The 72089-nt window shown below is 44.3% G+C and overlaps 1 long non-coding RNA gene across 1 annotated transcript; it reads right to left on the reverse strand.

Moving 5' to 3' along the window:
- Positions 1-19710: 19710 nt before the first annotated feature.
- LOC121490385 lies at positions 19711-28762 on the reverse strand. Its single transcript, XR_005987649.1, has 3 exons — positions 28148-28762; positions 24397-26979; positions 19711-23985 (listed from the first exon to the last, which is right to left on the reverse strand). It is a non-coding gene; the product is annotated as an uncharacterized LOC121490385 (long non-coding RNA).
- Between the last annotated feature and the right edge of the window lie 43327 nt (positions 28763-72089).

Raw genomic sequence — 72089 nt, forward strand, 5'->3', positions numbered from 1 at the left:
AGTGAAACCAGAACCCAGAAGCTTCCCTGATTGGCTCTCAACAGCACAAGAAGGAGAGGGTGAAATTATAAACAAATTAAAGAAACTCTCCCACTGTTAACAAGCAGAGGAGCAATTTGCAGGTCAGTGAAAAAGGTTCTCACTTTCATGCCAGAATCAGTAGGCTGACTCCACTCTGCTTCCAGAAACGTCCTGATTCTACAAGGCTTTCTTTCATTCCTACATGAGGGCTGGCAAACTGCATCCAGATACCTACCCCCTTCTTGAGTCATTTGACAAATATACTGAGGAGTTACACTGCACGAATCACAGACGAGGATGTGGAGATACAAGGATGAATTACATCCTGACGTCAAGGAGCTTATTGTTGTCCAGATGAAGGGCCTCCCAAGGGGACGAAGAAGGACAAGCGGGATGGTGTTCTGACCACAGTCAGAGTTCAGGACTGCTCCACTCCATTCTGCCTCTAGGATGTTATTTTATTTTATTTTTTATTTTTTTAATATTTTATTTATTTATTCACAAGAGACACACACACAGAGAGAGAGAGAGAGAGAGGCAGAGACACAGGCAGAGGGAGAAGCAGGCTCCCTACAGGGAGCCCAATGTGGGACTCGATCCCGGGACTCCAGGATCACACCCTGGGCCAAAGACAGGTGCTAATCCGCTGAGCCACCCAGGGATCCCTAGGATGTTATTTTATAAGTGAACACTTGGGAGGCTCTAGAAGGAAATCAGTTCCCCACATGTGAACCAGCCAGATGTGAGGAAGCTGAAGTGAAAGCGAATTAGGGCAGGGAGAGGTGCAGGGAGGGTGGAGGATGGGGGAGGACATCACAATCCGAGAACTTCCCAAGGACATTCTGGCTCCGTAGAACCTACGAAAGGAACCAGATTTTATTCTTCAAAATCTGAGATAATCTTCACTGTGCAATTTCCCAGATGAGAGGGCAGTCCGATCGGTGCATTTGGCATTCACACAAATGCACTTACAGGTGGGTTATTCCACCTAACAGGGAAGAATATAGATTTCCTATCCATATATAATTTCCTCTTTCCATATATAGATTGTCATCACCAGGTATCTTTGAGGTAGGACGTCATTTGGTCATTGCTTCTAGTTTGGAGACTTTGAGTCATTCTCCAATCACTTAGCTCCTATTCTACGTTCTTAAGAGGCAGACTCATTTTTACTATGGAGGGCCCGGAGCTCCACAGTCCCACTTCTCCATCCAATTCATCTGTGCAGAATAAACAGGTTAACTTCTCTAAAATGCCGATTTCAATATGCCATTCCCACAGTCCAAAACCTTCAATGGCTCCCCATGGGCAATAGGAAAAGAAATAAAGTCCTTACTTGACATGAGAGAATCAACCAACCATTTCAACTAACCTGGCCCCACTACTCTGCCATGTAGACTTACTATGACTTCTACTGAGGATGCGTACTCTCATGCACACTCTCAGCTCCACACCAGGCCTACCCTGTTCTCCACCTGGTGGACACCCATCATTTCTCTCTGCCTATTTTTTCATTTATATATTTATTGGGCAAATATTAATGTGCTCACCTGGTCAGTTCTAGAAACCTTAATAGGTTCTGGGGATCCAGAGATAAGCAAGACAAACATGGTCCTTACTTCCAGAGCTTTGGACTAGTTTTGATAAGTGCTATGCAAACGCATGAGGTATTATGATGACGTATAACCATCATGTGTTACCTCATCCAGTGGGTCAGGGAAGGCTTCCCTGGAGGAGTGATTTTTAATCTGAGATATAAAAAATTAAGAGGAGTTAGGTACAGGGCATTCCATGAAGAAAGAACCACATGTGTAGAACTCAAAGGCACATCCAATCGCAGCCATCATGGGAATTTCAGCTCAATTTACAACTTCTTGTGAAGCTTTTCCTGACCTCTGGAGGCATGTTGAAGAAACACTTGCTCTTCTGAACTCCTCAACGTTCTAATTTTGTACCACTTCCCTAAGCGCTTAGCACAGTTGGTCTTATGATGGTATCACCCTTTATGCTTTTTTTCTCACCCGAATTATGTAGGCCGGAACCATGCTTTAAATGTCTTACTATCCTTATGTGGATCTAGTTTCTAGCAGGGGCTCAGCAGATATTAATGAAATATATGTATGCACACATGCATGCATGCATCAATGAATGAACAGTCTGGGTGAGTTAAGATTGCATACATGGCCATCCAGGGAGCCTTGGCAGAGGCTATTGCAGTTGTGCACAACATACTGTATTATTAAAAGTAAAGAGTCACTGGCTCTTTATCTCATTAATTAGATCCCAATCCCAACATCTCCCAAAGAATCATGGAGACGGATGAGCATCTCTCCCTTGAGGGTCAGAAGGACCACTCTTCATAGAACTTATAAGAAGATCCTTCTTCCCTACCTAACTGATGTTAGATTGTATAAACTGTTCAAGAAAAGCTCAAAATGGAATGTGCTAAGTTCTGTTGGATACAACATATTCTTGGTGAAAAAGAAATCATCTTAGGAAGCCTCCGGGCAGAAGAACCCTTTAATAGGATGTGTGAATAGTAGACTCCCCTGACAGTTAACCTTTTCCACCAACCAAAATTTAGAATCAATACCACATGCCAGTTCGCAGCCAATTCTCCTTGCCATCTTCTCATGCCCACCAACCTTTCCACTTCAGCTTCAGGCTTCCTGCCTTCTCCATCTTTATCTCTCAACCTCCTTACACCTGACCCACCAAATTTATACGAGGTCATATCACTTTTCTCCCAAGAAAACTTTTGAAATGGAACCTATGCAATTTCTCCTGGATACAACAGAAGTCATCTTGGTGAGTTTGTAGTGCATTCTTGTGTTTGAAAGCTGGCTAGGAAGCAGCCTACCCAGTGAAGACACAGGTAAACCTCAGCCTCTAGTCATTGAGTTTTCCCACTCTCTGGATTTTATTTTATTTTTATTTTAGTTTTTGAATTTTTTTAAGTTTTTACTTTAATTCCAGTTAGTTAAGATATCGTGTTATATCAGTTTCAGGTGTACAATATAGTGATCCAATACTTCCACACAACACCTGATGCTCATCACAACAAGCGCCCTCCTTAATCCCCACTACCTATTTCACTCACTCTCCCCCACCTCTGGTAACCATCACTTTGTTCTCCTTAGTTAAGAGTCTGTTTCTTGGTTCCTCTCTCTTTCCCTTTGCTCGTTTGTTTTGTTTCTTAAATTCCACATATGAATGAAATAATTTGGCATTTGTCTTTCTCTGACTTACTTACTTCCTTTAGCATTATATTCTCCAGCTCCATCCAAGTCATTGCAAATGGCAAGATTTCATTTTTTTAATGGCTGAGTAATATTCCATTGTGTATGTACACCACATCTTATTTATTCATTTATCAATCGATGGACACTTGAGCTGCTTCTATGTCTTGGCTATTGTAAATAATGCTGATATAAGCATAGGGGTGCATATGTCCCTTTGAGTAAGTGTTTTGGGGTAAATACTCAGTAGTAGGATTGCTGGATCACAGGTAATTCTATTTTTAACGTTTTGAGGAACCTTCATACTGTTTTCCATAGTGGCTGCACCAGTTTGCATTCCCACCAACAGTGCAAGATGGTTCCTTTCTCTCCACATCCTCACCTGTTGTTTCCCATGTTGTTGATTTTAGTTATTCTGACAGGTGTGAGGTGATATCTCATTATAGTTTTGATTTGCATTTCCCTGATGTAAGTGATGATGAGCATCTTTTCATGCATCTGTTGGCCATCTGTGTGTCATCTTTGAAGAAATGTCTATTCATGTCTTCTGCCCATTTTTTAGGTCTTATCATTCGCAAATATCTTCTCCCATTCAGCGGGTTGCTTTTAGTTTTACTGATTTTTTTCTTCCATTGTGCAGAAGCATTTTATTTTGATGTAGTCCCAATAGTTTATTTTTGCTTTTGTTTCCCTTGCTTCAGGGTGCCTACCTAGAAAAAAAGGTTGCTAGGATGGATGTCAAAGAAGTTACTGCCTATGTTCTCTTCTAGGATTTTTATAGTTTTAGGTCTCACATTCAGGTCTTCAATTAATTTTTAATTTATTCTTATGTATGGTATAAGAAAGTGATCCAATTTCATTCTTCCACAGGTGGCTGTCCAGTTTTCCCAACACCATTTGTTGAGGAGAGTCTTTTTCCCATTGGATATTCTTTCTTGCTTTGTTGAAGATTAATTGACCATACAATTGTGAGTTTATTTCTAGGTTTTCTTCTCTGTTCTATTGATCTGTGTGTCTATTTGTGTACCAGTACCATACTGTTTTGATGACCACAGCTTTGGAATATAACCTGAAGTCTGGAATTATGATGTCTCCAGATTTGTTTTTCAAAATTGCTTTAGCTGTTGAGGCTCTTTTGTGGTTCCATACAAATTTTAGGATTGTTTGTTCTAGTTCTGTGAAAGATGCTGTTTGTATTTTGATAGGAATTGCATTAAATATATAGATTTCTTTTGGTAGTATAGACATTTTAACAATATTTGTTCTTCCACTATTCTCTGGATTTTAAATAAGAGCTCCAGAATGGAGAGCATTTTGCTTAACATAAATAGTGATACAATCTTTACCAAACCAGAGATATACAGTGAGGGCCTGACATGAAGTATAGTCCAAGGATAAACTGGAGTTCAGTTCAGTAAATATTTTTGAGCACCTACTAAGTTGTATACTCTGCATGGGGTACTAAAAATACAAAGATAAATAAAATATTGTCTTTGGCTTGAAGGAGTTTGTGATCTAGTAGGAGATTCAGGCACTTCAACAAGTGATCGCTGTACAGTACGGTAAGTACAGTGAGAGGGAAGGAACGAGATATAGGAAACCTTTATCCATGTCAGGGCAGCATAGGAAAGTGGGGTGGTATAGAGGGTTAAAATGGTTCTGAAATGGACATACAGCTGCTATAAAGATATAACATATTGTTACATAGCAACATAAAAAGAGGTCACTGTGTTTCTGGAAAATAGTTACTTAATTTCTGGCCTGATAGACCAAATGAGATTTTATGGTATAAATGAAGCCAAAGAAATGTGAGATTTAATTATTTTAATTACTCAAAATTGGCAGTGCACACAGATCTTTGCTCAGACCCCGAAATTTGACCAAAACTTTTGTGAATTGTTTAGAGCAGCATTTATCAATGTCAACACTATTGGCATTTTAGACTAGATAATTTTTGTGTTGCGGGGGCTGTCTTGTATACAACAGGATGTTTAGCCTCTACCTACAAATGCCAGTAGCAGTTCCCCCCCAACCCTCAAATTGGGACAAGTCAGAATGTCCCAAATCACCAAATGTCTGTTAAGGGTCAAAAATCACTCCCCGTTAAGAACCATTAATTTAAGATGTTTAGTAGAAATAAACACAATCATGTCTATTTTTTTTCCCCTGAGATAATCAGTTCCTATCTAAGGCTGTGTGTAGTGATCCTAACCAGGGACTTGTCATCAGCATTCCAGATAAGCCTTTTCCTAGACAATTTCTGCCTGAGATCCAGGGACAGTTGTGACAGAGACTTCTAATTTTCCCATAATGTGTTCTTCTCTCTCACTCATCCAGGAAAAGTAGCCCCATTTTCCAGCTAGGTATCCAGAGTAAGACATATCCTGGTCTTGCCAATGAGCCATAAGCAGAATTAGTGTGTACTATTTCTGGAAATGTCACTCAAAGGAGGAGATGGGCCTTTTTTCTATTTCTTCTTCCTGCTGTTTGATGTGAATGTAATTGCTGGAACTCCAGCAGCCATATCTGATAATGAAGTGACCTTGGGAATTAAACTCACACATGCTGGAGCAATACATGGGAAAAGCTCATACCATGGCAGGGCCTTGCCACCCCTGAACTGCTCCCCCTGCCCCACACGACAACCTGAGAAACTGCATTTAGTCTCTGTTACTTTCAAGGAACCTTATAATAGCCAATACAACAGCCTAAAGTAGACATTTATTATATTTCCAAAAGTCCCTGAGCCATTATTTTTCTCATATTAGGAAGTGTGGTCAGCTGTTCTAAGGCTTAGAAACACTCTCTTGCATCTTATCCTCTCTTGAGGTCTGCAATGCAGGAGGCTGCTTATTTCCATGACCCTCCACCGCCCTTCATGCTCCAACTCTAATCAGTCAGTCACACTAGATTTTTGTTGCCACCTCGTTACTAAAAGTTGATATTTCCTCACACCTTTCAGGCACACAAAAATGAGATGATAATGAGTATTAGGGACCAAAGAAAAGTATCCTTTCATAGATTCTTGGTAGAAATGTGACATGTTGCTGTCTTTTTTTTTTTTAATATTTTATTTATTTATTCATGAGAGACACAGAGAAAGAGGCAGAGACACAGACAGAGGAAGAAGCAGGCTCCATGCAGGGAGCTCAATGCAGGTCTCAATCCCAGGACCCTGGGATCACGGCCTGAGCCAAAGGCAGATGCTCAACCACTGAGCTACCCAGGTGCTCTGTTGCTGTCTTTTAAAAATCAATTTAATAATAGCTAGTTAATTTAAAAATACATATATCTTTTCACTCAACTAAGAAGGTAAATCAATATTAATCAATGATATATGTGTAGGGATATTTATTGCATTACTTCCCACAGTGGCAAAAATAAATGAAGAGAAAGGGAGTATCTCTCATAAGATAAATGATGGCATACCTTTGAAAGCCATCAACATGTAGGTGGTATTTAGAAGCATAGGACAGGGGCATGTGGGTGGCTCAGTCAGTTGAGCATCTGACTTTTGCTCGGGTCATGATGTCAGGGTCCTGGGATGGAGCCCTGCGTCGGGCTCACTGCCTCCAGTGGGGAGTCTGCTTCTCCCTCTCCCTCTGTGCTTGCTCTCTCTCAAATAAGTAAATAAAATCTTTAAAAAAAATAAAAACATGGGACAGAACACAACTGCCAAGAGAATGAGTGGAGAAAGAAAGAAAAGAAGAGATGTGAGACTGTGGAAGGAGCCTCAGTGTCCATCGAAAGATGATGGATAAAGAAGATATGGTCTATGTATACAATGGAATATGACTCAGCCATTAGAAATGACAAATACCCATTATTTGCTTTGACATGGAGGGACCTGGAGGGTATTATGCTGAGTGAAATAAGTCAATCGGAAAAGGACAAACATTATATGGTCTCATTCATTTAGGGAATATAAAAATTAGTGAAAGAGAATAAAGGGAAAGGAGAGAAAATGAGTGAAAATATCAGTGAGGGTGACAAACCATGAGAGACACCTAACTCTGGGAAATGAACAAGGGGTAGTGGAAAGGATAGTGGGTGGGGGTTTGGGGTGACAGGGTGACGGGCAATGAGGGGGGCACTTGGCAGGATGAGCACTGGGTGTTATGCTATATGTTGGCCAATTGAACTCCAATAAAAAAAATTTAAAAAAAGAGAGAGATGTGAGAACTGAGCTCTGGAACACTTCAGCATTAACAGGTTGAGAAAATGAAGAGGATTCAGCCAGAGAGAGAGAGAGAGAGATTGAGAGATTGAGAGGGAGATTGAGAGAGATGTAGTCACCAGTGAGGTTGAGGGAGAACAAGGCGAGTAGTTCCTCAGCCCCCCAAAGAAGAGTGTTTCAAGAAGGGTGGAGTGATCAACTTTGCCAAATGCAGCCAAGGGGCTAAGTCTGGGGAGGACAAAGAAGGAGCCACTTGACGGAACAATGTGGAACTCACTGGAGACGCAGGCAAAAGCCATATCTGCGGATTGGTGGGGACAACAGCCTGACGACAGGGGATGCAAGACAGAATGAAAGGTGAAGACATGGAAATGGCAAGTATGCATAGCTCCTGGTTTTTGCTAAAAAGAAGGAAATAGGTCCCTGGGTTTATAGAAAGTATTTTGTTTTTAAGATTCAAGGCAATGCAACATGTTTTAGAAGAAATGACACAGCTTAGAGCCAAAGAAGATGACTCAGTAGAGAGGAGGCAATTGCAGGGATAAGGTCACTGAACAGGTCACCTCACAGAATGGTGAACCTCAGTCAGGAACCAGGACAGTGCACCCACTCTGACCTAAGGGAAGGCCGAATAGATGAGGGCGCACTTGGTGGTGGAACGTAAGGAAATTCTCCTTGATGACTTTGGCCAATCTCCAGCTCAAACCAGAAGTGCCCAACCTAAGTCAACAACTTACAGACTCATGAGCTAAATACATGCTTATTGTGTTCAGTCAGTAAATTCTGGAAGGTGTGTTGCATGGCATTTGGTGGTAATAGATAACTGGTACAAGAGTGTTTCATAACCATTTCATATAGAGTTGCCTTATTTTTTTTTAATGGTTACGTACAGCATCGCACTGTATGCGCCTTATTTTACTGTTTTTCGGCTACTCTTTATTTTAGTTGTTACCAAAAGCAATGCTGCAAGGAATATCTTCCTACATACATCTTTGCTTACACTGGAACTATCAGTGTAATGAATTTCTAAATGTGGGGTTTCTGGATCAAATTGTACACGCAAGGATAAGTCTAATAGATATTGGCAAAATACACTCTATCGAGGATATCTATTTACATGCTTGCCAGTAATTTGAGTGTCTGTTTCCATACATCTTGATGTTATTAGGACTTTTGTTTTTGTTTCATTTGCCAATATCATAACCTTAAAAAAAAAGGAAATTTCTGTGGGTGCCATTTTCATCCCTCTTATACTGCAGTTCTAGAATGAATCCCCCCTTCTCTACTTGTTCCCACTTACTCTGGCCAGCACCTATTTCCCCCTTATCAGGCCTGCCTCGGGAGGTGCAGACACTTCCTAACATCACATCGTTTTCCAGTGGTTCTATTTTGTCACCGCTCTCCTTTCATTGACAGACTATCCCGCTAAATTTCAGGACGTTATGACTAATGTAACATAAGAAAAATAGAGAAAACATTCCACATATTTACAGAGAAATGAGCTATGTTCAAGATTGTTCATTATAAATGGAAACATTGAAGGATGGTTAGAAGGAACTAAAAAGGAACAAGAAAATTAAAAAGAGAGGTGATAATGAGACACATAGGGTTTCCTGAAGTCCCTTCGACTACTACCGTATTTCCCTACTTTGACATCTCAAGGGATTTGCAGGTGAACTGCAACTTACTTTAGATACTGCACACATGGTCAGTGCAATAAACTTGTGAATGATAATTAGTTTTCACCTTAGAGCTGGTCAGCCGCCCCAAGAGGATTCCAATCCTCACAGGTCTAAATAATAGAAGTATATGTTCGTACAATGGGGAAATACTAAGATAACGGGGACGTGCTAATGAATATAAAAGGGGCTACGCGTGCATGTAGTGGGAGACATAATTTTCAGAGGTTGAGTTTGGGCCCTTTTACTCCAACCCCCATACTAGTCTATCAAACACAGATTGAGAATATTTATATGATCATTCGATGTGCTGCCCAACTTCAGATAGTGAAACCAGAGGGAGAAATTTCATTTATGAATGAGTCTAAGTAACTCAATCTTAACCCAAGGCGAAAATTGTCATGTTGGAAGCATTTCTAATTTTGCGGCAGGGTCTCAGCTTTAAGACTTTTGGCTCAAAGGGCAATTAGCTTGGATAGCGGTTTTTTAATTTTTTTTTTAAGCATTTACCTTTTGTACATCTAACCAGATTGCACTTGGAATAATAACCCTCTCAGAAGTCAATAGGTTTTTGGAAAAAGGAGTGGGGAAGGCTGGAGAGAATGGAGATGGATCCCACCAAGGACAAAGTCGCAGAGCCCTAATGCAGCCTTTTATCTTCTCCGTTAAATGGTCCATTAAATGGTCATGCAAAAAAGTGGCCTTCTAGTGAGTCAGCCTTCTGGAAACTGATATGATTTCCTGGGCGGATCAAGAAAGCATAATGTCTCTAAGGTCTGAGTCGAAACCCTTAAAGAAAGCACTATACTGAAAAGATGTATTTCAACTCAGCTCTTCATTGTCTTTTCAGTTCTATCGCTTTCCACTTAATGTAGTTTTTTTTTCTCTTTCACACATAATAAGCTTTAGTTATAAGGACAAGAGACTGGCAGGAGAGACAACCCAACCATTCAGAATTTCTAAAGGTCTCATCAGATAATCACAATCATTGGTGCCATTGCTGGGGCCCCGGTGGTGGGGGCAGAAAGCCCAGTGACATGGCCACAGGCGTGGGGCTGAGCCTGTGCTGAGATTCTGACACAGTCTTTTCCAACGTTTCCCTCAAACAATTGTTTTCTTCTTCCCCGAATCAACCAATTATTTGATTAAACTAAGAACGAAGTGCTTGTTTTGACTTTAAGCTCCAGCCCGATGCTGGATTGAAGTTTGCCCTCTACCGTAGCTAAGTTCAACTCGCTGCTAAATTTAGGTTCAGTCTGAGATACGAAACGGCTACAAATTATGTTCTGAAGCCAGTAAGTCATTGTTAACCTATTTGGGGGCTTTAGCAACACGCAGGTCATGCAAAAATAGTGTGAGCGAAAGACCTTTCTTTGAAAAATCAGCAGCCAGTGATCCTTTCTTTGGGTTTCTTTCACCTCCTGTTATCTGTTTGTTTGTTGGGATGATGCGTTGACCTGGGAGTAGTTGGGTCTGGTCCATTGATGAGTGTTCGTTGTCACCAGGTGTGGTCCCAAGAGCACGTATTTCCCTGCACCACCTGGGGCCTCCACGCCTGGTGCACTTTCCCAGGCTTGCCTCTACCTCTGCCAGCGGCCTTCAGCCACACTGGACCTGTGAATGGATGTGGGCCTGGGTTCACCTGGGGGGCCTGAGCTCCTCCCGGGCCCCAAAAGTGGGCCTCCTATCTCGGAGAAGGTTGGTAAAGAGATATCATTCGTCATGCCAACGTAGACTGCCTCAATGCGGACAGCGGTTTGGCTAGCAGTGTCCAGGCTCAGCGGAAGGAGAGCAAGGGTTGACAGCGACGCCAACATACATGAGGGGCGCACCAGGTGTCCCCCCATCCCCACCCCCTGGTTGTGGCCTATTGTTCACGCTCCACATGCTGGTTGAGTGGGTGCGACCAGAAAGGACAAGAAACAGGCTATGTTCTTCACGGGTTCGTTGGCACTCAGCACTCACAGCAGCCCCTCCGTCCCCCACCCTCAGAGGTCAGGGGAGACTTTCCTTTCTTTTTTAAACTTTTATTTATTCATGAGAGACACAGAGAGAGAGAGAGGCAGAGACACAGGCAGAGGGAGAAGCGGGTGCCCTTGCAGGGAGCCCGATGCAGGACTTGATCCCAGGACCCTGGGGTCACACCCTGGGCCAAAGGCAGACACTCAACCCCAGAGGCCCCCGGGTGTCCCCAGGGAACACTTTTTTGTAGGTGACTTACATAGCCTTCATGACCCAGAAAAGCCCTCCAGTAAGAGGTCTGGGACGAAGTGGCCGAATCTGTGGCAGAGGGCCCAGGGTACAGACTCACGTTTCCTACTCCCTTTTTTTTCCTTTCTTTTTTTAAACAATTTTTTATTAGAGTTCAATTTTCCAACATTTAGCATAACACCCAGTGCTCATCCTATCCAGTGCCCCCCTCAGTGCCCAGCACCCAGTCACCCCAACCCTCACCCACCTCCCCTTCCACTGCCCCTTGTTCATTTCCCAGAGTTAGGAGTCTCTCATGTTCTGTCTCCCTCACTGATATTTTCACTCATTTTCTCTCCTTTCCCTTTATTCCCTTTCACTAATTTTTATATTCCTTAAATGAATGAGACCATATAATGTTTGTCCTTCTTCGATTGACTTACTTCACTCAGCATAATACCCTCCATGTCCCTCCACGTCGAAGCAAATGGTGGGTGTTCATCTCTTCTGATGGCTGAGGAATATTCCATTGGATACAGAGACCACAGCTTCTTTATCCATCATCTGTCAATACGTGTCCTACTCCCTTTAGCGATTCCCATGGTGCTCTAAACACCCGGAGGCAGTGAGGCTACAGTTTTCTGTGCTGGGAAGCAGAGGCATGAGGCCGCCTCTCGGCGCTGGCCATTAGGAGCCTCTCTCCTGTGGACCCGCTTTACCTGCTTCCAGCCGGCGGTCGACCCTGGAAAACCCTACTCCCACCTGGAGCCCATCTCCAGCCTGCTTTGCAGGCATCGTCCACTATGCCCCTTCCAGATCAGAGGGTGCAAATGAGTGAGTTCGCTCTGCAGGTTTCTTCAAATGTTTCTTTTTAGTGGCAGTGTTTGCTTGTGTTAGATTAGGCCTGGGGTCACCAGTGACCTCATACCGACCTTCCTGTGGCTTCTCACCCTTTTATGTTGCTTCCTCAGAAAATGTTTTATTTTTCTATTTTTTAAAAATTTTTTTTCAGAAAATGTTTTGATTAGTTTTGGTTTTCAGTTTTAGCCCACGGTTCTCATTTTCCTTCTCTCTTTCTCCTTAAGCCCCGTCCCTCCACTCTCACTCCTACTCTCTTGCTCATTCTCTCCTTGCCATTGCCAAATAAATAAATAAATAAATAAATAAATAAATAAATAAATAAAATAAAGCATCTTTACCTGTCCCGATCCCTCTACGTAGCCTAACAACAAACACACACACGTGTGCACACACCTTGCTGTGGATTTCTCCTTTGCCGTGAGGCTGCAGAGCTGGGTAGCTACCCTCCCTCGCCAGTGGAGTGAGTTATGTGGCAAGAGTACATTTGGGAGGCCTGGATTCTTTCACATGGTAGCTGTGTGATTAGAGGTAAGTCCGCCTCTCTCTATTTTTTTCATCTATAATGAGATGCTCTGCTCCCTGGCTTCTTTGCAGAGTTTTTTTGTTTTTTTGTTTTTGTTTGTTTGTTTTTTTCAAAGATCAAATAAAGGAATGCTCTTGAATTCTCTTTGTGAAGTATAAACAGCTATGTAAATGTTGTTTCATTATTGCAATCCCTTTGCAAATCTGGTCCCCCCCTTCCCCCCCGCTGGAAGGTGCTAATTATACTGCAGGAGGATCTGATCACCCTTTGAGGCACCTGGCCAAAGAATGACAGCTTCTAGGCCATGCCTATCCCAAGTAATTCTCACTTATCTGGAATCCTCTTCATCATTCCCAAGAATGTTGCCTGATTTCCTGACATTAACCACAACACAGGCGCTCAGGCGGGAGAAGCTGGTGGGGCCCCTTCAGTTGAGGCAGCAGGATCACCATCAGCAGCGTGCCTCCCGCATTACTCAGGGACTTTTATCTTTGTCATCCGTAATCTTCTTGTGGGTGCAGGTCAGAGATCTCCAGATGCCTTCCAGCTAATTGCAGACAAGACTGTGGAAGAAAAATGTGCTTCCAATATGGGGATTTCTGTTTGACAGCCTTGTATTTGTATCTCAGTTAAAACTTCTTTGCAGCTGCATCTGATTTGCCTGATGGATATTAAAGACAACTGGCGGTCTGGCTTAAGAAACTGATAAATTATCAGTGCTATACTGGTTGGGAGCACTTCCCTAAAAATCCCCTCCATGCTTCTACTGTAAAAATGATTTGCATTGAAAACTCAATGGAAAAAAAATCAATGAATATTAACACGATGTGTTAGGAGATGACACCCAACTAAAGGCTCAAGTATCACACAATACGATCCATTCCTATTTTCAATACAATAGTTTCTTGTCAACCGTAGAAATTTAGTTCTGAAAATCCCCAGGGTAGGATTTATAGTCGAGGGGAAAAAAAGATTGTTCAGAAACAAAACCAGAAAAACAAAACAGGACTAGTAGGACTAAAGTGCACGTTAACCTTAAAACATTCTTATGAATGTCTTTCAATTTCCATGAAACATTAAAGGCAGCACATTCCATAAAGAGAGAATCAATGAGATGATGAAGTTTTCACTGCTTGAAATTCGTGATGGTGTGCAGAGTGCTTTACCTCCCTCTCCAGAAGGGTTGTGGCAGGGAGGTAGGAAAGTATTGCTGAGCAGCAGGGATACAGGCCGGGTGAGCGGGACCAGCTCCGGCTGGGTGCCCTTACCTTAGGCTGGGGCTGCTGCTCACCCTCATGGGTTCTTCTTGAGGACGCAGCCTCGGAGCGGGGCTTGCACGTCTGGAGCTTGGTGTTCTTTCAACATGTATTTGTAACATGGGCAGAAGAGCACCCCTGTGATGTATTATTGACACACTTTGGCCTTGCCCATCTGGCACCATTGTTCCAAGTGGCAAAGATCAGACCTCCGGCACCAGAGGAAATCCCATGGGGGGGGGGGGTGACAAGGAGGTCTGGCCCAAGTCCCCTCCCCTTTTGCCTTATCCGTGGCCTTAAATCTCAAATCCCTGCTGTCATCACTGCCACCTATGGCTCTGAGGGATATGGCTCCTCGTCTCCCATCCAGGTGTGATGGGTCCTGCTCCCTGGGTCCTGCTCCCTGGGTCCCTTTCAAATGTCTGTTGTCTAGGACCCAAGGAACCCAAGAACAAATAAAGTCACAATTGGGCAGTGGGGAAAAAAAGAAAAAAAAAGCTTGACCACGAGAGGCAGGAATGGGACAGAAGGCAAGCTGCTTGTCTTTGACGTCCAGCCAGGCTGCCGGAGACCAGGGTGCAAATACCCAAGTGATGCCCTGAAGTGCTAAAGGGAAAGCAGGGAAGGATGTCCCAAATAGAGCAATCCAGGTCACAGCACTTGGGGTGGAGAACAGGGCGGGTTATCAAAGCAGAGGCTTCGAGCCCAGCAGAGAGCTCAGGAAGGAGAGAACAGAGCCAGAACAGCAATGGTGCAGTGCGCGGTCCAGGTCGCGTGACCGGGGCCATCCAAACGTTGGAGTGAGGCCTCTGCCGCCCTGGGAGCAGCTGCCAAAGGAGTGGGATTTGGGCCTTTCCTGCGTGCACAGCCAAAGAAGTTGAAATCCCTGAGGATGGCATGCCTCTTGAGGAGGGAGGGCAGCCCACAGGGCAGAGAGTTCCCCACAATGGACCCGAACTTTCCTTCAACAGTCTGCTCCCCTTGCCCCGCATCCTGTCCTCATCGGCTGCTTTGTAGGTAACATCAGGGCTTTCACGTAGCCTGTGCTTGCAACCAACCTACACCCACTGCCCTCTAGACCCTTCTTAGAGCTCCTTTCCAGAAACCTCTTTCCAGTCTCACCTCTCCTGCTGTTACAGTATACAGCATTTCTTTAACAAACAGCCTCAATATTTTCAGTGTCTCAGCAAGTTCTGATGCAACTTCGTTCATATAACCCAGTTTCCTGCTAGTCCTAATCTGTTCTAGCCTCAATTTGCTACTGAAGCGCCTTAGGTTTATTATTAGTCTGTTTATTTTCTTCTTCAACAAATTCAAAGCTGGAGAAATTAGTTGTCAAGAGAATCTTCTTGGATCTGTCAGACAACTCCCTGATAATTCAGGATAAAGGCGGTTTCTTTCTTTTTTTTTTTTTAATTTTATTTATTGATTCATGAGAGACACAAAGAGAGAGGCAGAGACACAGGCAGAGGGAGAAGCAGGCTCCCTGCGGGGAGCCCGACGTGGGACTCGATCCCAGGACCCCAGGATCACGCCCTGGGCCAAAGGCAGGTGCTAAACTGCTGAGCCACCCGGGCCACCCAAAGGCAGTTTCTTAATGCACCTTCTCTGAGGTTTCCACCATGGGAGCTTTAAATGTTCATAGTAATCTTTAAGACAAAAAACTAGACGCCTATCGGTATTAGCCAGCTGGGGAGGCTAGACCAAAATACCATGGACTGGGTGGCTTAAAATGGCAGAAATTTACTTTTTTTCAGTTATGCTGACTGGAAATTCGAGATCAAAGTAGCAGCACGGTCAGTTTCTGTTGAAAACTTCCTCCCTAATTTGCAAACAGCTCCCTTCCCCATATGTTCTCAAATGGCAGAGGAAGAGTGAGCAAGTTCTTGGTGGTTCTTCTTCTTCTTCTTCTTCTTCTTCTTCTTTGTCATCATTGTCTTCTTTGTCTTCTCTTAAAGATTGATTTATTTATTAGAGAGAGTGTGTGCACAGTAGGGAGGAGATGAGGAAGAGAGAAATCCAAGCAGACAACACACTCAGCAGGGGGCCTGATGCTGGGGACTCCATCTCACGACCCCGAGATCAGACCATAGCTGAAACCAAGAGTTGGAAACTTAACTGATGGGACCACCCAGGCGCACCACTGGTGTGTCTTCTTTTAATCCCATCCTGAAGGCCCCATCTTCATGACCTCATCCAAATCTGATTATCTCTCCAAAGCCTCATTTCCAAATAACATCACATTAGGGCTTAGAGCTTCAGCATATGAATTTTGAGAGGATGCAATTCCATTGATGGACCATCCAAAGAGCAGATAGGGTGTATTGCCAGGATTACAACAGAGCTTCCCGTACGCTTTCCATACCAGACCAAGAGCGGATGTCGCACACAGTAGTTGTTCAGTGATCCTTGTTGAACAAATTGAGACATGATCAAATGCCTAGACCTATCCTTCTAATATCATGATGCCACATAGCGAGAACCAGTATTCATTTGTTCAGCAAATAAATATATTAATGAATTAATATCTTGTACCCACAAACTCTACCATTTGAGACCAACCCCGAGCTATAGTTTGTTAGCTGGGTGGATCTCATTCCTGGCAGCCGACCTTCCTTCCTGTTCACTGTTCACTGGGTTCTCATTTCCATCGTAGCCATTGGTGGTGGCCTGCCCCTGCAAGAAAGAATGACAGGGTAGGGTTTGAATGAAGTGTAGCTGGATTCCAATCCCACAGCAACCATTTTATATTTGGGTGAAAATGAGCATGTCACTGAATAGCCTTAATAACCATAATCTCCCTGGGGATGCAGTTGCTTTCAAAGGAAAAGTTAGAATTAAACGATTTTAAACAAAATTATATTTCATCAGCCTGAAGAAGCAGCATCTCAATAAATGTCTATTCTCTTCTGAGAGTGGGCAATTTCCATTTTCTACAAATCCTGTTTCTTCTGGGAAAGTTTTCTACCTAAGGTTGTGTTCAGTCTTGGGTGACACTGGTCATCCAGGTACTCTGCCCTCTGGAAGAGGTCCTGAGATTTGTTCTGACCCAATCTTATTCCCACTGCCTCAGTGCGTCCGCAGGAAGGCATGTGTCCCAAGTTCAGCCAGTCAGCCTTTCTCTTAGGACTTTGCTGAAAAGAATGATGTGAAGACAAAAGAAACTTTTAAAAGCTCATGCATTCCAGCAGCTACACCTTTAACAATCATGAAACTTTTATCCTGGTTCTTACCTCATTTCCCAGACTGATTTTCTGGTCTTCCTTTCAACTATGAGAATTCCCCAATGCCTTTCTGATACATGATTAAGTTAGCCACAGTCTGATTCTCTAGTTTGCCACCACAAAATGCTAACTAAAATTCTATTTTTAAAACTTAAAAAAAAAAAAATCACTTAAGGGCATAACGGGAGCCAAATAAAAAGAAATAATTATCTTGTTTGTAGTCAGAAGGATTTGATACTTTAATGATAAAAAAATTTTCTATAAAATCAATATGATAGTAAACCACCAAAAGGCTTGTTCCCAACTAAAATTTAAAAAGAAAAAAAAAAGAATAACTCTACTAGATATTGAAAGGCATTATTATACCCCAAGATGTCAAACTGCAGTAGTGGATTATTTAACTAAGGATACATCGATAGCTATTTTGGGGGGGGAAAACCCTTCATATATCAAAAGAAATTCTAGAGAGATAGAAGATGTAAGTGTGAAAAATAATCATAAAAATTTTAAGAGAAAATAATATATTAATGTACTTATGTTCTTGGAGTGGGAAAAGCCTTTTCAAGTATGAATCAAAAATTAAAAGTCATAAGGGAAAAGACTGATTAATTTGACTAAATATGTTCTAAAAATTCTCTGTAGAGCAAAAATACCAAACACATGACCCCTCAACTGAATTGATTCCCAGTCTTCCCCCAGCCCTATAATATCACTAGCAATTTGCCATGTTATCACTTTAGTCATTTCTTTTTAAATCATAGGAAAGATACTATACCAGTGCTTAGTTATGTAATATTGATTCAGATTCAGGAATCTGGTGACAGCCACCTTGAACTGAACCACGTGCATTATTGAAATCTGTGTGAAATAATGAAGGCAGTGTTTTAAAATACATATTATATGTCAAGGCAAGTGCTTTGCATCTATTGTCTCATTTAAGCCTAATAAATCTACAAAGTACTGCTATTATACCCATTTTACAGGTGAAAAAATAGAGTTGAAGAAGTAAAATCACAGGCATAGTTATTAAAATGGCAGAGTGAAGACTTGCACTCAGGTCTATGAATCGAATGTGTGTTCTTAATACCTTTTGGTCCCAATGTTGATGAAATGACGTATCTCTATTTGGGAGGCTCAGTGAGCCTAAGACCAGGTGCTTCCCCTCGTTCTCCTCTTCTGAATAAAAAGCAAGCTTCGCTGCACACAAACAATTTACTCATTCAAAAACCTTTACTGAGTACCTATTATGTGCCAGGTAGAAGTTGCAGCAGTTAGTGAACAAATCAAAGTGTCTGCTCTTAAGAGAGGAAGTAGATGGTACAAGACAAACACGTAATATGCTGGATGGCAATAAATGCTATTAATAAAAGCAATTAAGGAGAATAGAGGGTGATAGAAGGCAGGGTGGGTGATTTATTATAATGGACGATCAGGGAAAACTTGTCTATTAAGGGGACATTGGAGCAGCTACTTGAGGCATTAGGCAACCAAGCAGATATTGAAGAACAGAGTAATGAGTGTGAGATTTTCAAATGCAAAGGCATGTACACTCCGGGCATGCTCGAGGAGCATGGGGTGGTGGTGGCCAATGAGGTCGGGCACAGAGCAGAGGCTAGAACACCTGGGAAAACGTCCTCCTGCCACATTCACAAAAAACCCCCTTTAGGGTCAGTGTCTGCGAGACAGCGCTTGGCTGACTTTCAAGCCGAAGAGTGTTTTATACCGTCACACTCTGGGAAGAGCTGCACGATCTGATGGCAGACTTGAGTCACCTACCCTGCTGTACCCAACCAGAGAGACACACTGTCCCTTAGAGAATGGGAAGCCAGGAGGCGTTTATGATTAGCGTACACGTCTGCTAGGTAATCTCTCCCATCAGTGTTTTTATCAAGCGGAGTAGACTAAACAGTTGAAATGATCAAGTAGCTTAATTGCACTTGGGGCCTTGACCCCTACCGTGAAATGAATTTTCTCCACTTGGACTAGGTTCTGCATTTGAGATTTACATGTGCTAGTGCTACTGTCATTTGGGTTTAGAATTACTCTGATTGTCCTCCTTGTGGGTTCCTGTTAAAAAGGCGACGCACTTAACTCTCGATAGTTAACACATATTGGGTGGAAGTGATGCCACGGATTCTGTATTTTGTTTCTGAATTCTGTTTGGCTGTCATGAGATGTCCTATAAAAGCTTGTGTTTAGACCCCAAGTCTGATCAAAAATAAATGTCAAAAGATGAATTTCACCGAAACAAGAGTAAAGGATTGAGAAGATAACCTTCAAAAGAGAAGATTGTTTTCACTGCAGTTGAGTTACTGTACTAAGACATGAAATTCCTAAGGAGCAAGGATTGGCAAAAAAATTTTTTTTTTCATATAAAAGGCCAGAGAGTAACTATTTTAGGCTTTGTGGACCATGCAAATGTCTTTTATAACTTCTCAACTCAGTGTGAAAATAATATGCAAGTATGCGTGATGGAAATGCATATTTCCATTTCATGCATAGTATGCAATAGAGTGCGGCAGGGCTTGTTCCAATAAAACTTTATTTACAAAAGGCAGGTGGCAGGCCGGATTTAGCTCACAGGACATAGCTTGCAGGCTCCTGTCATAGAGCCTCTAGTTATTTATTTTTACAAGTGCTTAGGAAAACAGGTAGGTAGACAGAAAAGTAGCACAAGTTCTTTCTTTGGTCTCCTGGCTCATGCATATCCAAATTAAATGTAATTTTCAAAAGAAATCCAATCAAGCTAAAACTAAAATAAATACCAAATAGAAATAATAAGTGGGGCTCAGGGGACAGATGACCTCTGCAGTCTTAGGACCATGGAAAATATTTTGGTGCCTAACCATGGCAGGGAGCACCCTACTTTTGCAATGGGTCATAGCAACTGTCTTGTTAAGAAAGGTCTCCGGTCCTATGTCCCCTCCCTCCTTTGTTGTGTGTGTGTGTGGAATTTAATGAAGATTTGGGAGCATGGCTATGGCACTTGCCGTGGAGACCCTCCTGGCTGTCTCCCCAGTCCCATTGTGGCCACCTCCCTCGGGCTTTCCAGGACCTCTGCACACAGCATATGCAGCAAGTCCCATGGGTCTGAGGCGAGGCCCAGGTCACCAGGAGGGTGCTCCTCCAGAAAGAGGAAAGAGACAGAGGCAGGCCTGTCTCCTATATCTGCTCAACTCAACTATAAACCCCTAGAAGGTCAAGGTCGTAGGGTATATTCCTCCCCTCTGCCCTTTGAGCAGAGGCTGACATGGACCTGCCTACAGAGAGGGTGCCCCATGAGTGCCAGCTGGAAGGAGATGCCCGAGACCGGCTGCCACGTATCTATTGATCACTCGGGGCCTTTTGAGGTCTTAACACTCAGCAGCCTTCGCCGGCCTTTCCCTCCTCCCGCCCCACATACTGCTTCACACGCCAGCCAGGAAATAAGCCTGGAAGTGAGATGCTTTACATGCTGGGGAATCTCAGAATTTTGCTTTAATGGCCCATCGAAGACACATTTAGGATTCTGTACCATGAAATCACACGAGTCCTCATTGACAGTGGTGGTGGAAAACCCAAGCACAGAAATAGAGAAGATGTGGGCAGTCTGGTGGGACCTTTGAAAGGTGCATGTTCTCCTTCACCACTAGTTTTTTGTTTTCCTTTTAAGGTTACAGTCACAGATTGTTCTCAGAAAAAGGCACAGGTTACCAGGGGCGCTGGAGGCTCTGTTGTTAGCAGCATCGCCACCCATCTAGGGCTGCTCCCTTCTCTGCGTGGTCCAGGTGAGAGTTTGCCCGTGAGAGCAACTCAGGATGTTGGGAACACAGAAGTGAAGCCGAGAAGTGGTTGTCGGCAGATGTGGGGGCAGAGAGGAGATTCCCAGCTGCTTCCAGAGAGTTCTCAAGAACCATCAGCTTCGCTGCAGCAGACTGAGGCTGTTGAAGCTCCTCTGAGGTTCCTAAGAATTGCAGTAGCTTCCAGGCAGGCTTCTGAGAAGCCACCTGCTTAGGTGGTGCTGCCTGAGATCACCAGTGCAACAACCGTGATCTCCAGCGACAGCTTCCCTGATTTCTGCATCCTCAGAGTCCCCATGAAAACCCCTAATTCCATGTTGAACCCTTTATCCAGCCTGAGCCCTCTATCACCGCAGGTAAAGACAGTTAGGGTAGCACACGGGTCACATCACCCTAGCACTTACTTTCCTGTTGGAAATCCCTGGGTGTCAGGGAGAGCGGCCCCCAGGAACCAAGTGCTGGGTGCTTGACTTTGAGCCATATAGGCGCCAACAAGAAGGGAAATGGCCCCGGATCCGGAGGCCCACAGGAAGCCCCTCCATGAAGCGGGGAGAGCAAGCAGCTCTACCTGCGGTGCAGGCATAGACAAGAAATGAACACACCGGAGCCACTGCAAAGGGGGGGGGGACGCAAATCCCCCCCAGGGGGGAATCTCCCCTGCATGCTGCTCATGCAGCTTTTGCATTCGCAATGTCCCCTGACCCGGCACCACCCCCAAGCCTGGGGCATCCCCCGTGGCTGACCTCCCCCTACCCCCGAGAGGGCCCTCCCATCCAGGTGCAGGGACTGTTCCAACAACTGGAAGATGCCCTCTGATGGCAAAGACTCGGATCGTGGAGGAAGAACCCTGTGGGTCTTAGGATTACAGAAGACGCTGGAAGCGCTGCCTCCTAGCTGGGTTCCGCAGCTTCCCACCAAGACAAGGCTGGGGTGGGGGGGTCCCCTTTGGATGAGCCACAGAGTCAGCAGGCTCTGCTCTGGGCCCAGGCCATCTCCCCTGTCCCCCACCCTCTGAGCCACCCTCCCCAGTCCCCTCCAGCTCCCCAGGCCCCCTGAGCCATCGCCGCCTTGGAGCTTCAGAGCCCATCATGGGATCTGCTCTGCGGTGCCCCCTACCCCCCCGGGGTGAGCCCTTCCCTGGGGAAGCTTTCCCTGGACCCTCGGCTCTGGGGCACCTGCCCTGTGCTTGCACAGCACCTGCCCCATAGGGCCTGCAGGAAGGCCGCGTGGTTTGTGGAAGCAGAGCCTCAGCAGAGCCTCAGTGAAGGGCCGGGCCCAGTCGATCACCCTTCTCCCTCCTCGGGCCGCAGTGTCCCGCTCAGGCCAGCAGGCCGCTGTCCCCAAGTATGCCCGCCACTGCGCCCTGGTGACAGGCAGGAATAAAACACGGTCCCCGCTTGTGGCTTGGGAGGGCCACAAATCCCAGTACCTGGGGGGGTCACAGGGTTTAGGGGGCCACCCCTCTCTGCACCCCGGGGGGTCACGGGATTTGGGGGCTTCACCTCTCTGCACCCCGGGGGGTCACGGGGTTTGCAGGGGGTGGGGGGGCCCGGAGGTGGCTGGGACAGAAGGCCTGGCAGGAATGCGGACCCTCCCGAAGGCTCTGCTGCCCTGGGGGTGAATCTGAAGTCCGACCCCCAACCCCTTCCCGCCGCCCCAGGAGGCCAGGAGGCGGGGCGCCTGCACAGCTCAGCGGCTGAGCATCCGCCTTCGGTCGTGGGGTCAAGTCCCGCGTCGGGAAGCCTGATTCTGTCTCTGCTTCTGTGACTCTCAAGATGAAATAAATTCAAAAATCTTAAAAAAAAGCGAGCAAGCCAGGAGGCAGCTGTGTCGCCCTCGCTCTGGCCGGATACTGGGTAGAGCTGAACACCCAGGGGACCCCCGGGAACCTGCGCTGGGTGGCAGCGGGGGGCCAAGCCCCCACAGCGGGGGAGGGGGGAGGCCGGGAGGGAGGCTGATCACCAGGACCGCGTCCGAAATACTCGGGAGCATCCAGGGCCACTGGGCACGTGGAGGTAGCGTGGAGGATGCCCAGGGGAGCGCAGAGGCCGGTGGCCGGAGGAGAGCCTGGGCTCCTAATCAGAAATGGCCAAGGGAGGCAGGCGGGGCCTTGCGTCTTGCCCTGTCCTCCTCCCTCTTATCAGCTGGGAGAGGATGCGGAGTGGGCGCAGAGCGTGGGAGGGCAACAAAGCAGCTCTCTGTAGTAAAGCAAACAGGAGGCTGTGGTTCCCATGCAGAAAGCTGAGATCTCTCCTCCTTCCCCGGGCAAACGGGGCCCCCTCACCCCAACAACGCTCCCTGGGTGGGATCAGAGTTCAGTCGGTTGTAAAAACGCCCAGAAGACACATCCACGCACAAAAAAAGACTTGCACACTGATGTTCAGAGCAGCGTTGCTTAAAATAGCCAGAAGGTGGAAACAACCCAAATACCCATCAACTGATTAATGAATAAACAAAATATGTTATATGCAGACAATGGGGCGGGCGAGCCTAGAAACAGAAGGGCAGTACTAATATATCCTGCCATAGGGTGGGCTCTCGGAGACCTTATGCTAAATGAAGGGAGCCAGCCACGTGGGACCGTGTAGGACCACACGATTCCATTCCTGTGAAATGTGCACAACCGGAAATCTAGGAGCTAGACATTCAATTAATGGTCACCCAGGACTGAGGAAGCGGGGGGTTGGGGGGGAAGAGGGTGGTTGCTAAGGAATACTGGACTGCCTCTGGGGACGATGGAAATGGTCTCAAATTGGACATGTTGGTGGTTCTACATCTCTATGAACATCCTAAAAACCATTCAATTGTACTCCCTAAATGGGTGAATTCTGTGTCACATAAATTATATCTCAACGAAGCTGTGTTTCTGAAGGCCTAATGGAAGCTGGTGTTTGAAGTCCGACCCCCCGGGCCTCAGTGCCTCCTCCGTGGTACCACGGTCAAAGCATGGCCTCCTGCAGCCACACCTGCTCAGCTACGGGTGTAGGCCTCTTGCAACACTGAAGCAATGGACAATCAAAGCAAAGAAGAACACACCTAAAATAAGAGATTTAGGGTAAACAGAGCGTGCAGCCGTCATCTCTCCAGTCACCCAGTCCAGGCACCCAGGAGTCATGCTTGGCACCTCCTTGACCCTCGTCCTCCACATGGGGTCCGTCATTGAGTCTGTAGACGGTGTCGCCCAAACACTTCAAATCTGTCCCCTTGTCTCCTTCTCTGCTGCTGAGCCCTGGTCCGAGTTATCACCTGAGCCCTCCGAGAGCGTCCTACCCGGCTCCCTGCTTCCACTCCTGTCCCTTCTGGCTCATGCTCCATTCCACAGAGCAAACTTTCCAAAACCCAAATATAACCAAGTCACAATCCCCAGTAACTTCCCACGACTCTTAGGAAAAAGAAAGATCCTTAAGCTCGCCCACAAAGTCCTGTGGCCCCCAGCCCCTACCTTACCTGCTAGCCACGTGTTGCAAGAGCCTCCCCCTTGCTTTCACGTGCCAGCCACACCGGCTCTCCCTCGTGGTCCTTCAGAGGAACCGTGCTTCCTGATCCCACAGGCCCTTTGCACCTGCTGTTCTCTTGAACAGAAAGACCAATCACTGACAACTCACTTGGGTCCTTTTTATCCTTCGAATTTTAACTCAAGTATCCCTCCAGTGGCTTCCCGTTACCAAAAGCGCCTGTGCCCCGTCTCCTACCCTCAGTCGTGCAGTCTGTTCATCCCTTTGTAGCATTAGCACAGTCTGCCTTGGATTGAGTATTTATTAATTCTCTCCTGGAATGCAAGTCTCCTGATCATGTCCCAGACTTCCCAGTCTCCCCCACACACCCGTGCCAGCTCCGCGCACAGAACAAAAGCTCAGTGTAAATGTAAGGAATGTGAAGTCCATCTTCAGACTCTTCACAAGTGTTTTTGTTGTTGTTGTTGTTTTTGTTTTGTTTTTTGTTTTTTTCCAGCTCTGCTGTTCCCCAGGGCCCTGTATCTTCTGGCCGCCCTGGGGCCTCCAGGCATATCCTGTAACCTGGCCTGGCCTATCCAGGAAAAACCACCTTTAGCCTTCCTACTGCCCCTTCCCCATCCCTGCTGCTGCTGCCCTCAACCCATAAAAAGAAATCCCTCCTTGGCGGCTCAGTCAGTTTAGTGTCTGCCTCTTGATTTCGGCTCAGGTCACCACTCAGGGTCGTGAGATCGAGCCCGGTGTTAGGCTTTGTGCTGGGCGTGGAGCCTGTTTCCCTCTTCCCCTACCCTTCCCTCAAATTCCCACTTGCCTGCTCTCTCTAAAAAAAGAAGAAATCTATATCCAACCTAATTAACTTCACCAAAGTGAGAACATGGCTAGCCCCTTAAACAGTTGTGGGAGTGATGTTTCTAGAAGAGCATCAGTGCGAGGGCCCCATCTACAGAGAGGGCGGAGGTATGTTAGGGTTTGGCCAGGTGCTAACTACCCCGCTTCTCCAGGGATGACTGTCCTCAGCTGTCCTGGCCTTTCACTGCCCTTCTCCTTCCTTTACTCCTGCAGTCTCCACGGGGTCAGCAGCTGCCAGATGAGGACAGGGGAAGAGGCAGACACAGCTTCGACCATTTGTACGTGGGGGCATCCTTAAGGCCAGGCTCTGGATTTGGGGAGAGCCTATATCACAGTCCTGATGAACATAGTTTTGTTTAATTTTTCCTGAACTCCGCGTCCAAAACTTACCCAGATTGTTGGCTCGTGTCACATCAGATGTTTTATGGTAGAACCGAAAAAATAAACCACTCTAAGCAGCCAACTCCATGCCTAAATTAATCTAGATCAAAGGACTCCAGATTTGGGGTGTTTTGCTGGCCTCTGGGTCGGGTCAGAAGCTCAGGCTAGGTCTCACCACACGTGTGTCCTCTGGGCAGAGCTTCCCAAGGTCTCTTCACTCAAGAACCGTTTGGGACACTTATTACAAAGGCATTTTCTCAAGCTGCCAGCTTGCTGAATTATAAGCCTTAGGGCAGGGACCACCAGGTCTCTAGATTTGTTAGAGGTTATGGGGCATCTCCTCCAGGAGAGGCGGTGACTAGAGCAGCAGTGTTGCTTTTGTCCTTGGTGGTTACGTGCCTGTAAAACCCTCGTGGGAGTCCTACTGCTGGAATTGCCAATCCAGCAAGGTGGGACCCATGAAAGTGAATTCCTACCAAGGTCCTGGGTGATGCTGATGCTGCTGGTCCGGGCCCCACACTTTGAGAATCACCGTTTTAGAGCAAAATTCTTTGAAAGAATTGTCTGTGTTTGCTGCCCCCACCTCTCCCATGCCATGGCCTCCTGAACCCACTCCATTTGGGATGGACTCCCTTTCACTGTTAAGGTCATCAGTGACCTACTCATTGCTAAGTCCAGTCTTCCTTCATCCTCCTTGGCCTATTCAACATGCCTCATTTCTCCCTCAACTGCGAAATGTTTCCTCACCAGATGCCCAAAACACTCCTCTCTCTCACTTTCCCGGTTTCCCTTCTATGTCATTGTCTGCTCCTTCTCAGTCTCCTTGGGTTGGGGACCTCCTTCCTTTATTCTCTATACTCACTCCCTACAAAATCCAACCTATAGCTTTAAATGCCACCTGTATGCCATGGGTTCTCAAATGTACACCTCAAACCCGGCTATCTCTCTAGAACTATGTATGAATTGTATATATTTTCATTTATCCGATTGCCTGGTTAACACTTCTGCCCATTTCCAGATCTCAAACTTACATTCCCATGCACCTGGCCTCCACCGTCCTACTCCTCTCCCCATCTCAATAAATGGCAACCCCATCCTTTTCATTGCTTAGGCCAAAATTATTCGAGTCATCCTTGACTCCTCCCCTTTTTTCACAACTCATACCCAATCTATTAAAAACCTTATTGGATTTCAAGGCTCATCAGCAGTCACCACCTTCACTACCACCACACTGGCCCAAGTGACTCTTGTTTCTTTCCTGGATTCTTGCAGCCACCTCCTAGCTGGACCCCTGGCTTCTGTTCTTGCCTGGCTTTGGTCTACCCTCCATGCAGCAGTCAGAGTGATCCTGCAACACAAAGGAATCAAAAATCATCTTTAGAGTGACCTGCAAAGCCTGCACAATATGTGCATCCACTTTGTCCCACGTTGTCATCTGTCACACTCTGCTCACCCATGCAGGTGCGGCTCTACTGGACTCGCTCAAATATGTAGGACACCTCAGAGTCTTAGTACTTGCTGGTCCCCCTGCCCAGAATGCTCTTCCCTTACATGTCTGCACAGCTCACCACTCTTCTCCTTCCAGGCCTTGCTCAAATGTCATCTTCTTGGGGAAGCATTCTCTGACCAGGCCCTTTCAAATTGTTTAACAACTCCACCTCTCATTCCCTGTCCCCTCTCATTTTTTTTTCGGAGGACTTCTTCACTTAATTCTCTTATGTTATTTATTGCTTTATTCCCTCCACTGGATTGTAGGTCGATAAAGACACAGATTTTGTACATTTTATTGATGTATCCCTAGGCGCATAACTGGCATTGAAAAACATTTGTTGAATGCACCAATGAGATCTGATTTTGATACCAGGTGCTCTGTGTAAGTCATCTTACTTATCCCTACTTCCCAGCTGAAGAAACTAAGGTTAATTGGCTATGTAATTTGTTTAAGGTCAGTACAACCTTCAGGGTGAGCCCTTATTTGTCCGTGGCCTTGAAGGGTGATGCCAGAACTTTCTGACTGACTCTCATTGGATACTGGAACCTGTCCCCAAATGATGGGTCATTCTCAGTCATAAGTACAGCTGGACATGCACAGACAGCTCTGTTTGGCTCTAAAGCCCCCTGATTTTTCCACAGTGCTACCAAACCCCTACAGTTTCCATGATAGCCACTGAATATATTTAGTTAACTAAAAGCATTCTTTTTTTTAGCATTTTTTATTTGAATTCCAGTCAGTTAACATAGTGTAATATTAGTTTCAGGTGAACAATTTAGTGACTCAGCACTTCCATGCGTCACCCAGTGCTCATCACAAGTACCCCCTTAATCCCCATCTCCTATTTCCCCCCTCCCCCCCCACCTCCTCTCTGTTCTCTGTAGTTAAGAGTCTGTTTCTTGGTTTGCCTCTCTTTTTCCCCTATGCTTATTCGCAGCTGAAAGCATTCTTCATTGATTGCACACTAACTGGTCACTCAGTCCAGTTCTCTGTCCCAACGCTCAATGCTTTCCAGATTTCTTACCTGCAGATTGTTTATTCCCACCCAGGGGCTTGCTGAGCCACTTCTCGATTTTGAGCCTGGAGTGGGGTTTGACTGGAGACAGAGCCTGCTCCTTCAGCCAGTAGGGAAACAGGTCCACACAACAGGGCCACTTCCAGCTTCTTTCTCTAAATGTCTCCTAGTCTTGCTTTCCACCGGGTCCACATGAGGATCTTCATAAAACAAAAGGAAGCCTCACTTTATAAGAAAACACAACCAAAACAAAACGTTTTCCAGGGAAGTTGGCTCTCTCCCTATCTGCCCCCATCTTCTTTTCTGCTTCCTCTTGTGGGGTCTTCTCAGTCTCTACCGAAGTAGTGCTTTGGCCCCATCGACAAGGAAGCCTCAGTTGTGAGACTTGGGATGACTTCTCCTGCGATTCCTTTGCTTTTCCAAAAGTGCCTTGCAAAACCTCTTACTTCTCCGTCCTTTTTAGCTTTCCAGCTTCCAACTCTCTAGTCTCCCTTCTTAAATAATTCTTCTTAACAAGAATGCCTCGAATTCCATTACGAGTCAATTAAAAGCCTCGAAATACCTAAAACTATAGAGAGAATTTAACTTGTCTTAGGAGACCTGCTGGAGGAGGAGTTGCTGGTCCTTGTCACTGAGAATTGCAGTGATTCGGTGACAAATTACATCTATTGCTTAAGCAATGAATCAGAGGGTGTTGGCAACACCCTCTTAGATATGGACAAATAAGGAATATTCCCTTGAGGAAGGGTGTACCCGGGCAATGTTCAGAGGAGAGACAAAGGTCAAGCTCCAGTTAATCCCCAGGAGCATTGGTCAGCACTGCTGCTGTCCAACGATCAGAACTGGGGTTACTTAGAGCCATTTTCTGAGAAGGCCCCATCTACTGTCTTCTGCACCTGGGAAGGCCCTGGGTGAAAATAGGGAAAATACATACAAAAAGAGCAGGGTCTCTGCTCAGAGTGCACATCTGGGCCTCTCTTAGAAACCTTCCCATCGTGGCTCCAAGCATGGATTAACTTTCTAACTTTGTCCTCTTGTCTGTCAACATGATCAAAAGTACCAAATAAGAATGCACCAGGAAATAGCAAATAGGCGGTCTTTCCAGTGCAAGATGCATGACAACTGACCATTGTAGTCAAGGGGCCTGTCTCAGGAGGAGAAGGTCCAAGGAGGGACTAATTACGATCTATAGAGGCCCTAAGCATTAAGAAGGATACAGTGCTCTCCTCCTCGTAAAGTTAATTTTTAAATACAAAATGCAAGCCATAAAATAAATATAATACAGTCTATTTTCCCCCATGATATCAAGTAATTTGAAAAGAAAAAAATACCGTGCCTCTGACATCCTGGTGCCCTAAACCCAAACACAGGCTTGGAATAACACAGCAGTTTATGGTAGAGGTTTTCCCCATAGAGGAACTCGCCTGATGGTAGGAGACATTTATCCAGATTCATCTATCCCTTATTAAGTACCAGCTCTCTGCCAGATGCTACACTCAGCAATTTTGCATAGTTCATTTCCTAATCCCAGCAATACAATTTTATGGCAATCTGGGGACAAATTCCATCCATTCCATCCAAATGAGAGTAAACCAAGGAGTTTGGTAACACCTTCCCAAACTGTAGACCATGTTTCACAAACAAGAAAACTAAGTGTGTTGGTGAATCTACTAAGCATCGAGGTGCCAAAATAGGGTAGACATGTAAGTGATTTCTGAAGGGAAAAAGAGGAATAGGCAGGGAGAGCCTCAGACACGATGTAGGCCCGGCCCTGGAGAAAGGGGGTGGGTCAAGGAGGAAGATTCGAGGGCTGCAGCACAGATCTAGGAAGGGCACAGCCAGGCTCAGGGCATCCTCAAGCCAAAGGTGCTCATTGGAGGAGTCACGGACGTGTCCAGAATGGGTCTGCCTTGACGTCCCACCGTGTATCACTGCTGGGGAAGAGGCCTCAGGAAGCTTGGCTGGGGTGGATCCGGTGACTGGGGAAGGGTTGAGGGAACAGGGCGTCTGTCAATTATGTCCCTGCAGCAAGAGATCTGAGAGATGTGTTTCCTCAGTTGCCACACTGAGGGATTAGAGAATTAAAATAAGTTTTCCTGTTCCCCTAGCTTGTTTCAGGGTGAAACTGTGATTCACATCCAGGCTTTTTGGATCCATGTTCCAGATTTTTCTCACTATACCAAGCAGATCCCTTATTTAAGATGATGTGGAATTGTGGAATTTTAGGTTACTTGAATTTATCTGTTAAATGTTTTTGTTTGTTTGTTTGTTTGTTTGTTTGTTTTAAAAGTCTCCTTTCAATATGTTGCAGTCTGCTGGCTTCCGAGTTGGGGAGTTTTGCCAACTACCAGGTTGCCCTGTGTAGAATTCTATCCAGGTTTCTGGGTATAAGCTGGAGTCAAGAGAAAACACGACACCCTTGAAAAGTAACTGGGCATTATTGTACCTCAGACACCTCTGAAATAGAACTTGCATTCTTGTTGGAGACAAGGCATCCTGCCCTATAAAACATCTTTTCTGCAGGCTGATGCCATAAGATAATGAGCAGACACATCAGCTTCTAGCTGTGACAAAGATAGGCTTTTCTGGCACGTTCAAGCTCTTCTTTCTCTCTGCTAAGGAGGAGGTTTGGTAGCACAATAAGCCATCAACGTTGTGTTGTCAGTGATAGCGAGAGAAAGGTTTGCTAGGTGGATGCCATTCTCTGAGGAATTCATTCATTCCACAAATATTTTTTTTTAATTTTTTATTTATTTATGATAGTCATACAGAGAGAGACAGAGACAGAGACACAGGCAGAGGGAGAAGCAGGCTCCATGCACCGGGAGCCCGATGTGGGATTCGATCCCGGGTCTCCAGGATCGCGCCCTGGGCCAAAGACAGGCGCCAAACCGCTGCGCCACCCAGGGATCCCCCATTCCACAAATATTTACCGAATGCCCACTATGTCCCAGAAACTGGAAACGTGGTGATGAACATGGGGACAGACAAGGCCCTGTTATCATGAAATTTTCCCTCTGGTGGGAAGACAATAAACCACAAACAATACCGAATAGTAGTAACTGCTGTGAAGAATATAAAAGATTACAAGAGGCTCAAGAGGAGTGGGGGAAGCTGGGGGTGCTTATGTAATGAGCCAGAGAAGGCTTCTGAGCATGGAAAGGTATGGATGGAGCCATCCACGTGAAGATGCAGGGGGGGGAGCATCCCAGAAACAAAGAACCCTGGGGAGGAAGGACAGCGCTGGAAGGCAGGCACATGCATCCTCATTTGAAGCGATGGAATGGGGGTCTGTATGGCTGAAGCCGGGAAGGTGGGGGCAGAGGGTTCATGGATCAGAGAGTTAGATGGGGGCCAGGTCACACTTTTGTACTTGGAAGCCACTAGAGATTTCTAAGCAAGTAGTGTTAGAAGCTGATTTAGAGTCATGGGGAAAATGTGTGTGGGAGGCCAGAGTAGAAGTGGAGAGGCCATTTGGCTGGGATTGAGAAGGTCCAGAGGGAGATAATGGTGGCCATGGTGGAGGCGAGGTGTGACCAGGCTCTAAATGCCCTTAGCCTGCTCCTGCATAAGCCTCTTGGAACCCAAGCTCATCTACTCAGGATGGAGACTGAAATAATGGTCTCTTGGCCCCGAGCACAAAACACGTCATCTGAGATGTCAGTAGGATGCAGTGTAGACCTGGGGTGAGGCAGAGGATCTTAACCGAAGACAGAGAAGAAAGCCAAAGGCACGGTCCCAACTCGCCTGTGCATGATTGAAAGGGGATCGGATTCAAAAAGCAAAAAACCTATTAAATTCTATATTTTGGGACTTGGGGTGCATTTGGGATCCACTGTTGGATGCAGTATGGCTGCATACCCCTGGAGATACTACAAGACGCAGGGGTGAGTTACGTGCTGCCAGGAGTAGCTACCAATTATACAGCGCTCACTAGGCAGCGGGTGCCAGCTGCTTTGCCTCTCTCATCTTATTTAATTCTCGGAGCAATTCTGTACTGTAAGCTCATTATCCCTACTTCATAGATGAGGAAACTGAGGCACACAGAGGGTAGTATTTCAAACCTGAATACTCGGACTTTGATGGGTCTCTTCTGCTAAATATGAGTGGGGCTCCAATGACTCCAAGGACATGGAACCTCAGCCTGCCAACCACAGCTGTCCTGCACTTAAGTGCACCGGGGCCATTCTGAGGGGCATCTTCTAAGACCTGGAGCTGTGGTGCCAGAATCACGGATGTGAATTTTCCCACTAAGGGTGTTGCCAATAGACCCTGGCTATCAGACCCAATAGAAGACCTTAGAAAAGGGTGCCGAGGTCTCAACAATCAGAAATTGTTGGTCCCCGATGTCATGGCCCAGCTCTAACCAAGGTACTGCTGATTCTCATGGGGACGTTTGGCAACGAATTCATTTAGCGATTATTTACTGACCTACTAAACGCTGGGCACGGTGCTAGATACCCAAGGTGATGGGGGAATAAGACCACTCTCTGCCTTCAAGGTTGTTGCAGGTTAGTAGGAATACCAACCCGGTAGCCCGCCTAACGTTCACAAAACAAGAGGATTAACAACATAAAATATGTGTGTAAATATTTAACCAGAAAACCACAGGACATAGAAGAGAAATGTGTTAACTGAACAGAAATTAGGATCTAGAATCCATGTGGGTCGGGGCAGGCAGGGAGAGAGGGATTTAAAAGAAGAAAGGGGAAGATTACTAAGGTCACAATGAAGGAATTTGCAGTACATCTAAGGATGCCAAACATTTCACTGAGAAAGGTAGCATCTGGCTGTATTTCTGCCTGAGGCCACTGTCCTCCTTTGAGGCTGAAAGCGCTTGCCATCTGCTGGGTAATGCTAATGTTAATACAAGAAGATTTTGCTTATGACTTGTATTCTGCCCAGGAGAGGTGGACGGCAAATCTAATAACACATGGAATGGAGGGAAATATGTTCTTGGGAAGCTCCCAGGCTAAAATCCGACTGCTCTTAAGACCTCTTCATGAGATCAAGGGCAAGGTTTGCTCAGGGATCTTTTACCAATAATTTTTGTATTGGGAAAAACACAGATCTGCAGCAGAAGGACAAAAGTTGGGACTTTGAGAATTCTGGGGCTCTAATTACCCTTCTCCCTCAACCATCCCACTCGCTCAGACGTGTGAAAGAGTCACTTGGGTAAAAAGAAAAGGAAAACAGGGAAGGTTTCTGGGGAAGGTCCCACCCTTGCTTCTGAACTAGAATTGCTCATCTGGGTCGTATTACAGAGGTGGGGACAAAGTTTCCAGAGGGCTTCATTAAAATATTTTCTGGGAAAGGGAATTGGAGGCTTCTTTCTCCATCTCGTTGACATGGATTATTAGTTGTTTGACACTTGGGCAAGAACACTGAGTCTGGGGCTTTGAGAAAGAGAAGGCTGTTCTGGGTAGAGTGCCTCCTCCTGACACCAGCCTCTAGAACAACCATCTGGTACATACCTCTTCATCTTTGCGATGAGTAAGAACTCTCCCACCAGTCATAATACTGGCTTTTTGCTATTTAAATTACAAATACTTTTATCTTGTTTGCTGTTACCTTTTAGCTCTGCTTATGGTATTTTTCACTTACTTAAGGATTTTCTCTTTTTATAGTAAGCTCTACTAATCTTGGCCTCTATAGTTTCTACCTTTGGCGTTAAACATAAAGGAACCTTCAACATCCAATATTTTGAATTATTCATCTATATTTATTATTTTTTCATCTATATTTATTCTAATTCTTTAGCACTAATCTGTTCTACTTTTATGTATAACATGAGATAATGATTTAATTTAATTTTCCACCTGATTAATTTTTCCAGGACCACCTGGTTTTTTTTTGTCCATTCCTTCAGTAATATGAAATATATCTTCATCATACACTAAAAATTTTATATACTTAGGTGTGATAGATTGCAGTACCACAGAACCACAATCCTGACAAATATTTCAGAGCCCCTTCTTATGGTTCCCTGCCTACAGGAAGGGAAGACATATGAATTCAGGGATAGCCATATAACTTGTGTTGGTCAGTGAAACACAAGCAGGATTGACATGTGTCACTTATATACAGGGACTTTGAGAGCCAGTGAGTGGCCCTTCATGGTTTTTTTCCCCCTTTGTAACAATACCATTACTGTTTCCAGACAGATACTGCTCCATCAGCCCACGTCCTGGACAAAAGCAGCATGGGAGAGGATAAGTACTCGGGGGGAAAGCTAAAGAGTTGGATTAAAATTGTCTTGTACACATTTAGTTTTGGAGTTTAGGTGTTATCTTTCCTCCACTATCACAAGAGCCTTGGCAACACAATGGGTTCTCACATGATTGTCTGCATCACCATCTCATAGATGACCATCTCTCTCTCCGCCAATTCCTTCATTTGGGCCTGACTCAGAGCTCCATTGTGAAATGGTAACATTGGGCTGCCAGAAATGATGTGGGAAAGTGAAGAATGGAATTTACCTGGGGAAATGCTGAAAGGTAAGGGAGGTGGGAAGCCAGTAAAAATTTGCCAAAATCCCATTTCTTCTCGTCACGGATGCTGTTTATTCCTCACGAACTCAAGAGTGTTTAGAGAAGTTGCTGTGGCAGTCACTCTGTAAGGCATGGAACTTTCTGAAAGGTGGCAGTGTAATTTAAGCACCACCGGGTCTGGAATGGTTGGATGCAGAAGCTGGAGAGGTTTTCATGGGCAGGAGTTCTTTAATGTTCTCCCTCCATCTCAAAGTCACTTGCCCATCTCCCAAGGGACTGAGTGCAAATCCTTGCACCAGCAACTCAGGGGACATGCCACTGAGGCTCTGGAGAATGTTCAGGTTTGCATTTTTCCAACTTCAAAACCTCTTCACAGCCTCAGACTGAGCCAGTAAGAGCTGATGGATTCTAGTCAGAATCACGTCTGAATGTAGTTAAGACCTAATTCTGCACCTTTGCCTAAATTTTGACATTGAATGGCAGCCAAAATGTGACTCTCTTTTGAGCCTGGAGTCAGGGTAAACTGTACTGTTTCAAAGAGCATTCCTACTCCAACCCCCCTCCACAGCCACCTCCACAACTTCGCAGAGATTCGCAGACGTATAAATCAGAGTTGGCTCAGTGTAGAGGAGGATGGAGAACTGGACACCACCCAAACAGAGAAGTCATACCCAGAACAATTAGTTACCAGCAACGTACATTCCAAACAGCACATCACAGAAACAGGAATCTCCTAAGTTCAGGGCAATTAAGAACAGAAGCAGCTGGAAAAACAGGGAGAAAAAATGGGTAACGATCCTAACATAAGGCTACATTTTTGCTGTTGACTGACTATTTCTGTGTTCTCTAAATTCATATGTTGAAACCTAATCCCTCCAAATGTGCTAGTATTTGGAGGTGGGGCCTTTCGAAGGTACTTAGATTGTGAGAGCAGATCCCTCACGAGTGCAATTAGTGCCCTTGTGAAAGAGACCCCAGAGACCACCACTTCCCTCACCCCTTCCACCATGTGAGGATACAACAGACCACAGCCATCTATGGATTAGGAGGCAGGTGCTCACCAGACACTGAATCTGCTAGCACTTTGATCTTAGACTTCCTAGCCTCCAGAACTGAGAGCCATGAATGTTGTTGTTTATAGGCACCCAGTCTCTGGTATTTTGTGATAGCAGCCTCAACAGACTAAAACAACTTTGAACAGTAAAATGAAGAAACAGAATTCTCTCCAGCTATTACAGGAATCCCTACTTGAGAAAAGGACATTCAAACACTGCACTGGGTGCAAGAAAAGTGCATCAGTGAATTAGATTATGGAAAGCCAAAAAAAAAAAAAAAAGTACAAACAGGACCAAATCAAAGATATTCTCATTTAGCTCCTTCCTGAGAAGAGGTCCAAAGGAACATATTACACCTGGTAGCGTAGTGGTTATTGGTACCGTCCTACTGATGGGGATGTAGACTCAATGTGGTTCTTATTCCCTAGCTGAGGCTTAGTCATTCTGAATTAATAAAAAATAGCTTTTCTTCATAAACTATTAAGGTAAATAATCTCATGAGGCTTTCTCTAGATGGGTATCTGAAGTAGGTAGACCCCACTACCAAATGAGGTCAGAATTCCAGTCCCCAGACTGGACAGCCCAGACAATCAGCACCCTTACAGAACTGCAGCAGAGCAAGGCTTAGTCCTGCCTGGGTGTGCTACAAATTACACTTCCCATCTCTAAACTCCTTTCGTCCTCACAACACTGTCACGAGGCAAACAGGGTCGATATTTTACAGATTAGGAAACAGAGGCACGGTAAAACCTGGGTCACAAAGTTGGCAAATGGCAATGCTTTACCACTGAAACAAACTCTCAAGTCCTTTTAGCTAGCCCCTGCCACCCAACTGGCAAGATCTTCCAAAACAAGGCTGCAGATAGTCAATGTTCAAGCAACAAGGAAAGACGTGTCCTAGACACTTTTGAGGATGGTGTCCAAGATTCTTTGGGATCACCCCTGAGCCCAGGGCTGGGACCGCAGCAGCCATACCTAAAACATGAGATTTTATGGCACCCTGGCCATGACTGATGGATCCAATATAGGATGCTTGATCTAACGTAGGACATTTTGAATGTGTCAAAAGAAAGAAAAAGAAAGAAAGAAAGAAAGAAAGAAAGAAAGAAAGAAAGAAAGAAACCATGATAAATCCAGAGAGGGAGTCATGGAAGCTAGATTTTATTAGGGGCAACTCTTTCAAACAATTTTTCCTGGATGCTGTAAGATACTTCAGTATCTCCATTCAACTTTTTGGAAAATATAATTTAATCTTTAAAATATTTTGCCTAACTAATCATTTCTTGCAACTAAAGAGCCATAGTTAATAAACACAATTTTCCCAGTCTCTCCCACTCCAGATCTTAAACTTATCTTTCCATGTAACACCTGTTGCTTTTATCCAAACGCAGTTCTCTCTTCACTGATTATTTTCTCTGCATTTGTCTGACAATGGGAAAGTTGGGGTACTTTCTATTTAGGCCACATTTTCCTTGGACTCACCAACTATTGACCTTCTCAGATGACCATGAAAAAAATTAGAGGCTAGAAGAGAAAAAAACACACTTACGTACTTAGGAGGAATGAGTGGACCGGCAGGAAGCCAATGGGATTGTGAAATCCCTGTTAAATTAATAAACTCCCTGTCAAATTGCCTCAGTTCCTCTGAACACTGAGAAGACACTAGCAGTCTGTCTCGGGCCCACCAGAACCAGCTAGTTGACTCACATTGCAGGTTAGGTCAGTTCAGTATCCTTAAATCACCTCCCTTTTGAGTCAAGTTTGCAGTTCACGTGATACCAGATCAGCAGGCCGGTAGGTAAAACGACACTCCGAAGAGTATTATGAGCTCTAAGCTTGCAAGTGGAGTTATATTAAAAAAATAATAATAATCAATTTAAAACTTAATCCCTCTTTGCTTGGACTCAGGGAGACATGGACAAACTTTGGGCGGCTCTTCCATTTGATAAGGCTGAGTGCAGTGGCTATAAATTAGAAAATAACAAATGGAGTGGTAAGGAGGCACTTGCGGTGCCCTAGAACCTTCCCACTTTTCCAGAGTCCTGCAGGATTATGGGAAAGACATATTGGGCAGAGACACCAGAAGGGAGAGGCCTGTACAAGCGCCTGAAGGACTTCACACGGAGGCCTTTGCATCTGTAGGTGGTGCCAAGCATGGGTAACCAAGAGTGCGTGTTATGAGCCTCCGGTGTCTACTTCAGCATGGTTAAAGGTGCTCTTAATTGGTTTTCTATCCAGAGGCATTAAATTAACTTTAACTAAAAATATTGCTTACTTAGTTCAACGAAGGAAAATTGGATTTAGATTTAAGAGTTGCTGTGCAGATGCAAAATAAGCTCTAAAGCCTTCACATTTTTTACCACAGCATATGGGCAAAGCAAAATGCAAATGATTTTGCAATTCTTGATTTGAATGTAAGTACTTTTGCGTCTGACACCAGCATACTTTTTCACTCATCCAGGTTGATATTGGGGGGAAAGAGGAGCATTAGGGAAATAAAGTCAGATTTGGACTCTGCTAAGTTGTTTGTCACCGTGCATGGCTAAACCATCTCATTTAGGGTCGGCCGATATCAGAGTCAAACAGATCAGTGCCTTGCTATTTTGTTTATTTATTTATTTATTTTTAAAGATTTTATTTATTTATTGAGAGAGAGCATGAGCAGCAGAGGGCAGGGAGATGGGGGTGGAGAGTGAGAGCAGAGGGAGAAGGCAAAGACGAGGTGCTTTGGGGCTTGATCCCACAACCCTGAGATCATGACCTGAGCCAAAATCAAGAGTTGGACACCTAACTGACTGAGCCACCCAGGTGCCCCAGGCCTCGCTCTTTTTGTCAGATATATTCAGATACAGAGAGCACTGAGCAGAGAGCTGGGAGACTCAAGTCCAAGGCTAGACTTTGACAAGCCAACTGAAATAAGCTCATGGGTGAGCCTTGAAAAGAACGGCTCTGGAGACCAGAGTGTCTTTAAATCTCCTTCCAAGTCTATATCAGGCTTCTAAATGGCCAATTTCATCATTATTTCTCATTTTCCTAAAATTTGGATGACATTTTATCTTTGAAAGTTTTGCACAAAATCCAACCATAGTAAACTCTTATTTCTTAATCCTCAGATGGATTTCCTGGTTGTTCAAAATAGTTCGATGTTGATCTGTGTTCAAGGGATGAGGCAAGCTCCGCCATCTTAACTTCTCCCCCTTAATAAACTCTTATTTATCTAAAATCGAAACACCCCTGGAATTCAAATAATCAGAATAGTTTTTGTCAGACCAAATAATATTCACAACAACAGTTAGTCACTATGTTGTACATCGTAAGTCAGCTTCAGAATCACAAAGAAAAGAGTTTGGTTTTATGAAATGTGTTGTAGTCTAGTTCTCTTCTAGGGAAATTCTCAGGAAACGAGAAACCAATCAGAGTAGCTCAGAAGAGACAAAATATCTTCCATTAATCTACCAGCTTCTCTAAACCTCAGTAGTGAAGCTGTGGTTTGCATTGATTTTTTTTCCCTCTTGTAAGTAAATCTCCTTTCATTTTGCACTTGCCTCATTTCCATCAGTTATTCTTGGCATCCAGAAAAGACATAATGCTTTTGGTTTTGTTTTTTTACTGAAATTAGAATCCTGCCAGGCCAGCAACACCAAGAAAAGAGTCACAGTCAGCCTTATTTCCTTGGATCTTGAAAGAATTGACCCAACTTGAATGAACAGTTCCTTTAAATCCAAAATCACGTTAGAGGAAACTTGTTTTTGTTTGACAATAGAGAGTTAAGTGCAGCATTTAAAATGTTTCTCTCTTCCTGGAGGGAACATAGTTACTCAGGAAAGATGCTCAGACTGGGCCACAGGCTGGTCCCTTACTGGATACTGATGACAGGCTGTTCACCAAGATGCTCTCCCATGTTCGAGGCCACACAGCCTCTCTAGGGACCCAGGGGGGTTCACCCGGGGAAGCCTCTGTCTCCCATAAGCACAAAGTGCCATGGAGCAGAGAAAGGATTGGAGGAGACACCTCCTGAGCAGTATTTGCCTTCAGGGAAAACATCAGAAGGGGTTTTACTTTAGGGGCACCCGGGTGGCTCAGTGGTCAAGCGTCTGCCTTCAGTCCAGGTCGTGATCCCTGGGTCCTGGTATTGGGCTTCCCACGGAAAGCCTGCTTTTTTCCCTCTGCCTGTGTCTCCGCCTTTCTCTGTGTTTCTCATGAATAAATAAATAAAAATCTTTAATAATAAAAAAAGAAGGGATTTACTTTATTTTTTCTTTTCACTCTTTTTTCTTAATTATTATTTTTTAAGGTACTATGTAAAAGTGGCCAAGTTAATCAGACTCCAGAGCTGGACAGGCTGGTTTCAAACCCTGGTGTGGCCACTTACTAGCTGTGTGACCCTGGGCAAGCTATTGAACCTCTCTGCGCTTCCTTTTTCCCTCATAAGATTCCTGTTTCTTAGTGTTGTCATAAAGATTAATGTGTTCAGACCCATGGCTGGCAGGTAGTAAAGGGTTGCTTATAGATTCTGAAAGATCCTAAAAGTTTTGGGTTGTAATGAATCACCCACTTAACTTCAGTTAAACAACCTCAGTGCTTTCACATACGTCAGAGAATGTGGAATGGCAAGCTCTCTGAAGGCCTGGCTTGGTTTCTAAGCCACCTGGCCCCAATCTACCTTTCCCATCTCTTTGCTCACAGCTCCCCCACCCCTCCCCTCCCTCCCTCCTGCCCTTCCTCCCCACCCCCTAGCCCCCCATCCTTTCAGTGCTCCGGTCACCTTCCTCTTCCCCATCAGAGACCCCTGATCTCCTCAGGCTGCATTGCTTCTCCCTGGGGTGCTCCTGGGAACATCCTACTACTCTTAGGATACTTTTCCGCCTACTAAGTTTCGTCATTAGTATTTTAATGCTTCTTTTCATCTCCTAGCCTTCCGAGACTGGACGGTCCTTGAAGACAAGGCTACGTGCTACTCATTTTAGTAACTCCCACAGTTCTGCTTCACACAGTCGGTCTCAAATTAACTTTTGTCAATAAATATACAAAGTAAAAGTACACAAGCAAAAACCACAAACAGAAGTGAAACAGAAGTGAAGTAGACAGTGGGCTCCGGAGTCAGAAAGACTTTAATTCTGTCTCCGTCCATATCTATTGGAGAACCTTGGACAGTAATTCTGTTTCCCATCTCCTTATCAATAAAGAGGAGATAATCAAGGTTACTTCTCTTAAAGGGCTGTTGTAGGATGAAATGAAACAATGTGTAAAAGGACCTAGAAACGCACCTGGTACTTAATAAGAAGTTAGTAACTATCAACTATAGTTGTTGCTGCTATGGTCTCATGACTTCCCTCATTTTTATAATTAGCCTGGGGCTCTTTTGTTTATATGGAAGCATCCTTCCACCCACCAAATGACTCCTAAGGAGAAAAATGTATTCTGATGCTGTACGATCATTAAGGGTAAAAATTATGATTCTGAGCTAATAAAAAAGAATTCTTAATATGTTAAGCATATCTGTTTAAAAATTCAAGGAAGTAAGTTTGGTATTTTAGAAACATGTCCATCAAACTAAGAGTATAAAATGTCAGCACTTCAGAAGACTTCCCATCTATGAATCACATTGTTAATATGATCTATAGTTCACCTGTATTCAGGTGTGCAAAGGTCACCTGGCTACTTTCCCTTGGTACAGTTAAAGAGAAATGAGGCGCAGAGAAACGTTCGGCTCCAGGATAACAGAATTAGTTGCATTAGCTTATCCAAAAAAATCTATTCATTCTCAAGTCCTTGTCCAAACACCAAACACAGAACCAACTCTCACTTAGCTGTTTTAAGCATGCCTTTTAGGGCGTATCGTTAAACTGAACCTTCAAAGATCCAAATCTACAAACAATTAAGATGATGTGATTCAAATATATAGCATTCTGGTGGTCTTGCTTGCTGAAAGACCCAGCTTCAATTAATTTATCAATCCGAACGCAATCAGGAGACACAAGCCACTCTGGTAATTTTAACAGAGAGAAGGTAATAAAAAAATATTGTTATCTAGGTACTGAAACACTGAGAAGACAAACAGATGCTGTGGTGGAAGCAGCAGGGCAGGAAGAGCTACCCTCCTAGGCCTTGGAGGAACAAGGAAAAGATGTGGGGTCATGGGGCCCAGTATGGACATCTCAGAAGGGCCTCTGTGTGGTGGGTTCTGGTTTCTCTGAGCTCCGATGGAGGATGGCTCCATGGGCCTGGGGCCCCCACCTGGCAGCCCTGGGCTGCTGCTCACACCTCTGATTGGAGCCTCCAGCCTGGAGTCCCCCGCTGCTACCAGAATGACGTGAGCCGGTGGGACCAAGAAGCTTGGCATGGGTGATCCTACAAATGGCAAGAAGGAAGGTCCTGCTCCTTCCTTTGGGTCTCTATCTAGCACCTGCAATTGGCAGAGGTGAACCACACAGCAGCTGGCAAAGCGGGAAGAGCTTTGCGGAGACAGCCTGGCCTGGTTGGCATCACAGTAAAGAAAAAGGTGGGTTGGGGCTCAGAGGTAGTAACTGAAGTGGTACAAGTGCCCAGGGGAGGAGCAAATTAAAAATACTTTGCTTTGCTTTATCATTGTTTATATACCCAATCTAGTGATCTGTCTTCTATACTTTTCTTGGCTCCTATTTGCATACTTTTAAAAAAAAATCATAATTGAGGTAAAGAAAGTTGACCTCCCAATCCAAACATGTGTTTTTATTAAAACCTTAGATTTAAAAAAAGGGTGATTTTCTAAAGCCTAATACCAGAGTTTTCACCCGGAAGCCCTACAAAATTATGATTTATCCACCGTGCTTATTTTCATAAATGTTATTTATCTTCAAGGAAAGAATATATATGAATCTGTAATTTTAAATGATTGAAAGGTAATGACCCTAATGGACTATAACACATCAGTAAATAATTATAATGGATGACTTTATGTAGTTATTATTAACCATATACATATAGTAATGAGAATCACTAATGGAACCCCCCCATAACTAGAAAATTCTCCATGTTTTTATCATTACTGTCTTTGTTAGAAATGTTACAAAGGATGAATTGTCCAACACAAGTCATTCCTAACCAAACCTATTACAACTTGATTTCATTTTACTCAAAAGTAACTAAGATGTTGCATTCAGACTCAATGGAGATCAAATCTGAAATATCTGGTCAGAGAATAGTACTCCTCTCCATTGAGAGGAGTACTATTGATTCAAAAAACATTCTTGGGATGGCTATTGCATGTCTGTCACTGAACATGACTTTGTAGGTTAGGGTTAAAACAAGGTCTCTAATTCAAGAAGCTGATTGAAAAATCAGCTTTAATTGAAAAAATGCTCCTAACACATCTCAATGGGCCCGATGCAGGTGACTGATCACCTCATGGCCATGGGGCATTTGGAAGCCCAGCTGTGGCACATCTCCCAACATCCCCTCAGCAACCTGTGACTCTGTGATTCATTTCCCTCCATGGACTGTGACAGAGTTGGGGTGCCTGGGTCATACAATAGTCTACACGTGTCTCTCCATGTTTCTCCCTTGCCTTGGGGTTCGATGACACAGACGATGACTAGCGTGACATGAGAGGCCACGTGTGGAGACAGAGTGACATCACTCTTGAGTTTCTACAGATCAGAGACAACCCTCTCGCATCTCCCCCACCGCCAGCCTGGACCTTCTTCCCTGTACTCTAATAGGAAAAACACACCTTGACTACACTTAAGCTAATATACTCTGAGTCTATTTGTCATCAGGGTTTAGCCCACTCTTCAACTCATACATAGTTGAAGACCAATCCACTGAATAGAAGAATTTCAAGTAGTGGGGTTTGAGTTCCTAGAAGGGATAAAACCTAATCTGGGTGTTAACTAATTAGAACCTCAGTTGATTTAGAGCCTTGCTGTGCCAACGACAGTCCCGAGAACTGACACGTACTGCTAGCTGTCACAACAGCCCTTCGTGTTATGTCTTCTTAAACCTCACTTTGTAGAGGAAAAAATAGAAGTTCAGAGTAGTCGGGGTTCTTCCTCGAAGTCATAAAGCTATAATGGATGGTAGGCCTATAATCTGAGCACAGGTATTTCTTTTTTTTCAAATTTAAATTCTATTAATTAACATATAATGTATTATTGGTTTCAGAGGTAGAGCTCAGTGATTCATCAGTCTTCTATAATAGCCAGTTTAGCACAGGTATTTCTGCCTTCAAAACAGCGCACTGGAGTGACAATAGCTGTGGGACTTTTGCTTTCCAGTAATAACCTCATTAAAAAAAAGTCCACCTTGCTTTCCTGTTCTTCAAACCCATCATGACTTCTGAAATCTGAACCACAGTGCTCTTTTCGTCATCGATGCTACAGCATTGGGAAAGCCCAGAATAAATAATCAAGGCATCTAGGGCTGAAAAGGAAGCAACAACAACAAAAAAAAACTCAGCCATCAAGGCCATCCCTAAGCTGCTGCCCAGTGTATCTGAGAGAGGAATAGAATGGACACCAGGGAGCAATAAAGTGAGTGACCCTTCCTACTTATAAGGAGTCCCAGGAGGATGAGAAGGGTGAGAGGGACCTTGGCCACGGAATAGGAGAAGAAACCCAATCAAAGGCAAATACACATTGCTCAAGATCACCAACATTTGCATAGATAATCAAGAGCTAACTGTAAGTCATTTGTTTTTGGCATCTGGATGGCCCCAGAGGAATTCAAGGCAAATAAACAAATGTAGGCCTGGGGATGTCTACACAAAACCACACCCAAGAGCTCCTGGACCTTGGGAAACTATTCTGAGCTTTGGATAGGAGAGGTGGGCATGCAGGGGGCTTATGGACAGTATTTCTCATATTGTCTTTGAGCTGACATGTTTAAAGTGTTAGAACTGGTGGTGGGTTTTTTTTTTTATTTTTAATGGAGCACATTTATAAGTCATTTATACTGCAGATGGTCCAGTAGCCCAGATTGCCATGAAATAGCTAAATAGAGCCTTATGTTCAGCCTGCCATACTCTAAGACACTCTGGAAGCCCTTCCCAGAAGCCTGCAGTTCTCCTTAACCAACAGTGACAGCCAGCAACCAACAAGGTGAAGGTCACTCCATCTGGGAGAGCCAAGTGCTTTCACTGCAGAAGCAGAACAGCCGCAGGAGCTGTGGACGTCCTCAGTCCTGTCCGCCCAGAGCGCCTGCGCTGTCTCCTAGGCACTGTCTTCACCCACGTCTTCCAGGCAGGGGGTCCAGTGTGTGACCGTGTTGCAAATTCTGGCCAGGGAGTCGGGGACAGAAGTGACAGTGGCACTTCCAGCCCGGAGCATTTCACTGCTGGTGCCGGGCCTCCCACAATCCTGTTTCCTTGTGCCCACAGCAACGGGCAACATTTGAGATGGTGGCTGCTCCAGGAGGGACGCAGGGCTGCAGCAAAAAAGGCACATGTCATTTGAAGCCTCTGGGAGTTTGCACTTGATTGTCACTGCAACATGATTGCGACTTTCATAGCTGGTGCCAGTAATACAGTGTCCCTGAGTGCTCCAGTCGGGGCGCTTCACCCATTGTCCCTTCATTCTCAGGGCACTCGCTTGAGATGACACCTATCGTATCCTCACTGCATGGATGAAATGGGGAGGGACAGAGGAGTCGGAGAAGTGAGGGTGGCACAATCAAGACACAGGACCGGAGACTTGACCCCGGGGCTGGGCTGCCTCCTGCCTTCCTGCCCAGGTATCATGCGTTTGCACACCATCGCCGTGACAACACGTGATAAAACTGTGTGTCATCATCGAGCACATACATGTTAAAACCTGCAGGAAAAACACGGCGACACATCAAAGTCACCATATGCTACCATCGAGTTTAACTCTTGTTTGCGGTGCGCTGCAATTATTTTATGGGGAAGGAAGAAAAACAGAATCCGAAGTAATTGCACCCCAGATGTCACTACGCCAGTCGCCACGTGGCCTGGCAAGTTTTAAAAAGCAGTTGCTGGCACACGAAATAAATAACGTGTGATTGTGGAGGCCGCTCAAGATCGGGGTCTATGCCCTTGAACCTGGGCTTCCTGAGACACAGTAATACCTTAAAAAAAAAAAGAAAGGAAGAAAGAAAATCCAGGCACTGCGAACATTATCTATTTAGCATGTTTCGTTTTAGATTAAACAGATTTTACTCCCTGTTCCCTGGTAATTATATATAATTAAAAAGCACGGAGGAATGTGCGTAAAAGCACAATGAAGTAATAACCATGTGAACAGCGGCTTATTTTAACTCACAGCCAAGGGGAAGCTGCTTTTATTCAGATTAATTTGTGAAAGGGCTGATGAGAACATGACAGGGAGGCAGAAGGGAGCATGTTCTTCCAAGTGGCTTGGCTCGGAAAACGCGATTCACCAAACGCGTCTAATTGCACGCGTGTCCACAAGGCATCGCCACTGAACCTGCCTTGGAGGTCACACCCCCGAGGGACGGCACTCCCTTGGGGGGACCCATCCTAGAGAGGTTCTGGGACCTTCCAGAAGCCAGATTGGCTGGGACCACGGTCCTGCAGCAAAACCTGGTGAAGCGCTCCACCTGCCGGGGGTCGGGGTCGGGGGTCGGGGTCGGGGCCTGGGCCTGGGCCTGCCCCCCTCACCCCAACTCCCGCGCATCTTCCAGAAACGAGACCCATCTGCAGACCCTGACTCTGCTCAAGGCATTTCCTTGCTAAGGAGCAAGGCGTCGGGCCTCTGCCTGCAGCCAGGAGCTGGGCTGGGGACCTGGGCCTGCAGAGCCTGAGGCAGGAGCTCCGGCCCCGTGGCACTATCTTTAGAGCAGCTGGGAAATAAGGCTTAAGCTAAGGGATCTGGAGCACTCTCCCCTGATTCTAAGTGTGAAGATGGAAAATACAGCATGGAAGGAAGGTGGGAAGGGCTGGGGCTCTATCACACTTTTATTTAGTTAGTTTTTTAAAGATTGATTGATTGATTGATTCATGAGAGCCGCAGAGACACAGGTAGAGGGAGAAGCAGGCTCCCTGCGGGGAGCCAGATGTGGGATTTGATCCCGAGACCCCAGGATTGAGCCAAAGGCAGATGCTCAAACACTGAGCCACCCAGGAGCTCCCTCATATCATGTTTTTATTTTTTATTTAAGTTTTTTTTTAAGATTTTATTTATTTATTCATGAGAATACACAGAGAGAGAGAGAGAGAGAGAGAGAGAGGCAGAGACACAGGCAGAGGGAGCAGCAGGCTCCATGCAGGGAGCCTGACGTGGGACTCGATCCTGGGACCCCAGGATCAGGCCCTGGGCTGAAGGCAGCACTAAACCACTGGGCCACCCGGGCTGCACTATATCATGTTTTTAAACAGGGTGGCAAGAGAATGTCACTAGAAAGTGACCTATGAATAAAGCCTGAAAGGGAGTGAAGAGGAAGGCCCAGAGCTCCTGGGGGAGGGCGCTGCCAACCCAGAGGACTTGAGGTGGCAAGACTGGAAGGCACAGCAGGAAGGCATGTGTGGCTAGAGCCAGGAGGGAAGTGGTAGGGGGTTGGTCTCTGCGGAAGAGGGCCCGAGTGTGGAGGGTCACATAGGTTGCTGAGAAATGACAGCGACGAGGCAAGTGTCACTGTGAGTTGACGAGGCAAGTCCTCAGAGCATGCTGAGCACGGGAGGGTCATGATCTAACAATGACAGAATCAGTCTGGCTGCCACATTGAGAACAGACCCCAGGCCAGCAAAGGAGCAGGGAGGCTGGTGTGCAGGCTAGTGCAACCTGTCAGGCACAGGGTGACAGCGGTCTGGGCCAGGGTGGCAACCGTGGAAGGTAGGGGAAGAGGCCAGATTCTGGATATGCTGTATCTTAAAAGTGGGAACGACAGGATGCGTGAGAGATCAGATGGGGAGTGTCCGAGACGGCAGGGCTGCAGATGGCCCCCCGCCTTTGGCCTGGCACCTGGAAGCATGGAGTAGTCAACAACTGAGGTGAGAGAGACAGAGGAGCCACCTTGGGAGCCCAGTTTGGGGCATTTAAATTTGAAATAACCATCAGATGACCAAGTGGAAATGTCCAAGAGACTAATAGTACTGGGCCAAAGGGATCTAACAGCTAGAAAGACACGCTTAAGCCTCATTAGCATAAATCTAGTATTTAAAGTCAAGGGAGTGAATGAGGCCACCAAAAGGAGTGTAGAGGAAAGATGCTCGAAGCCTGGATCCTGGGTCATGCTCACGTTCCAGGTGTGGAAGATGAAAAGGAACCAGCAAAGGGCATCTGAGAGAGCCCCACCACAGCAGGCAGAAAGCCCAGACCGCTGATCTGGGAGTCAACTAGCCAGAGAGAATCACATGATTGCAGCTCTGCCTACTTCGGTGGTGTTTTGAACTACAATGAGAGGACAAATGTGAAACTCTTTATTTATTTATTTTTTTTGAAACTCTTTAGAAAAAAAAAAAAAGTCATAATCCTGTGTGTCTCCAAGATCCTCAAGAGTGTCCCAAGTGTGTATGCAAACTATGCAGATTGACTTGAAAAATAAGTGTACACACCCTTATTCTATTGATTTAAAACGCTTGAGTTCAAATGAATCAATCAACCAAAGTTTGGGAGGTGGGGCTCTAGGAGTCATAATACATTTTAAAAATATATGCAACGAGTTATAAAAGCCACCAAGATTCATAAACATTGTTGAGTCTCTCTGCATCCTCCAGCCATCCCACCAATCTTTCCATGGCTGCAGCAGCTTAAATAAGAGAAAAATATTTGCCGTTTATGGGATCAGTGTCACTGTGGGATTTAACCTCCAGTTCTCTACCAGAGGCTACAGAGCTGTCTCTGGAGAGTTAAGAACCAAGGATGAGCCTGTGTCCCCATTTCCCCTAAAGACAATGACATCCTACATCTCGCAACTCTTAACCTTGTGTGGTACCTGTCATATATTTAAGACCTATTTGTAGGATCGTGCTATTTGTTTTTATTGGACTTTGAGCTTATAATGAGCTTATGAGTCTTTAGGTGATGGTGATGACAGATGCTCCTTCACTTATTCGGCAGAAATGCTAGAGAGGCAACATAAAGCTCTTGCTTGGGGTGCAGGCTCTGGCTTCAGACCCCCCAGTTCAGATCCTAACTGGGCATCTATAAAATAGAGGTAAGCCTTGGACCTGCCTCATGGGCTTTTTGTGAGGATCCCATGAGCTGGTATTTTATAAAGCTCTCAGGACAGCGTCTGGCTTGTGGTCAGTGCTACAGGATGGCTGGTTTTATGCGAGGAAGTACTTCACACATGCCCACCGTGCGCTCGATACCGACATCACAATGTCAGCCCTGAGGAGACGATGGAGGATAATACAAGATCCATACATGGGTGGTGGTGGGAGGGCAGAAAATAAGCAAGGAGATAGATGAGTGGGGGTGTGAGATAGATAAATGGTAAATAACACGGAGTGTGTAAAGTGCTAAACACAGACATGCAGCGGGCAGTGAGTGGCCAGGAGCAGGGGCAGGTGAGGGACAGCCTCTTTGAGCAGGAGAAATCTGAACCAAGGCCTGAGCACCGCTGGGCACCGGGCACGTAGAGGAGCCAGGGCTGAGAGGACTCCCAGCAGACCCAACCACAAAAGCAAAGAGATACAGCCGTGAAGAAATAACCAACTTGATCTCAGAAAATAGACCGTCTAATTAAAGGTGGGGAAGGCGGATGAGTCAGACATGCAGCGCCAGATGAAGCCGTCCATTCAGGAACGGGCAGGAAACCTACCCACGGGGAAACTTCCACCCTCATGGGCAAGTCTCAGGATGTCCTGATGAAGCATTGATCAAGCTTCATGCAAGAGCACTGACGTGATTCACCGGCGCCTTTCTACAGGATTCAGAAGTACGCATCCTCCCTGTGCCCCCCGCTCATCCCCTCATTGATATGTTCCTATCATCTTTTGGATGTGTGCTTTGAGCCAAGGCAGGACAAGGGAGAGGCCAGTTCTTTCCCGGGATGAAATGACCTTCCTGAATGGCTGATTTTGCCCACTTCTAGCTGCTGCTTCACGTCCTTCCTGCCTTCAGGAATGGCATGAATTCAGATAAAAGGGTTACCTGGTCCAACCTTCCCTGTCCAGGACTGTCCTCGAATGCTATCACTCGGGAAGGAAGGCTTTCAGCCTCAGCCTCCCTTTCTGCTGCACGTTCTGGCGAATGAGCTTGGGTCTTCCTGCCATCCCCAGCCCATGGCTTCCCTTTATTTTTGACAGCTCTGGACCTCTCAGAGGAGTCAGACAGGTTTGCAAACCAGTTTAGTCCCAGCAGACCGACACAGCGGGAGCTCACCTCTACACCTGGGGATCTGGGGCAGGGCCCGCCCCGCCTGGACTCTAGGAAGTCGGCCCAGGCTCCCAGAGAGCCCTAGGCATCCCGTCTAAACAGATACATCAAGCTGCTCACTCAGAGAATAAAGCTGGCTCTCCCAATATAATTACAGGGCGGCTGATTTATTATTCTGAACTTTGGTGCATGGCAGGGGGAGTGTTATTTGTGCCAGTTTATAGTATTGGGCCAAAAGATGAAACACCACACTCGTCTGATTGGTTCCAAGAATCCATTTGCACAAACAGAGCTCCTGCTTATGCCAATGTGTGCTCAGGGATTATGCCATGTGGCCTGGTCTCTTTGGCAAAGCCCCTTGGAGAAGGAAATTACAAGTCTCCATATATTCAGAACCATTTAATAGCTGGCAGGCTACTGCCAACCACCTGAGCTGCCAAATCTAAAATATCCTAAAGCGTCCATCCTTGTCAGGTTAGCTTTATACATAAATACACCACAAATGACAGCTGCTACATTTTCTCTAAAGGGAAAAAAAACAAACAAAAAAAACAAGCATTTATCTCTATCCCTGGTCCCTGTCAGGGTAAACATGCTAAACCCCGGATGGGTAAAGAACTCTTTGTAAAAGATTGTGGGAGGCCCTAGGAGGCCATTGGGGAACCGACCAGGGAATGGCAAAGACCAAGATTAGAATTACAGCCCTTCCACCCAACAGCTTCGCGTCCTTCGGCAAGTTTCATGACCTCTACAGACCTCAGTCAACTCATCTGTGAAGTGGGAATTAAAATGTTGTCGTGGTGAGTGATTGGTTCTAGATAAGTCACCTGTACAAGAAAGGTGTCTGATAAATGTGTCTCAAAATGGTAGGGGTCTGATGACAAATCTCCTATATTTGGAAGTTCTCTATGAAGCATTTTTATTTTTTTTAATTTATTTTTTTCTATGAAGCATTTTTGCATTTTTGTTTACCTTTCCATCGTAGTTTCAAAATTACTGTAGCCAAATTTTAGATGAGTTGGAAAACCCACCTGGATTAGACTTTAGGGCTCAGTTTGGAATCTGTGCTCATGATTAGATGGGCACCAAGTAATACTACTTGATCTGCCGTGAGCTAGAGTGAATAGAAGAAAAGAGAGTTGCTGTAAGGGAAGCATCCAGACCAAGTAAAGGTCCATGATGCCTGCGGGTTGTGTGCATAAAGGTTCTAAGGATTCAGAACAGAGAAAAGTGGTGGGAGAACCAAGTGACCCCAGCCCTGGCCCTATAGGCACGAACAAGGTAACATACTCACACCGTAGCAGTGAGTTCTAGTTTGTCAGGTTTCATTAATATTATTATTTTGATACTTAAAGGTTGTGTAGGCTTGTTTCTAACATGCAAAGTCGTTTTGATTTCAGGGTTGTTTGTAAGGAGTAAAGACATTAATACCTGATTTTAGGCTTCACATATTAAATCAAAATAGAATCAGTTCTTATCGAGAGTGGATATTTACTCAAAATTTTTCCCATAGAACGGGTTCACAGATTACTCGATTTTCTGAAACCTGGTAATATCTCATTCACCGTTACTCTAATTATTATGAGGGAAATGAAAAAAATGCAAGGAATAAATGGCCTTATGCTATTTTAAGTGAGACACGCAGGCGAAGTGACAAAGCAGGTCGTAACACGGCACATATACTAATGATTGACACGGTGTCGAAAAAATTTTGTCCAGGAAGGACAACATGATGGAGTATCTTAAACAGTAATTATTACGTTCAGGTGATGAAACTATGGATGACAGTGTTTTCTATTTAAAAATTTTCATTTGTCTTTAGTAAAGATGAATTTTATAGTCTTAAAACAAGTGTCTCAAATGCAAAGACCCCCTGTGGGAGGGGGTGCGCTTGCAGCCGGTAGAGGCTGATTCCAGGTCAGCTGCTGCAGGAGGGGCGGGGAGCCCCTTTCTCCCCAGCATTTACATTGCCCCCCCCCCCACCCTGGTTTCAGGAGATTCCTGTACCACGCACTTCAGATCTTTAAATCTTCCCCTGGTGGCTCCAACAGATGTGATTTACAGGGCAAGTTTCTCTCTTAAAACACCTTTCTGGGAACTCGCATTCTTTTTCGTACTGGTAAGTTCCAGGAACTGTCTATGCAGCGGTGAAGGTGGTCCCCCTCCTCCGTGTCCTCCCCTGGCGTGTCTCCCTGGCTCACTCCCGGCAAATGAGCAATAGGCCTGCTGGTGCTGCCTCTCTAGCACGACCCTGGTCACCTCAGCCTTCTTTCTGGCGTCCTTCCCCAGGCATTAGTCACTGCACTGCACCCGTGCCAGACCTTCCCCAGCTGGGCTTCCAGTGTCCTGCACCCTTCCTCCTCTGCACTTGCTTTAGACGGCATGGTGGGAACCCTGCCTATGCCAGCTGCTCTCTTTACGTGCCTGAGGCTAATGGGGTTACACACACACACACACACACACACACACACACACACGTATTTATGTACTTGTTTGTTTGTATTTTAAATACCCCACCACCCCGAAGCACAGGAGTCAGTGTCTTCGGAAGCTGGCCCTGACATTGGGGATTCCAATGTCCAGCCAAGGTTGGGAACCACCTGATTCCAAAACCTCCCAAAGCAGAGGCGGGACCCTAAAGGACTGAGGACACACACCCTGAAACCAACAGCCTGAAATGAATCATGTCTCCACTGGGAATCTGCTAGTTGTATAACCTTGGGCAATTTATATCCCTTAGTCCATCATTTCCTCATTGGTAAAGTGGAGAAGATGCTGAGAGTGCTACCTGCCTGGTAGGTCAGGGCAAGGATTCAGTGCAATAAGGCTGTGAAGTACTTAGCCCAGCATACGGGGGGTGCTTGGCGCAGGCTGGGTCCTCCTGGTGATGATTGTTACTACTCAGTATCCCGTCATCACATGACTCAGGGGGACCCAGGACAGCAGCTTCAGGAATAAAGGAAGAGGAGAGAGGCACCCGGGTGGCTCAGGGGGTTAAGTCTGTCTTTGGCTCAGGTCATTATCTTAAGGGCCTGAGATGAGCCCCATTTCGGGCTCCCTCTCTCCCATGCTCGCTCTGTTTCTCAAGTAAATAAAATCTTAAAAAAAAAAAAAAAAAAGACAAGAAACGTTTAAAGGAAGAGGAGACTTGGATCTGCTCTGTTGGATCCAGAGGAAAGGCCGAGGCCGAGGCCGAGGCAGGTCCTGCTTTTTCTCGGAAACAAGGTCGGATGAGTGCTCTTGTCCTGAACAGACCTCTGCCAGCCGCCAGGCCCTGCCAGGTGCTGCTGGGAGGGATTCCGGGGAGACCTGAGCATCAGCCACACCCGTCTGGGCCTCCTAGGAGAGGCCCCTCCGGAGCTTTAAGAAGCACCTGGTGGGAGCTTTTCGTATCTGCAAGATGCCATTTCTGCGACCCTCTCACAAATCGGCCTGATTTTCGGGGAGGCAGGTGTGCTGCAGCCCTCCCCAGTCTTGGGCAACCCTCAGGGCACCCGAGACTGGTGAGGCATGGAGGGGTGTGTGCGGCCCTATCCGGCCAGGGCTTAGGCCCCCTCCAGTGTACTAACCCTCACCTCAGAATAAATGCCCTCCCACGCTCCGTGCGCAGCACACCTGCCAGTGTTTGTTTTCAACTGACAGTGTTGATTGAGCGTGAGGCCCAGTAGGGGATGTGGTTACAGGGTGATAAGGGCTCCGAGCAGCTCGGCGCACAAGAGGAAAATCCCAAGCTGGGTCATGAAAACTGAACCGCCCCCTGCTCCTCTGGCTTAAAAATATCTTTACTGAAATTATGAAAGTGACACAAAAACAATAAAGCACCAACCGTCCCTGTCTCCAAGAGCTGAGTTTCCTTTCGCCACACTCCACCAGCCTGCAAAGCAGTGTGGCTTGGCCTGACACTCAGGGGAGGGCGCCCTGTGTTTCTTAAAGACCTTGCAGGTCTCCCTGGGGGGCGTGTGCACAGAGTTCACTCGGCCGCCGAGCCTCCTTCTCTTTCCTCCGCTGCAGAGAGGAGGATTTGAATGCACGATCTCTCCCATTCCTCCCAGGGAGCCCATCACCTGCCTATCCTGGTGGTGAATTCACTGATGCATCCTGCGTTCAATTCCTGAGCATGAACGATGTGTCAGGCGGTGTGGGAAACCGGGGAGTGGGGTGGGGAACATTGTCCCTGGAAGCCAGCGTGTGAACAACCAGGCACAGCCAAGGAAGGGTACACGCTGGCAGTGACGTATGTTTAGGGGAAAGGAGATTTTCACAAACCAGATCGGTTTTTCATAAAGAAGAGGACTCTTGAAATGGAGTGTTGAGTGATGAAGAGGTGCTTGCCAAGGTGGGGTGGGGTGACAAGGGTGATGTTACAGGCGAAGCCTCGGCAAAAAGTGAGCTGCAAAAGAGCCTGGTGGGGTGGGGAATTGCTTGCAATTCTGACCCTTTAGGGGGTCGGAACCCTAGATTGTGGTACATGTGAGGGGGCGCGGGGCTGGGGAGAGAGGAGAGACCAAAGCCATTAGAGAGCGATGCTTTTGGCTATCAGAGGGGATGAAGAGTGGGTAGCGGCCGCATCAGAGCTGTATGATATAAAGGAATTCAGAGTTTAACCTACAAACATAGAGGAATCAACACTGTACTACCAGTTTTAAGCAAAACTCAATCAAATTTGGTCCAAATTTGTGCAATTTGTGCAAACAATTAGGAGATGAGAATAGGTGATTTCATCATTTGCTACTTTTTTTTTTTTTTTTTTTTTTTTTTTTTTTTTTTTTTTTTAAACAGCGTTAGATAACAGATGTGCAAGCCCTGGGTACAATCCCATTTCCTTGTTTGCTTCTTAAAGCAGCAGTGCTTGAGGCTTCCGGACCTAAGTTTATAAGTCGTTGGCTTTAACTGGCAGCCTTCTTCTTAACCCTCTTCCATTTAGACAATACAGATTGGAAAATTATCACTTGCCAAAAGCTTGCTTGCTTGCTTGCTTGCTTTCTTTCTTTTTTGTTTTTTGGGGTTTTTTTTTTTTGTTTTTTGTTTTTTTGTTTTTGTTTTTTTGTTTTGTTTTGTTTTCTTACTGGCCTCTCTATTAAGCTTTGATAAACACGCACCTGGGGTTATGTTGTCTCTCTCTTTTCCCTTGGGCTATGACTTCCTAAAAGCTTTCAAGATTTATTCTGTTTTACTCTTACCACTCCCTTACTTTCCTTTCTCCCTCTATCATGCATTTTTCTTTTCTTTCTTTCTTTCTTTCTTTCTTTCTTTTTTTTTTTGTGCAGACCTTGGTTATCATCTGGCAAACAGAGATTATATCATGAATATTTTATAACCCCACCATGCCAGCATAGAAGAGACTATTAATAGCTGACTGGCTTAAAAGAATATTCCCACACGCCTAGCACATGCCTGGCATGGAGCAGGTGCAGCATTAGAGGAAAACACATTAGCTGTAGAGACAGAAAGTACAGGAGTTCAGCACTTGGCTAGGTCACTTAGTCATTAGTGGTCCTGAGCAAGTCATTTTACGCTGAGCCTCAATATCTTCGTCTGTAAGGTGGAGTTAATAATATCACGGAAGGATATTTTTAAAGAAAAGAGAAAATCATGACTCCTCTAGAGAGATCAAATGAACACACGCTAAAGATTTTATTTAACAGATCAATGTTAAATTGGCTCAAAGGCAAAATGAAAGAAGCACAAACTTATACGGTGTAAAGCAATGTCAGAGTGAGTTTACAAATAGACAGAAACTGGCTTTTCCAATGAGGGGTTGAGTGGGGTCAGTATATATTTGTATATCTGCAGACAAGAGTCATTTGCATTGCTCTCGGTTATCTATTACCTACAGAGCAGTAAAATCGCCTAAAGACAATGAAAGTCTCAGAGACCTGAATCAGATCATTTGAAAGAGTGTGCACTAAAACAATGTGTGGTCCTCTACAGAAGCATAAACTTTGCTCTGTAACACCTAGCTGGCATCCTGTGGTCACCAACAATTAGATCTCACATAGGTGGAACACCTTGCATAGGTCCAAGAATATACCAGATGCCCAGCAAATGATAACTGGTTTTATTACTATTATTATAAGTTATAAAAGAAAATTGCTTCTTTGGTAAGTTTTTGCTCATCTAACCAGAATGTGTGCTCTTCCATCACTGTCATCTAAAGGCATCCAAGAGGGTGCCCGGGTTAGTACTCAGTCGGTTATATGAAGGATAATATTCCAATGAACTGTGAAATAGAATTTGAAAACAATTGATGATTAATCTTGTGAGTTAGGAGAGATGGTAAAGGAACCTAAATGACTCCTGCCATCAAGCTCTCTTTCTGAAAGTCAGTGGACCTTGGGGCCCAGTCATGTAAAATGAGTGTGGTTGAACAGTCCGACTCGACTCTGCTGGAGGCCAGTGTGAGTTCTGTTGAAATGAGCATTTGCTTTACCCTGGGTCTAAGTCCTTATTCAAACTCAGATCTCATTGATGCCAGCCTCGAGTTCCCATGTGCCTGCTGCGACATCCAGTAGCATCTTCTTCAAGGCACCAAACCCAGAGGAAGATGGCACCACTGCTGCTGGCAGTTCGGTTCTTGTGGGAAGCAAACTTAGAACAAACAAACTCTGTTTCCTGAACTTACTCATTTTAAATGATAAGGAAGCAGAGACAGAAGGGGAGCTCTGTAGGGTGAGTGTGTATGTGTGTGTGTGCATGTGATTAAACAGTAATAAATAAAACAGCCATCCCAAATTTAAAACCATGTTCCTTGCATAAAGCTAAAATAATTCTCCGGTGATAAAGAGGAACGTGGGGGTGGGATATGGATAAAAATTGGGTGTATTTTAGAACCGTCTCTGATTTAAAAAAAAAAAAAACCGTCTCTGATTTTAGTGATTTGGACCCCAAAGTGGTTTCACTTGTCTGTTCCTTCTTTTTTCTTTTTGAAAGCCTTTCATGTTAGAATGGTAATAAGGAATCATCCAATTTGTACTCAACTTTGGACTTGGCTTCTAATAATTTTTGGGAGTTAAAGAAAGAAATTTTTCTTTAAGCCCAACAGAGTTTCTGGAGCCCCAGCCCTCCTTGAACACCTTCCAGCACCCTACTTGGACCGTGGAGGAACGCTGACCTAAAGACAAACTTAAGCTGTGCTACCCTGATTCCCATAGCTGCTCATAACTCTTCCATGGATACAAAGAGATCTTTGACCAGAAGGAAAACTGTTGTGGGAACAGGTAGGGGCCAGGGTGGTGGGAAAGGAATGTTGTCTTTAATCTGGAATACAACCCTCAACTGTGGATAAAGACAGGGCTGGTCTTTTGATTTTAGGGTTATCTACAATTATTGCATGGGTTCCTGAGAAAGATCCATTCTGCCAAAAATAACTCCACTTTGCAAGAGAATGCCAGAAAATCCACAATTTTGAGTTTTAGTTCAGTGACTCAACCATCTGTTACTTTGCAAGGATGCTTGTCTCCATTTCTTCCTTGGATTTTTAGGGAAAGAAACGGCCATCTAATCTAGTGATTCTTAACCTTTTTTTTTTTTTTTTTTTTTTTTTTTTTTTTTTTTGGATGATGGATGCCTTTGGAACCGTCTCTGATTTTAGTGGTTTGAATCCCAAAGTGGTTCCACTTGTCTGTTCTTTCTTTTTTCTTTTTGAAAGCCTTTCATGTTAATGGTAATAAGGAACCATCCAATTCCTTCTTTTTTCTTTTTGAAAGCCTTTCATGTTAGAATGGTAATAAGGAATCATCCAATTTGTGAAATGGAGTGGGAGGGGAAGTAGATCTAGAAAGGTTTGGGATCTAGAAATCAGGAACTAATTCCTAGTGGGGATGATTTCTTCTGTGCTGCCTGTGAAATGAATCACATTTCCCCCACTTGTTACAAGGAAGATTTCCCAAGAGGAAAACTGGCCTACATTAGAGCCTTTTCCACATCCCCAACCCTCACCCATGGCTAAAGGAAGTGAAGCTTATTAACTGGCAGTACCACCAAGATAGAACACTATTCAGAGGGGATCAAAGTTCTGAAGGGTAATTTGAGTCTTGATGCTACTGAGAGAGAAGAGTAATTTGAGTCTTGATGCTGGGCAGGCTAAAACTACCACTAAACACACACACTTCTACACAGACATCTGCATATGATGTGAGTGGGGGAGCCATGGACCCTTGGTCTAGACCCCAGCTCTGAAAACCCTATGATCAATATTTAAATATTTAATTCTCTAACATACTCCATCTCCTGAGAGTATGGCTGTTGTTAGAGGACCGAAAAACCAAGAAAAAATAGGGTACCTGACAGAAAAAATAAAAATGAAGATACCAAGAAGTGATAAGAAGCAAATAAAGAAGGCGGGAAGAGTAAAACCAAGTTTTTCCCAGGCCTGATCCTAGATTAACTAGTCTCTATGTAGAGATGTATCTACTCTGTACCAGTCACAGGCTCTTATATCACAGATCTCCTGGACATGCACTGACCCAGTGGTAATATTACACTATCTAAAGTTTCAGTGAAGATGATCATGAGAGATCTACTGTATGCACAAGAGTGCCCTGGAGTGGGCAGTGCTAAGCCCAGCCTCTGGTCTTGACTTTTGATCTTGCTGGTGTAGGTACAGCACCAGAGAAATTCATGGTGGGAGGGAGTCTTTCAGCCATCTTAGCAGGGAAGGGGCATGAACCTGGCCTTGTAGTGGCCTGGGACACATACCTTGAAGACAATGGACACAGTGTGTATCTCTAAAACTGCTTGTTCTGTACATAGCTGTGGCCATTAGGGTAAAATGAGCTTCTCTTAAGTGACTTCACCATTTCAGACCTTTATAACTCCACTTCTGAATAGGTGGTACAGGTACCCTATGAGGCCCAGTGTGATTTTTGCTCCTGCCTACTTCTCCAGATGTGTCTCAAGCTCCTCTCACTCTCACATACTAATCTTCAGCTACATTGGCTTCCCTCTAAACTTTTCATCTTCCATAAGACCTTCCATAAGGCTCCATCACATGTGGTACCCATGGCATGTACCATACTGGTAAAGTATGTGTGTGCTAATCTATTATACTCCTGCCTCCCTAACCTAATAAATTCTGGAAAGGTACAGAATGACACCTGTCTCATTCACTGCTATAACTCCAGTGCCAGGCACATGGTAGGTGATCACTGAATATTTGTAGAATGAAAATTGTACAGTATTACACTGAACGGGAGGAGCTATCAAAGGCAAGTAGTAGAAAGGAAAATTAGTTAAGATTGTAAATCTAGAGAATGATATACATGCTAATAAGTGGAGGTGGAAACAGATATAAAGCATGAGATGCTAGCAGAATTGTGAATTATCTTCCATTCTTTCAACCTTAGGAATGAAGGGAGCTGAGAAAGCATATGGAATGTAGCCAAAGAGAATTAAAATTTTAGTTAAAGCTAAAAGCTCCCATATCACATTTGGATGTTGTCCTGGCAACAGAACTACCATCTTATGATAATGATATTATAATATGATAAAGCAAATACAAATAATTTAACAATTTATCAGAAATGGAGAAATAAATTATCTAGTTGGCTTCACCATTGGGGATAATCTCAGGGGAAAGCTTGGAGGGGTCTCCATGTTGCAAAGGATGCTGTCCTAGAACTTGAGTTATGTACAAAAGGGTTAAACCAAGTCGTGGAATCTGACACCGATTTTAAAATCTCCGTGGGGAAGCACATAAGGCTATGATCAACTAAGATGGTTTTAAATAATGAAACAAAATATGAGACTTGCCCTGGATATCAGTTATCATCTAGCACAATTATGTTGTGGAACCCACAACTACAAAACCTCAGTGGCCCAACACAAAAAGCATTCATTTTAGCTCACAAGTTCATGGATCGATGAACAGTTTTGGTGGTCCAAGCCCAGTGTGGCTATTTTGGCTAAGCTCACTCACAAGGGCAGCTGGTGAGTTGACTGAGCAGTGGCTGGTCTAAGCTGGTCTCAGCTTGGATTGATGCTACCCCATACCACATCGTCTCTCATCCTTCAGCACACTAGCCTGAGCTTATTCTCATAGTGAAGGCAAAATTCCAAAAGAGGAATGGAAGCACACAAGGTCTTTGGAGGCCTAAGTTTGGCACACTGTCACTTCCACTACATTTTAGGGACCAAAGCAAGTAGCAAGTCCAGTTCTGATTTAGAGTGTAGAAATGGAATCAACTTCTTGATGCAATGACCTGTAAAGGTATACTGCTAAGGATACAAATACAAAGAGGCTATTGATTATGCCCATTATTGCAATTAACCTACCATACCAGAAATCAACTTATTATAAGGCTACAGTAACTAATTCTGCATGATACTGGTGAAGAAGTATATAAAAATAATTATATAGTATTATGATCCAAAAGAAACTCATATGATAATAAAATATCATGACAGAGGTGGCATTGAAGATTCTCGATGGGGAAAACTATATACTTTTCAACAAATGATGCTATGACAATAGACTATTCAGTAGGGGGGAAAATGTATCTTTACCTTACAACATACACAAAAATCAGTTCCAAGTTCATTAAAGATCTAAACGTAAAAAGCAAACTTTAACACTTTTAGAAGAAAATGTAGGAAAATATCTCTATGGCTTGAATGTTGAGGATTTCTTAAACAAGACACAAAAGGTACAAACCATAATAAAAATGTAGGTAAATTTGATTACATTTTAGTTTATAACTTCACAATGAGTTATCACTTTACACCTGTCAGAATGGTTAAAATCAAGAACACAAGGAATAAAAAGTGTTGGAGAGGGATATGGAGAAAACCGAACCAACATGTACTATTGTTGGGAATACAAATTTGTGCAACCAGTGTGGAAAACATTGTATGGAGTATGGAGTTTCCTCAACAAAAATAAATTTACCATATGGTCCAGTAATTCCGCAACTGACTATTTACCCAAAGAAAATGAAAACACTAATTTGAAAAGATATATGCAGCCCTATGTTTATTGCAGCACCATTTACAATAGTTAAGATGAGGAAGCACCCAAGCGTCCATCCGTAGATGGATGGATAAAGACAATGTGGTATATATACTCAATGGAATAGTACTCAGCCATAAAAAAATAATGAAATCTTGACATTTGCAATAACATGGATGGACATAGAGGGTATAAGGCTAAGTGAAATAAATCAGTCAGAAAAAGACAAATACGATATGACTTCACTCATATGTGGAATTTAAGAAATAAAACAAGTGAACAAAGAAAAAAGAGACCAAAAAACAGACTCTTTTTAAAAATTTATTTATTTTTTATTGGAGTTCAATTTGCCAACATATAGCATAACACCCAGTGCTCATACCATCAAGTGCCCCCCTCTGTGCCCGTCACCCAGTTACCCCCACCCCCCGCCCACCTTCCCTTCCACCCCCCCTAGTTCGTTTCCCAGAGTTAGGAGTCTCTCATGGTCTGTCTCCCTCACTGATATTTCCCACTCATTTTATCTCCTTTCCCCTTTATTCCCTTTCACTATTTTTTATATTCCCCAAATGAATGAGACCATATAATGTTTGTCCTTCTCCGATTGACTTACTGCACTCAGCATAATACCCTCCAGTTCCACCCACATCGAAGCAAATGGTGGGTATTTGTCATTTCTAATGGCTGAGGAATATTCCATTGTATACAGAGACCACATCTTCCTTATCCATTCATCTTTCAGTGGACACCGAAGCTCCTTCCACAGTTTGGCTATTGTGGACATTGCTGCTATAAACATCGGGGTGCAGGTGTCCCGGCATTTTACTGCATCTGTATCTTTGGGGTAAATCCCCAGCAGTGCAATTGCTGGGTTGTAGGGCAGATCTATTTTTAACTCTTTGAGGAACCTCCACACAGTTTTCCAGAGTGGCTGCACCAGTTCACATTCCCACCAGCAGTGCAAGAGGGTTCCCCTTTCTCCACATCCTCTCCAAAATTTGTTGTTTCCTGTCTTGTTAATTTTCCCCATTCTCACAGGGGTTAAGTGAGATCTCATTGTGGGTTTGATGTGTATTTCCCTGATGGCCAGTGATGTGGAGCATTTTCTCATGTGTGTGTTGGCCATGTCTGTCTTCCTCTGTGAGATTTCTGTTCATGTCTTTTGCCCACTTCAGGATTGGATTGTTTGTTTCTTTGCTGTTGAGTTTAAAAAGTTCTTTATAGATCTTGGATACTAGCCCTTTATCTGATAGGTCATTTGCAAATACCTTCTCTCATTCTGTAGGTTGTCTTTTAGTTTTGTTGACTGTGTCTTTTGCTGTGCAGAAGCTTCTTATCTTGATGAAGTCCCAATAGTTCATTTTTGCTTTTGTTTCTCTTGCCTTCATGGATGTATCTTGCAAGAAGTTACTGTGGCCAAGTTCAAAAAGGGTGTTGCCTGTGTTCTCCTCTAGGATTTTGATGGAATCTTGTCTCATATTTAGATCTTTCATCCATTTTGAGTTTATCTTTGTGTATGGTGTAAAAGAATGGTCTAGTTTCATTCTTCTGCATGTGGATGTCCAATTTTCCCAGCACCATTTATTGAAGAGACTGTCTTTCTTCCAGTGGATAGTCTTTCCTGCTTTGTCAAATATTAGTTAACCATAAAGTTGAGGGTCCACTTCTGGATTCTCTATTCTGTTCCATTGATCTATGAGTCTGCAAAAAACAGACTCTTAATACAGAAAACAAAGTGGTGATTGCCAGAGCAGAAGTCGGTGGGAGGCGGGGTGAAATAGGTAAAGGGATTAAGAATACACTTAAATTGATGGACACTGAGAAATATATAGAATTGTTGAATCATTATATTATCCACCTGAAACTAATATAACACTGTATGTTAATTATACTATCATGTAAAAATAAATAAATAAGGTGTTAAAATATAAAGTTGATTACATTATAATTTGCAACTTCTCTGCAAAGAAACCTCTAAAAAGTTGAGGAGAAAAGTCATAGTCTTCAGGGAGATATTTATAAAGCAAATAATGGAGAAAAGGCTATGTATTGGTAACTAATAACGAACTTTCCAAAATCAATGGGAAAAACATAATAGAATAAAAGTGAAAATTAATAAATGAAGAAAGAGGTAATTCATAGAAGAAGAGACCTGAATGGCCAATAAGCATATAATAAAGTGACTGACCTCATTGGTAAATGGGAAAAGACAAATTGGAACAATGATGAAGTATCATTTCACAACCATTAATTTGGTGAGGATGGCGTAGGCTACTACCAAGAGTTAATGTCGAACCACTAGAAGTCTCACATGGAGTGGGTTGGAACTGCACTCAGCATCACTCTGTGGACAGCAACTTGGCAATATCTAGTAAAACTGAGTATACATATATGACCTAACAATAGATATAACAGACAGTTTCTCATATTTTACTCAACTTATGCATGAAAATATTCATCATAGTATTATTTGTAATAGAGAATGGGAAACATCCTAAATGTCTACAAATAAGAATATGGATCACTATGTGTTGACTTATTCGCCTAGTAGAATATGCTACTACCATAAAAACAAATGAACTAGAGGAAATATATCAACGTGGAAAAAGCTCACAAGCATCAGGTTGAACAAAAAGCAAGCCCCTGCAAGATGTTTACAATATAACAGTTATATCAAGTTTAAAGACATGTTGAACCCCACATGTTTGCTGTTTAGGAATACATACATATGTAGTAAAAGTTTGAAGATAGGCGTAGGAATGATACATAAGACATTAGGATAGTACTGGTAGGTAGTTACCTCTGGGGGGCAGGTGAGGTTATAAAGAAGAGAATGTCCTTGGGAAAGATACAAGGAGGTTTCAACTGTGTCGATAATGTCATATATCTTTTTTTCTTTACATTTTATTTTTAAGTAACCTCTACACCCAACATGGGGCTCGAATTCAGGATCCCATGATCAAGAATCACATCATCTACAGACCGAGCCATTCAGAGGCCCCCATGATGTGACATTTCTTAAGCTGAGTGATGTTAACATGAGTGGTTTCTTTTAAAATATTGTTCTCCATGTGCTACTTGTGTGTCTGATATATAACTTAAAAAATCAGTAGATATCTAAGAGTCTTGCCATGAAAGAGAAAAAGAGATGATGGGAAGAAGAAGAACTCACCTGATGCCAGAGCTTTAACTTCTATGTGTCTTTGGGTCTCCTTGCCCCAGCTTCTCTCTCTGGCCCACAGAACTTGCCCTGTAATGTTAGAGAAATACAGTAATAAAAAGATTCCATGCTTAAGGAAGTTTTTAAAAGTGCTGGGTTAAATAAAGTTAAATAGAGTTGTTTTCAGCAAAACTTGCCAGAGTATTTAAAATGCTAGTGGGTGCTATGAGTCTCTGGGCGGGAGATAGAGTGATTCTTTCTTTCTTTCTTTCTTTCTTTCTTTCTTTCTTTCTTTCTTTCTTTCTTTCTTTCTTTCTTTCTTTCATTTATTCATTTGAGAGAGAGAGAGAGAGCACAAACAGGGGGAGAGGTAGACAGACAAGCAGACTCCTTTCTGAGTGGGGAGCCTGACATGAGGCTTGATCCCAGGATCTTGAGATCATGATCTGAGCCAAAGGCAGACACTTACCTGACTGACGCACCCAGGCACCGCACTGGCACCATTTCTTCTTGTAGGACATCAGGGCAACAGTTTCTATGAACTCTATTTTGGGAAATGTGCCCCCAAACGTTTCCTTTCCTGGTCATCTGCCTCTATCCCCATGTTTCAGTCTGCGCCCCAAATAATTCCACTTCTTTTTCCACACCTGTGCCTTTTTCATTTCATATCCACTTCTCCATACAGCTCTCCCACATCTTTGTCTCCTTTTCATGGAGGCAACATGGCACCATGAAAAGAACACTCAGTTTGAAATCCTGGGCCCTGTGAGACAGGGGAACCCTAGTTTCTGTGCCTTGTTCTCTGTCCACAAGATGGGGAGATTAATCAAACCCCTCCTAATAGGAAGACTTGAAAGTATGAACTTGATGCTTTTTTTTTTTTTTTTAACTTGATGCTTTTTTGAACTTACTGTTGACTCTTACTTATAAGAGAGGGGGAAAATAATAGTTTCCCTGCCTTACGAGACAGTATTATTATTTTTGGAGACAGTGTTCATTTCCTAGGACTGCCATCACCTGAATGGCATAAGCCCCAGAAACTTACTGTCTCCCAGGTTTGGAGGCTTGAAGTCCAAGATGAAGCTGTGGACAGCGTTGGTTCCTTCCTTCTGAGGATGGAGAAATCTGTTCCAAGCCTCCCTCCTGGCTTCTGGAGGTTTGCTGGCAGTCTTCAGCGTTCCTTGGCTTCTGCTGCACCACCCTGCTCTCTGCCTTCATCTTCACACAGTGTTCTCCACGAGCACAGGTCTCTTTCCAGATTTCTCCTTTTTCTAAGGACACCAGGCATATTGCATGCATATTGCACTCTAGTCATCCAGCATGACTTCATCTTAGCTAATTACATTCGCAATGACCGTTTTTCAAATGTGGTCACATTCTGAGATGCTGGGGGTTAGGATTTCGACATAGGAATTTTTCAGGGGACACAACTCAGCCCTTAACAGAGACCAATGAAAATAACATCTATGAAAGTATGATAACATTCTTGTAAGGGGTTGCAAACTGTAAGAGTCTGTGTTTGTCACAAATGATCACATCCTAAAGCACCTAGTAAGCTACGAGGTTGCAGCACACGGCCAGAACTTGGCTTGGCGCAGCTTAGACAGTTTTGGGATAAACAATGTTAACAGAGCTTATCCAGGGACTCTTTAAAGCAAGTGCTCTGTTGGGTTCTAAATCTATCCTCAGTAATTGATTGCTTTACCTCAGCTAACGGAGAAAAATCCATTCTGCGAAGTTACTAGATCCATGGAGTTTATATATAAAAGGAGCTATGACAGTATGTGAAGAGATTAAATAATTGCTTGGAGGCAGGGATTCGAAGAAATTTCCCAAATTAGCCAGGCTGTTTCATCATTAAACTAAACAGAGAATCCAGCTCTTTTTAAAATGCAACCTTGTGCCTCTCCCGCTGACCCCAGATGCGTGTACCTTCTTAATGGGTGACTTCTACAACATCATTTACCCTACATAGGAATTCAGAATGACATTAGGGCCACCTTGAACCTAGTGAGGCTGTTCGTGACCAAATGACCTTGTTGTTAAGGTGAAACAACATAGCATGGTGGTAAAAAGCATGAATCCTCAAGTTCAGCTGCCTGGGTTTATGTCCTGGGTCTACCTGGGAGGCCTCAGGCAAGAGATTTCTGTGACCTTCACCAAATAACCTTACTGGCTTGATAGGGTGTGATGAGGATTAAACCCGACAATCCATGAAACAGAACAGTATCTAGAACATAGAGTATGTTTAGTAAACTATGGTTATTCTTACTTGATGATAAAACCTCAGAAAAATCACTTTGAGATCATCTGGCCCTTTTAAATTGTGGAAGGTAAAAATACTGATACCAACCATCTCAACAGTCATTTCTGCATATCATCTCGAAGTTCCCAGGACACTTAGAGTGAGATATAATTTTGTGTCGTGCTGTTTAAATATAAGCAGTTTCTGGGTTCCTACATAGTTGTTCGAAATGGTGGTATAAGATTCCATTGAACTGATACAGCGGACTTTACCCAGCAGTTTTCTTATAGTTAAGCATTCGGAATTTTTTGGTTTTGTTACTGTACATGCCACTGACTAATATCACTTTGTACAAACTGATAATTTTTTCTCATTAAGACAGATTAACCAGGACAATCTCCCTTAAGCCTCTACCTAAAGGCCTTTGCTTCCGTTGACTCCTCCTCCATACTATTGTGACCTAAATTACCTTCCTTATAATTTACTCCCTCAAGCTCCCCAAACTCTAGCTACAATAGCCAAATCTCCATTATTGTTTCTTATTCTCCCTCTACAGATTGCAGGCTCCCCATGCCATTCCTTGCTCTGTCATGTACCAGATACACTCATCATCCCTCCCTCTCTTCTAGAGCTCACAATCCACTTCCAGGGGCATCAAGTAGGGGGACCTCAGGTTAGGGCCACTTGCTATACCTTAGGCTCCCCCTTCTCACACTGGGCATGTACTCAAAGTCTAAAAGGGAAATAATGTAATTCTTCCTAAAGCATCCTTCCTCCTGTTCTGTGTCTCCCAAACTCCTACTCATCCTTTAGCACTCATCTCAAATGCCCCAACCCCCAGACATAGCTCACTGCTCCATCCTTACTGTTCCCAGGGCACTTGCTATACGTATCTTGGTGTTCTCAACAATCAACAGTGATTGCACTGTTGTAGATGCTCAAAAATGCTCAAAGAACAGTGACTATGCATTATAGATGAATAAGTCAGTTAAAAACAGATCTGTGTATGAGAAGTTAGAAACTGCTTAAATTGCCTGTCTTGACAGGATTGGAGTATAGTGGCTGATAGAAAAGATTTTGAAATCAGATAGATCTAGGGACGTCTGGGTGGCTCAGCAGTTGAGTGTCTGCCTTGGACTCAGGGCTTGACCCTGGAGTCCCGGGATCGAGTCCCGCATCAGGCTCCCTGCATGGAGCCTGCTTCTCACTCTGCCTGTGTCTCTGCCTCTCTCTGTGTGTCTCTCATGAATAAATAAATAAAATCTTTTTTTAAAAAAAAAAGAAAAGAAATTAGATAGATCTTGATTTGAATAGTAACTCTGCAATCTAAGTAGGAAGCCTTGAGAAATGTAAACCAAGTTCTCTGAGTCTCAGTCTCCTCATCTGCAAAACAGGATCATTTCTGTCAACTTTCTTGAAGTAATATGCAGATTAAATGGATTAACAGACGCAAAGTCCACAACAAACACATGGCTTAAGTGGCAGCTGTTAAGACTAGCAAATAAGATGCTGGAAAGTCAAGCTGGCCCAAAGTATTGTTCCCCACTGGATTTTGTCAGTAGACCCCAGGCTCTCATTTCTTAAAATACAAATGGGGCAGTACCATTAGCTTACCAGGAGGACCAAATAACCCATGTTTTCAGTGAGGTTCTGGCATTAGCATTGGTGGGTACATTCTGCTCTGGTCTCTTACTATTTTTTGCTCTTTCTTATCAGGGACCCTCATTTAACATAAAGTGTTGCTAAAGGCATACTCCATCCCGGCCTGTCCAACTCCAGCCCACCTTCAAGCCTTTTCCACAGCTGATTCGTTGTCTGAGATCCATCTCATTTTTGTCTTTTTTTTTTAATTAAAAATTGTTTTTAGCCAGTCTGGCCAAATGTGTGAATTCAATTTGTGATCTGGAAGGATTGACATTATCAAGTCACAAACAGTCATGACTCATGGGTTACAACCAATAACTATAGGTAATTTAATAAAAGATTAGTGACCCTAAAGAAAGTGGAATTGTTACTAATAGATGAGAAGCAAGCATAGTGAGAAAATGGAGATCTAAATGGCACACCCAAAATATGGCCATGAGCAGCAATAAGATAACAGACTGTGGGCATCTCTTGGGCAAGGAGGGGAGCATACACAATGGGGAAGAAGGGAAAAGAAGGAAATCCAAGGGAGGAGTGGGAGCCCACTTCAGGTTTTGTCAGGGATCAGCCTTCCTGTGCCTATTGACAGGCAACACTCACTTGCTAGGTTGGTAAATGGGCTGCTGGCTTAGGGAAGCCAATGCCACCGAGATTGGATCAAGCCTGCAGGCCTTGGTACCACTGGCCTAGTGCCTGGTAGTGCCAGGCATGCTTACTATAAACTATCAGAACATCCAGGGGCAAGTAAAGATACATTTGCTGGCCCTAGGAAGGCTCTTTAAAAACTCAAAGCTTTGCATTTGATTAAGGTGCACAAGATACAAGACAGAGTATTAAAATGTAAAAGTCTGCTAAGGAATAAAACCAAAGCAATGCCAAAGAATTTAATCTAAATGCAGACACATAATAAAATCATAACTCTGCTTGGCCCAGATGCCTGAAGCATCTTGAAAGAAGGCACATTTCTGCACCTGAGTAATGTTAATCTTGGGTTTAGGAGGACTTGAGGTGAATGTGGAAAACTTTGAGACTGTTAAAAAAAATCACTTTGGGTTACAATTAGGTCTGCTATTAAATCAACCAAATATTTATTAGAAAATTGCAATGTAGAAGACATTGCAAAAATGTCTTTTTTTTTTTTTTTTTGCAAAGATGATGACAACAACCAATCTTTATTATGGTACTTTATAGTTAACACCAAGCTTTTTACATGGTGGAGGATGCTCATTGATCTCCAAATAATATGCATGTGTGCAATCTGGTATGAGGCATGATTTTTGCCCCTAAAAAGCTTACAGTCCAGCAACAAAAGAAAGACGTGACCACAATGTAATATAATACAAGCTGGATGATGATTAAAGCTATAATAAAGATAATAAATTATGATTTCAAGAACTCAGCTACATAAAGGAAGTATAATTTAAAATGTACTTTGAACTTTTGATAGGTAGAGGTGTGAGACAGGCATTTCGAGTAAAGAAAACATCACGTACAAGGGCAGGAAATGGAAAATTGCAGCATGTGTTCAAAGAATGATAGGAAACGCAGGAAGAGTAGGTTGTGGTGGACATCTGTTACTTTTGCCTACTCAATATCCATTCTCTATTCTCTTGACAGTGGTAAATATTTCCTTTGGGGAAACCTATCCATTCTCTATTCTCTTCAGAGTGGTAAATATTTCCTTTGGGGAAACCCATCTACTCTTGGTAACTAATGAGTGGAGTTGACCCTACTGCTGGAGTCAGGACAGTCTAGTGATCATCACTTGACCAATCACTACCTTCCATCTCCCTGAATATAATAATTACTTCAAAGCTGGGCACACAACTCAAGTTATCCAATGTCTCAAGACTAAATCTCAGGAATTTTGTTGGAAGTTTAAGAAAGAGATAGTCTCTTTCCATGAGATTGGTAGCCATAAAGAATAATGAAAAACTAGAATTTCCAATGGTTTCTCTGAGGAGAGTGACTGCCATAGAGAAAAGGCATCACATTTGTACACTTGGATCTTGTCACATCTAAAACAATCTGTTCCTTGACTTTTCCAATACAGGAGATAACACTTTCCCCATGGGTTTAGCCAGTTTGCATTTTTTTATGCAATGCCAAGCTGAAAACAGAGAGGGCCTTGAGTGCCCCCATCATGGGAGTTCATTCTCTGGTCAACAAAAAGTCACAGGATGTTCTGGAAGAGTGATGGATTTTGTATTCCATGCCAAAAAACAGTTGGATGCAGTGTTGCAGATGAGAAAACCAAGAAAGTGACTTCCACAGAGGCAAAGCCAGTGGTAGAAATTGTTGGCTCTTTGTGCACTCCCTGTTTGAGTTCCATGGAATCATCATTGCCTCCATTTCTGAAGCTTAAGGTGTGTTAGCATTTTTCTACGCACTTGCACACGTTAACTCACATGATGTTCACCCCAATCCTATGAGAAAGGTCCAGTGATGATCATTTAACACTCACACCAACTTTATGAGGAATGTCCAGCTATTATCTCCATTTCTCAGAAGATGGAATTGACACATAAGGAGGTTAGCAAACCTCCAAGTTTCTGCAAATGACCAAATGGCAAAAAGTAAGATTTGGACCTTGGGAATCAGGTCTCAGAACCTGTCTTCAAAGAAGACTGCCAACACCATAAAGGCTTGGAAGTGCCAAATTATCTTCCCCAGTGGTCCATCCTTTCCTCCCACTAGCCTGGATGCCCAAATTTAGAATCACTTTTTTGACCTAGTGAATGCAGTTGGAGGTGTCTCTTCAAGAACACTCCAATTACACTGTTACTTGAGTAGGAGAATAGGATGCTGGCCTTTTCACATCAAAACAGCAGACCTTTAAGGGAGACAGGTAAGTTTTGAAGAGAAAAATGTGGATGTTGGGGTACTATTTGGGGAAATGTCCATTTTCCCTGGTGCTGGTAGAAGGGCAAATGGTGTGCAGGTGAGCAAAGAAGTGGAGTGGGGGGACAGAGAGAGAGAGACTCGGCCTCCTAGCAAAAATGCCATACCTCCTTCAAAATGCAGATTTTTGTCAAAATTCCCAAAAGCACATTCTTGCAATGTTATGCTCACTTCCATAAATGGCCCTTGTCTGTGTTGTTTCAGTCAGTCCCTGGATATGAGGAGATGAAGTCAGGCCTCCTAAGTACTGTCACTGTCAAGTACTTTCTCTCTGCCAGACCTTCCCACAGCCCCAGATGGTCTAGCTTCTCCTTCCCTGTCATTTCCTGAGGGGGTGGGAGAGAGGCAAGAGTTAGAGAAGAGGCAAGAAGTATAGAATTTGCCAGTACCAGCCCTGGCTCTCACGCAACCCACCCAGCAGGGTGGGTTTCAAACAGACCATTGGTTGGGAAGTGGTTGAAGCTTGGCCCTGTGCCCACGCCTCCCTGCCTACCCACATTCCCCTGTAGGAAGTACCACCCACTTCCTTCTCACCTCAGGCTCTCCATTATCATAAGGATTCTCATTACATTTTCATCACACTGATACAAATGATTAATTATGCACAGAAGTCATAGCTTCCTGGGTCACTGGGGTGATCACATCAATGGGAGCATTTTGGGGGAGAACCTGGAGGAGACATCATGCTTCCGGAGTCATTTGTTTATTCACTCATTAAACAGATATTTACCACGAACCTATAATATACCGGGAGTACTCTCGATGCTGGAGATAGAGGGGTGAATTTCCACGGAATTTTATTCTTGTAAGTATACAAGCTTGTGTCAGGTGGTAACAAGTGCTATGAAAAAGAAATAGAGTCTGGGGTTTTAATTTAGGAAAAGGAGGAGTCCACACAGAGGGGGAAGCACTGAGATCCTGGGCTGAGTGAAAATCAGAGTGAAGATTGTGTCAGGCTGAAGGAAAGGAAGGAGGCAGAGCCATTGCTGAGGACAAGAAGGCTTGTGTGGCTAGAGCACAATGACCAAGTGGAATAGCCATTGGGAAGGAAGGTGGAGAAGGAGCCATGGATCAGATGAGAATTTTGTATTATATTCTTAAAGTAATAGGGAGCCATGGGAACATTTTGCTCAGAAGAGTGATGTGATGTACTTTCAGGGGCGCTTGAGGCAAAAAAAGAATGTAAGACAAGGAAGCAGGAAGACCAGCTGGGAGGCTCTGTAAAGGCTCAGGA

This window comes from Vulpes lagopus, chromosome 5, assembly GCF_018345385.1.
Source record: "Vulpes lagopus strain Blue_001 chromosome 5, ASM1834538v1, whole genome shotgun sequence".
NCBI lineage: Eukaryota > Metazoa > Chordata > Mammalia > Carnivora > Canidae > Vulpes > Vulpes lagopus.